At 45.4% G+C, this 72089-nt stretch overlaps 1 protein-coding gene across 3 annotated transcripts; it reads right to left on the reverse strand.

The window, feature by feature from the left end:
- Positions 1-28977: 28977 nt before the first annotated feature.
- LOC110504452 (magnesium transporter protein 1) lies at positions 28978-57264 on the reverse strand. 3 transcript variants are annotated; one of them, XM_036970007.1, is made up of 10 exons: positions 57055-57264; positions 56166-56335; positions 55129-55246; positions 51524-51664; positions 49574-49714; positions 49393-49482; positions 40707-40770; positions 40530-40604; positions 29360-29450; positions 28978-29181 (listed from the first exon to the last, which is right to left on the reverse strand). In XM_036970007.1, exons 1-10 carry the CDS (start codon positions 57187-57189, stop codon positions 29166-29168), a joined length of 1041 nt encoding a protein of 346 aa, XP_036825902.1. In that variant the 5' UTR covers positions 57190-57264; the 3' UTR covers positions 28978-29165. The 3 variants fall into 3 exon arrangements, with proteins under 3 accessions (XP_036825902.1, XP_036825903.1, XP_036825904.1); XM_036970008.1 differs by having other exon boundaries at positions 56932-57103; XM_036970009.1 differs by lacking the exon at positions 57055-57264 and adding an exon at positions 56610-56645.
- Between the last annotated feature and the right edge of the window lie 14825 nt (positions 57265-72089).

Raw genomic sequence — 72089 nt, forward strand, 5'->3', positions numbered from 1 at the left:
TTTGCTTTATGTTTTGGATCATTGTCTTGTTGGAAGACAAATCTCCATCCCAGTCTCAGGTCTTTTGCAGACTCCATCAGGTTTTCTTCCAGAATGGTCCTGTATTTGGCTCCGTCCATCTTCCCATCAATTTTAACCATCTTCCCTGTCCCTGCTGAAGAAAAGCAGGCCCAAACCATGATGCTGCCACCACCATGTTTGACGGTGGGGATGGTGTGTTCAGCTGTGTTGCTTTTACGCCAAACATAACCTTTTGCATTGTTGCCAAAAAGTTCAATTTTGGTTTCATCTGACCAGAGCACCTTCTTCCACATGTTTGGTGTGTCTCCCAGGTGGCTTGTGGCAAACTTTAAACAACACTTTTTATGGATATCTTTAAGAAATGGCTTTCTTCTTGCCACTCTTCCATAAAGGCCAGATTTGTGCAATATACGACTGATTGTTGTCCATGGACAGAGTCTCCCACCTCAGCTGTAGATCTCTGCAGTTCATCCAGAGTGATCATGGGCCTCTTGGCTGCATCTCTGATCAGTCTTCTCCTTGTATGAGCTGAAAGTTTAGAGGGACGGCCAGGTCTTGGTAGATTTGCAGTGGTCTGATACTCCTTCCATTTCAATATTATCGCTTGCACAGTGCTCCTTGGGATGTTTAAAGCTTGGGAAATCTTTTTGTATCCAAATCCGGCTTTAAACTTCTTCACAACAGTATCTCGGACCTGCCTGGTGTGTTCCTTGTTCTTCATGACGCTCTCTGCGCTTTTAACGAACCTCTGAGACTATCACAGTGCTGGTGCATTTATACGGAGACTTGATTACACACAGGTGGATTGTATTTATCATCATTAGTCATTTAGGTCAACATTGGATCATTCAGAGATCCTCACTGAACTTCTGGAGAGAGTTTGCTGCACTGAAAGTAAAGGGGTTGAATAATTTTGTACGCCCAATTTTTCAGTTTTTGATTTGTTAAAAAAGTTTGAAATATCCAATAAATGTCGTTCCACTTCATGATTGTGTCCCACTTGTTGTTGATTCTTCACAAAAAAATACAGTTTTATATCTTTATGTTTGAAGCCTGAAATGTGGCAAAAGGTCGCAAAGTTCAAGGGAGCCGAATACTTTTGCAAGGCACTGTAGAAACACTGGGTTTAGAGCTATAGAGAACCAATGGGTTAAGAGCTATAGAGAAGCACTGGCTTTGTGCGACAGAGAACCACTGGCTTGGTGCGACAGAGAAGCACTGGGTTTAGAGCTATAGAGAACCACTGGGTTAAGAGCTATAGAGAACCACTGGATTTAGAGCTATAGAGAACCACTAGATTTAAAACTATAGCGAACCACTGGGTTTAGAGCTATAGAGAATACTGGGAGCTATAGAGAACACTGGGTTTAGAGCTATATAGAGAATACTGGGAGCTATAGAGAAGCACTGTCTTTGTGCGACAGAGAACCACTGGCTTTGTGCGACAGAGAAGCACTGGGTTTAGAGCTATAGAGAAGCACTGGGTTTAGAGCTATAGAGAACCACTGGGTTAAGAGCTATAGAGAACAACTGGGTTTAGAGCTATATAGAGAACACTGGGTTAAGAGCTATAGAGAAGCACTGGCTTTGTGCGACAGAGATTCACTGGGTTTAGAGCTATAGAGAAGCACTGGGTTTAGAGCTATAGAGAACACTGGGTTTATAGCTATATATAAAAACTGGGTTTATAGCTATAGAGAAGCACTGGGTTTAGAGCTATAGAGAAGCACTGGGTTTAGAGCTATAGAGAACCACTGGGTTTAGAGCTATAGAGAACCACTGGGTTTAGAGCTATAGAGAACCACTGGGTTAAGAGCTATAGACAACACTGGGTTTAGAGCTATAGAGAACACTGGGTTTAGAGCTATAGAGAAGCACTGGCTTGGTGCGACAGAGAACCACTGGCTTGGTGCGACAGAGATGCACTGGGTTTAGAGCTATAGAGAACCACTGGATTTAGAGCTATAGAGAACCACTGGGTTTAGAGCTATAGAGAATACTGGGAGCTATAGAGAACATTGGGTTTAGAGCTATATAGAGAATACTGGGAGATATAGAGAAGCACTGGCTTTGTGTGACAGAGAACCACTGGCTTTGTGCGACAGAGAAGCACTGGGTTTAGAGCTATAGAGAAGCACTGGGTTTAGAGCTATAGAGAAGCACTGGGTTTAGAGCTATAGAGAACCGCTGGGTTTAGAGCTATAGAGAACAACTGGGTTTAGAGCTTTATAGAGAACACTGGGATAAGAGCAATAGAGAAGCACTGGCTTTGTGCGACAGAGAAGCACTGGGTTTAGAGCTATAGAGAAGCACTGGGTTTAGAGCTATAGAGAACACTGGGTTTATAGCTATATAGAAAAACTGGGTTTATAGCTATATAGAAAAACTGGGTTTATAGCTATAGAGAAGCACTGGGTTTAGAGCTATAGAGAACACTGGGTTTAGAGCTATATAGAGAAGCACTGGCTTTGGAGCGGCAGAGAAGCGCTGGGTTTAGAGCTATAGAGAACCACTGGGTTTATAGCTATATAGAGAAGCACTGGCTTTGGAGTGGTAGAGAAGCGCTGGGTTTAGAGCTATAGAGAACACTGGGTTTAGAGCTATATAGAAAAACACTGGGTTTAGAGCTACATAGAAACACTGGGTTTAGAGCTATATAGAACACTGGGTTTAGAGCTATATAGAATCACTGGGTATAGAGCTATAGAGAACACTGGGTTTAGAGCTATAGAGAACACTGGGATTAGAGCTATATAGAGAACACTGGGTTTAGAGCTATAGAGAACCACTGGGTTAAGAGCTATAGAGAAGCACTGGCTTTGTGCGACAGAGAAGCACTGGGTTTAGAGCTATAGAGAACCACTGGGTTAAGAGCTATAGAGAACCACTGGATTTAGAGCTATAGAGAACCACTAGATTTAAAACTATAGCGAACCACTGGGTTTAGAGCTATAGAGAATACTGGGAGCTATAGAGAACACTGGGTTTAGAGCTATATAGAGAATACTGGGAGCTATAGAGAAGCATTGTCTTTGTGCGACAGAGAACCACTGGCTTTGTGCGACAGAGAAGCACTGGGTTTAGAGCTATAGAGAAGCACTGGGTTTAGAGCTATAGAGAACCACTGGGTTTAGAGCTATAGAGAACCACTGGGTTTAGAGCTATAGAGAACCACTGGGTTAAGAGCTATAGACAACACTGGGTTTAGAGCTATAGAGAACACTGGGTTTAGAGCTATAGAGAAGCACTGGCTTGGTGCGACAGAGAACCACTGGCTTGGTGCGACAGAGATGCACTGGGTTTAGAGCTATAGAGAACCACTGGATTTAGAGCTATAGAGAACCACTGGGTTTAGAGCTATAGAGAATACTGGGAGCTATAGAGAACATTGGGTTTAGAGCTATATAGAGAATACTGGGAGATATAGAGAAGCACTGGCTTTGTGTGACAGAGAACCACTGGCTTTGTGCGACAGAGAAGCACTGGGTTTAGAGCTATAGAGAAGCACTGGGTTTAGAGCTATAGAGAAGCACTGGGTTTAGAGCTATAGAGAACCGCTGGGTTTAGAGCTATAGAGAACAACTGGGTTTAGAGCTTTATAGAGAACACTGGGATAAGAGCAATAGAGAAGCACTGGCTTTGTGCGACAGAGAAGCACTGGGTTTAGAGCTATAGAGAAGCACTGGGTTTAGAGCTATAGAGAACACTGGGTTTATAGCTATATAGAAAAACTGGGTTTATAGCTATATAGAAAAACTGGGTTTATAGCTATAGAGAAGCACTGGGTTTAGAGCTATAGAGAACACTGGGTTTAGAGCTATATAGAGAAGCACTGGCTTTGGAGCGGCAGAGAAGCGCTGGGTTTAGAGCTATAGAGAACCACTGGGTTTATAGCTATATAGAGAAGCACTGGCTTTGGAGTGGTAGAGAAGCGCTGGGTTTAGAGCTATAGAGAACACTGGGTTTAGAGCTATATAGAAAAACACTGGGTTTAGAGCTACATAGAAACACTGGGTTTAGAGCTATATAGAACACTGGGTTTAGAGCTATATAGAATCACTGGGTATAGAGCTATAGAGAACACTGGGTTTAGAGCTATAGAGAACACTGGGATTAGAGCTATATAGAGAACACTGGGTTTAGAGCTATAGAGAACCACTGGGTTAAGAGCTATAGAGAAGCACTGGCTTTGTGCGACAGAGAAGCACTGGGTTTAGAGCTATAGAGAACCACTGGGTTAAGAGCTATAGAGAACCACTGGATTTAGAGCTATAGAGAACCACTGGATTTAGAGCTATAGCGAACCACTCGGTTTAGAGCTATAAAGAATACTGGGAGCAATAGAGAACACTGGGTTTAGAGCTATATAGAGAATACTGGGAGCTATAGAGAAGCACTGGCTTTGTGCGACAGAGAACCACTGGCTTTGTGCTACAGAGAAGCACTGGGTTTAGAGCTATAGAGAACCACTGGGTTTAGAGCTATAGAGAAACACTGGGTTTAGAGCTATAGAGAACAGTGGGTTAAGAGCTATAGACAACACTGGGTTTAGAGCTATAGAGAACACTGGGTTTAGAGCTATAGAGAAGCACTGGCTTGGTGCGACAGAGAACCACTGGCTTGGTGCGACAGAGATGCACTGAGTTTAGAGCTATAGAGAACCACTGGATTTAGAGCTATAGAGAACCACTGGGTTTAGAGCTATAGAGAATACTGGGAGCTATAGAGAACATTGGGTTTAGAGCTATATAGAGAATACTGGGAGATATAGAGAAGCACTGGCTTTGTGTGACAGAGAACCACTGGCTTTGTGTGACAGAGAAGCACTGGGTTTAGAGCTATAGAGAAGCACTGGGTTTAGAGCTATAGAGAACCGCTGGGTTTAGAGCTATAGAGAACAACTGGGTTTAGAGCTTTATAGAGAACACTGGGATAAGAGCAATAGAGAAGCACTGGCTTTGTGCGACAGAGAAGCACTGGGTTTAGAGCTATAGAGAAGCACTGGGTTTAGAGCTATAGAGAACACTGGGTTTATAGCTATATAGAAAAACTGGGTTTATAGCTATAGAGAAGCACTGGGTTTAGAGCTATAGAGAACACTGGGTTTAGAGCTATATAGAGAAGCACTGGCTTTGGAGCGGCAGAGAAGCGCTGGGTTTAGAGCTATAGAGAACACTGGGTTTATAGCTATATAGAGAAGCACTGGCTTTGGAGTGGTAGAGAAGCGCTGGGTTTAGAGCTATAGAGAACACTGGGTTTAGAGCTATATAGAAAAACACTGGGTTTAGAGCTACATAGAAACACTGGGTTTAGAGCTATATAGAACACTGGGTTTAGAGCTATATAGAATCACTGGGTATAGAGCTATAGAGAACACTGGGTTTAGAGCTATAGAGAACACTGGGATTAGAGCTATATAGAGAACACTGGGTTTAGAGCTATAGAGAACCACTGGGTTAAGAGCTATAGAGAAGCACTGGCTTTGTGCGACAGAGAACCACTGGCTTGGTGCGACAGAGAAGCACTGGGTTTAGAGCTATAGAGAACCACTGGGTTAAGAGCTATAGAGAACCACTGGATTTAGAGCTATAGAGAACCACTGGATTTAGAGCTATAGCGAACCACTCGGTTTAGAGCTATAAAGAATACTGGGAGCTATAGAGAACACTGGGTTTAGAGCTATATAGAGAATACTGGGAGCTATAGAGAAGCACTGGCTTTGTGCGACAGAGAACCACTGGCTTTGTGCTACAGAGAAGCACTGGGTTTAGAGATATAGAGAACCACTGGGTTTAGAGCTATAGAGAAGCACTGGGTTTAGAGCTATAGAGAACAGTGGGTTTAGAGCTATAGAGACCACTGGGTTTAGAGCTATATAGAAACACTGGGTTTAGAGCTATATAGAAACACTGGGTTTAGAGCTATAGAGAAGCACTGGATTTAGAGCGATAGAGAACCACTGGGTTTAGAGCCATAGAGAATACTGGGAGCTATAGAGAACACTGGGTTTAGAGCTATATAGAGAATACTGGGAGCTATAGAGAAGCACTGGCTTTGTGCGACAGAGAAGCACTGGGTTTAGAGCTATAGAGAACACAGGGTTTAGAGCTATAGAGAAACACTGGGTTTAGAGCTATAGAGAACACTGGCTTTAGAGCTATAGAGAACACTGGCTTTAGAGCTATATAGAAACACTGTATATACTGTACTCGATACCATCTACTGTATCTTGCCTATGCTTACCTATGCTGCTCTGTACCATCACTCATTCATATATCCTTATGTACATATTCTTTATCCCCTTACACTGTGTACAAGACAGTAGTTTTGGAATTGTTAGTTAGATTACTTGTTGGTTATTACTGCATTGTCGGAACTAGAAGCACAAGCATTTCGCTACACTCGCATTAACATCTGCTAACCATGTGTATGTGACAAATAAAATTTGATTTGATTTGATTTATAGAAACACTGGGTTTAGAGCTACATAGAAAAACACTGTGTTTAGAGCTATGTAGAAACATAAGTCAGTTAGAGAACAAATTCTTATTTACAATGATGGCCTACCCCGGCCAAACCTGGATGACACTGGGCCAATTCTGCGTTGCCCTATGGGACTCTAAATCACGGCCGGATGTGATGCAGCCTGGATTTGAACTGGGGACTGCAACTATGCCTCTTACACTGAGATGCAGTACAAAACATTACGCTAAATAGGGACCATCACTAAATTCCTCAATGTACATGGGACAATTTTATTAAATGCCAATAGCTGCAAATTTCAGTGACTTAAAAACCTCCACTTTGCCATGGTCGCACACCGGACAGCTGAAGATAATTGGTGAAAGAAGTTGACTAGTTTACTATCTAACCTAGGCTACTTCCAGCCAAGACCTGGTTAGACTGGGGGTTCTGGGTCAGTCCATTTCTTCTCCTCCTGGGGATTCTGGGTCAGTCTGTTTCTTCTCCTGGGGGTTCTGGGTCAGTCTGTTTCTTCTCCTCTTGGAGGTTCAGGGTCAGTCTGTTTCTTCTCTTCTTGGGGGTTCCATTTCAGGGACTGGTGAGTCATCTTAGTGGTCAGATTCTGAAGGGTGTGTCTTACTTATCAAACTCCACTGATGTAGGGGTTAAAGGTGGCTAAACACAGCAGGGCTAGATGACAGCAAGTCCTAGGGGTTAAAGGTGACTAAACGCTGCCGGGCGAGATGACATCCAGTCCTAGGGGTTAAAGGTGGCTAAACGCTGCAGGGCCAGATGACAGCCAGCCCTAGGGCTTAAAGGTGGCTAAGCGCTGCAGGGCCAGACGACAGCCAGCCCTAGGGTTAAAGGTGGCTAAACGCTGCCGGGCTAGATGACAGACAGTCCTAGGGGTTAAAGGGGGCTAAACGATGCAGGGCCAGATGACATCCAGTCCTAGGGGTTAAAGGTGGCTAAATGCTGCAGGGCCAGATGACAGCCAGCCCTAGGGCTTAAAGGTGGCTAAACGCTGCAGGGCCAGACGACAGCCAGCCCTAGGGTTAAAGGTGGCTAAACGCTGCCTGGCCAGATGACAGACAGTCCTAGGTGTTAAAGGTGGCTAAACGCTGCCAGATGACAGCAAGCCCTAGGGGTTAAAGGTGGCTAAACGCTGCAGAGACAGATGACATCCAGTCCTAGGGGTTAAAGGAGGCTAAACGCTGCAGGGCCAGATGACATCCAGTCCTAGGGGTTAAAGGTGGCTAAACGCTGCCAGGCCAGATGACATCCAGTCCTGCGAGTTAAAGGTGGCTAAACGCTGCCGGGCTAGATGACATCCAGTCCTAGGGGTTAAAGGTGGCTAAACGCTGCAGGGCCAGATGACATCCAGTCCTAGGGGTTAAAGGTGGCTAAACGCTGCCGGGCCAGACGACAGCCAGTCCTAGGGGTTAAAGGTGGCCAAACGCTGCCGGGCCAGACGACAGCAAGCCCTAGGGGTTAAAGGCGGCTAAACACTGCCAGGCAAGACGACAGCGAGTCCTAGGGGTTAAAGGCGGCTGAACACTGCCAGGCCAGACGACAGCCAGTCCTAGGGGTTAAAGTTGACTAAACGCTTCCAGGCCAGACGACAGCCAGACCTAGGGGTTAAAGGTGACTAAACGCTGCAGGGCCAGAGGACAGCAAGCCCTAGGGGTTAAAGGTCAATAAACACTGTCAGGCCAGACGACAGTCAGTCCTAGGGGTTAAAGGTGGCAAAACGCTGCCAGACAACAGCCAGACCTAGGGGTTAAAGTTGGCTGAACGCTGCCAGGCCAGACGACAGCCAGTCCTAGGGGTTAAAGGTGGCTAAACGCTGCCAGGCATGACGACAGCCAGTCCTAGGGGTTAAAGGTGGCTAAACGCTGCCAGGCATGACGACAGCCAGTCCTAGGGGTTAAAGGTGGCTAAACGCTGCCAGGCCAGACGATAGCAAGCCCCAGGGGTTAAAGGTGGTCAAACGCTGCAGGGACGAGATGACAGCAAGCCCTAGGGGTTAAAGGTGAATAAACGCTGGCAGACAACAGCCAGACCTGGGGGGTAAAGGTGGCTAAACACTGCCAGGCCAGACGACAGCCAGTCCTAGGGGTTAAAGTTGACTAAACGCTGCCAGGCCAGAGGACAGCCAGTCCTAGGAGTTAAAGGTGGCCAAACGCTGCCAGGCCAGACGACAGCAAGCCCTAGGGGTTAAAGGTGACTAAACGCTGCCAGGCCAGACGACAGCAAGCCCTAGGGTTAAAGGTGGCTAAACGCTGCCTGGCCAGATGACAGACAGTCCTAGGTGTTAAAGGTGGCTAAACGCTGCCAGATGACAGCAAGCCCTAGGGGTTAAAGGTGGCTAAACGCTGCAGAGACAGATGACATCCAGTCCTAGGGGTTAAAGGAGGCTAAACGCTGCAGGGCCAGATGACATCCAGTCCTAGGGGTTAAAGGTGGCTAAACGCTGCCAGGCCAGATGACATCCAGTCCTGCGGGTTAAAGGTGGCTAAACGCTGCCGGGCTAGATGACATCCAGTCCTAGGGGTTAAAGGTGGCTAAACGCTGCAGGGCCAGATGACATCCAGTCCTAGGGGTTAAAGGTGGCTAAACGCTGCCGGGCCAGACGGCAGCCAGTCCTAGGGGTTAAAGGTGGCCAAACGCTGCCGGGCCAGACGACAGCAAGCCCTAGGGGTTAAAGGCGGCTAAACACTGCCAGGCAAGACGACAGCGAGTCCTAGGGGTTAAAGGCGGCTGAACACTGCCAGGCCAGACGACAGCCAGTCCTAGGGGTTAAAGTTGACTAAACGCTTCCAGGCCAGACGACAGCCAGAACTAGGGGTTAAAGGTGACTAAACGCTGCAGGGCCAGACGACAGCAAGCCCTAGGGGTTAAAGGTCAATAAACACTGTCAGGCCAGACGACAGTCAGTCCTAGGGGTTAAAGGTGGCAAAACGCTGCCAGACAACAGCCAGACCTAGGGGTTAAAGTTGGCTGAACGCTGCCAGGCCAGACGACAGCCAGTCCTAGGGGTTAAAGGTGGCTAAACGCTGCCAGGCATGACGACAGCCAGTCCTAGGGGTTAAAGGTGGCTAAACGCTGCCAGGCATGACGACAGCCAGTCCTAGGGGTTAAAGGTGGCTAAACGCTGCCAGGCCAGACGATAGCAAGCCCTAGGGGTTAAAGGTGGTCAAACGCTGCAGGGACGAGATGACAGCAAGCCCTAGGGGTTAAAGGTGAATAAACGCTGGCAGACAACAGCCAGACCTGGGGGGTAAAGGTGGCTAAACACTGCCAGGCCAGACGACAGCCAGTCCTAGGGGTTAAAGTTGACTAAACGCTGCCAGGCCAGAGGACAGCCAGTCCTAGGAGTTAAAGGTGGCCAAACGCTGCCAGGCCAGACGACAGCAAGCCCTAGGGGTTAAAGGTGACTAAACGCTGCCAGGCCAGACGACAGCAAGCCCTAGGGTTTAAAGGTGGCCAAACGCTGCCGTGCCAGACGAGAGCAAGCCCTAGGGGTTAAAGGTTGCCAAACGCTGCCGGGCCATACGACAGCCAGTCCTAGGGGTTAAAGGTGGCCAAACGCTGCCGGGCCAGACGACAGCCAGCCCTAGGGGTTAAAGGTGGCTAAACACTGCCAGATGACAGCCAGTCCTAGGGGTTAAAGGTGGCCAAATGCTGCGGGCCAGACGACAGCCAGTCCTAGGGGTTAAAGGTTGCCAAACGCTGCCGGGCCATACGACAGCCAGTCCTAAGGGTTAAAGGTGGCCAAACGCTGCCGGGCCAGACGACAGCAAGCCCTAGTGGTTAAAGGCGGCTAAACGCTGCCAGGCAAGATGACAGCCAGTCCTAGGGGTTAAAGGTGGTAAACGCTGCAGGGCCAGATGATAGCCAGTCCTAGGGGTTAAAGGTGGCTAAACGCTGAAGGGCCAGACGACAGTCAGTCCTAGGGGTTAAAGGTGTCTAAACACTGCCAGGCCAGACGACAGCAAGCCCTAGGGGTTAAAGGTGGCTAAACGCTGCCAGGCAAGACAACAGCAAGCCCTAGGGGTTAAAGGTGACTAAACGCTGCCAGGCCAGACGACAGCAAGCCCTAGGGGTTAAAGGTGACTAAACGCTGCCAGGCCAGACGACAGCAAGCCCTAGGGGTTAAAAGTGGCCAAACGCTGCAGGGCCAGATGACAGACAGTCCTAGGGGTTAAAGGTGGCTAAACGCTGCCAGATGACAGCCAGTCCCATGGGTTAAAGGTGGCCAAATGCTGCCAGGCCAGATGACAGCCAGTCCTAGGGGTTAAATGTGACTAAACGCTGCAGGGCCAGACGACAGCCAGTCCTATGGGTTAAAGTTGACAAAACGCTGCCAGGCCAGACGACAGCCAGTCCTAGGGGTTAAAGGTGGCTAAACGCTGCAGGGCCAGATGACAGCCAGTCCTAGGGGTTAAAGGTGACTTAAAGCTGCAGAGCCAGATGAAAGCAAGCCCTAGGGGTTAAAGGTGACTAAACGCTGCCAGGCCAGACGACAGCAAGCCATAGGGGTTAAACGTGGCCAAACACTGCCGGGCCAGACGACAGCAAGCCCTAGGGCACATATGTCAGAGTCAAGGCCCGCGGGCCACATCCGGCCCGCAAGAAGGTTTTTTACGGCCCCTGGGATGATCTTGATTTATTATTAGAACCGGCCCGCAGCAAGCCGGCAGCCCGCAGATCTTTTACACGCACCAATACTACATTTCCCACAATGCAAAGGTGACGCACCGAGCAGTAGGCTGCTTCATTTCAATATTTATTGGCACAGCAGTCGTCAGCATCACAGTAAAATTAACTTTCAGATACCCATCAAAAATGGCAAAACGGAAGGTGGATACTGAGAACCGGGGGTTTCAAACAAGGTGGGAGTCGGAGTATATGTTCACGAAGGTAGCTGGAAAACCTGTGTGTCTTCTGTGTGGAGAAAGTGTGGCGGTACTGAAAGAGTATAATCTGAGACAACATTATGAAACGAAACACGCGGACAAAAACAAGAATATGGACATGGAACAAAGGCTACAAAAGGCAGAGGAATTAAAACGAGGCCTCAAATCTCGACAGGCTCTGTTCAAAAAAGCCAAATCACAAGGCCAGGCTGCTGTCAAGGCCAGTTTTATTTTGGCAGAAGAGATCGCTAAATCAGCCCGGCCATTTACGGAGGGGGATTTCATCAAAAACTGCATGATTAAAGTTTGTGACGAAGTTTGCCCAGAAAAAAGGCAACTCTTTTTAAATGTGAGTCTGAGCAGAAACACCATTGCCGAGAGAGTAGACCAGTTGTCCATCAATCTAAAAGAGCAGCTTGTGAAAAAGGGAAAAGATTTTATTGCATATTCCTTGGCTGTGGATGAGAGCACCGACATTTCTGACATTGCCCAGTTGTCAATTTTCATCCGCGGAGTGGACTCCAACCTAAGCGTGACAGAGGAGTTTTTGGCTTTACGTCCTATGCATGGCACAACTACGGGGCATGATTTGTATGAAGAGGTGTCAAGATGTGTAAATGAGATGGAGCTGCCTTGGGAAAAACTCGTGGGTTTGACAACCGACGGAGCACCTGCGATGTGTGGACACAGGAGCGGACTGGTGGCGAAGATACGGGAAAAGATGCAAGAGGAAAACGCGACAGGTGAGCTGACAGCTTATCATTGTATCATACACCAGGAAGCGTTGTGCGGTAAAGCCTTGAAAATGGAGCATGTAATGAGCATCATCACGCGCACAGTTAACTTTATCAGAGCCAAAGGTTTGAATCACCGCCAGTTCAAGGCATTTCTGACGGAGTTAGAAACGGAGCATGGTGATTTGCCTTATCACACAGAGGTGCGATGGCTAAGCCAGGGAAAGGTGCTTCAAAGATGTTTCGAGCTTCGTGAGGAGATTTGTCTGTTCTTGGACAGCAAAGGGAAAGACACAACACAACTCCGAGACGAAATGTTTCTGTGTGAAATGGCTTTTCTGTGTGACATTACGAGTCATCTGAATGCAATAAACTTGCAGCTGCAGGGTCGGGATCGTGTCATCTCTGATATGTACAGTACAGTGAAGGCATTTAAAACCAAACTGACTCTGTGGGAGACGCAGATGCGGAAAGAAAATTTGAGCCACTTTCCCAGCTGCCAGACCATGAAAGAGAAGCTCTCTACCAGTGCGTTCCCGAGCACACAGTTGGCTGATAAAATAGGTATGCTTGCCGCTGACTTTCGACGCCGATTTGCTGACTTTGAAGCACAAAAAAGCAGGTTGGAACTGCTCGGTAACCCATTTGCTGTTGACGTGGAAAGCTCACCACCAAACCTCCAAATGGAGTTGATTGACCTCCAATGCAATGATGCACTGAGGGCAAAATATGCGGCAGTGGGTGCTGCGGAGTTCGCCCGTTTCCTCCCCGGCACAATGCCCCAGCTGCGCATCCAGGCTGCTCAAACGTTGTCTATGTTTGGCAGCACATACCTGTGTGAACAACTGTTTTCTTTGATGAACCTGAACAAAACATCACACAGAAGTCGACTTACTGCTGAACACCTCCACTCAATTCTGAGGATTTCTTCAGCTCAGAGCCTTACCCCGAACATTGATGAACTTGTGGAAAAGATGGGACACCACCAAGTATCACCCTCAACCTCAAACAAGTGAACATTACTGTGCAATCACATATTTAGAGTTTTTACTCAGTTCAAGTTTAAAAGTTAAAATTTAATATTTGTTTTCACTGCATGTTACTTCTCCTTAAACAAAGTGTTGTTTTTGATTAATAGATTTTTGCACTTTATTTTTTTGTATTTCAATCCAATTATATTTTAAAAATATTTCAGTTGAGTGGATGATAGAAAATTGCTATTATTGTTTTTTCTTTGAAGTAAATTTAGCCCACTTTTGCTAAAATAGAAAATATAGTCTACTGATGGTGCCTTGAATACCGGTTTCTTTCATTTAATGTTCATGTTATGGGGATATTTATATAAAGGAAATTTGTCTTTTGTGTCTGTTGAAAATTAAAGATTACTGACAGAGCCATAAGAAAATATTGCTTTATTTATCTGATCATATTGTAATATATTTGTTAGGTTTTCAGTAGGTTCAATTAGGTTCACTAGACTATATGCGTCATTTAAAAAATTTTCAATGAACATTCGAACAGTCCGGCCCTCGTCTTGTAGCTGATTTTTTTATTTGGCCCTCCGTCCATTTGACTTTGACACCCCTGCCCTAGGGGTTAAAGGCGGCTAAACGCTGCCAGGCAAGACTACAGCCAGTCCTAGGGTTAAAGGTGGTAAACGCTGCAGGGCCAGATGACAGCCAGTCCTAGGGGTTAAAGATGGCTAAACGCTGAAGGGCCAGACGACAGTCAGTCCTAGGGGTTAAAGGTGGCTAAACGCTGCCAGGCAAGACAACAGCCAGTCCTAGGAGTTAAAGGTGGCCAAACGCTGCCAGGCCAGACGACAGCAAGCCCTAGGGGTTAAAGGTGGCCGAACGCTACCGGGAAAGACGACAGCAAGCCCTAGGGGTTAAAGGTGACTAAACGCTGCCAGGCAAGACGACAGCAAGTCCTAGGGGTTAAAGGTGACTAAACGCTGCCAGGCCAGACGACAGCAAGCCCTAGGGGTTAAAAGTGGCCAAACGCTGCCGGGACAGACGAAAGCAAGCCCTAGGGGTTAAAGGTTGACAAACGCTGCTGGGCCAGACGACAGGCAGTCCTAGGGGTTAAAGGTGGCCAAACGCTGCAGGGCCAGACGACAGCCAGCCCTAGGGGTTAAAGGTGGCCAAATCCTGCCGGGCCAGACGACAGCCAGTCCTAGGAGTTAAATGTGACTAAATGCAGCAGGGCCAGACGACAGCTAGTCCTAGGGGTTAGAGGTTGCTAAATGCTGCCGGGCCAGACGACAGCCAGTCCTAGGGGTTAAAGTTGACTAAACGCTGCCAGGCCAGACGACAGACAGTCCTAGGGGTTAAAGGTGACTAAACGCTGCAGGGCCAGACGACAGTCAGTCCTAGGGGTTAAAGGTGGCTAAACGCTAAAGGTCCAGACAACAGTCAGTCCTAGTGGTTAAAAGTGGCTAAACGCTGCAGGGCCAGACGACAGTCAGTCCTAGGGGTTAAAGGTGGCTAAACACTGCCAGGCCAGACGACAGCAAGCCCTAGGGGTTAAAGGTGGCCGAACGCTGCCGGGCCAGACGACAGCCAGCACTAGGGGTTAAAGTTGGCTAAACCCTGTCAGGCAAGACGACAGCCAGTCCTAGGGGTTAAAGGTGGACAAACGCTGCCGGGCCAGACGACAGCCAGTCCTAGGGGTTAAAGGTGGCTAAACGCTGCAGGGCAAGACGACAGTCAGTCCTAGGGGTTAAAGGTGGCTAAACGCTGCCAGGCCAGACGACAGCCAGTCTTAGGGGTTAAAGTTGACTAAACGCTGCAGGGCCAGACGACAGTCAGTCCTAGGGGTTAAAGGTGGCTAAACGCTGCCAGGCCAGACGACAGTCAGTCCTAGGGGTTAAAGGTGGACAAACGCTGCCGGGCAAGACGACAGCCAGTCCTAGGGTTAAAGGTGGCTAAATGCTGCCAGGCCAGACGACAGCAAGCCCTAGGGGTTAAAGGTGGCCAAACGCTGCCGGGCCAGACGACAGCAAGCCCTAGGGGTTAAAGGTGGCCAAACGCTGCCAGGCCAGACAACAGCCAGTCCTAGGAGTTAAAGGTGACTAAATGCTGCCAGGCCAGACGACAGCAAGCCCTAGGGGTTAAAGGTGGCCAAACGCTACCGGGAAAGACGACAGCAAGCCCTAGGGGTTAAAGGTGACTAAACGCTGCCAGGCAAGACGACAGCAAGTCCTAGGGGTTAAAGGTGACTAAACGCTGCCAGGCCAGACGACAGCAAGCCCTAGGGGTTAAAAGTGGCCAAACGCTGCCGGGACAGACGAAAGCAAGCCCTAGGGGTTAAAGGTTGACAAACGCTGCTGGGCCAGACGACAGGCAGTCCTAGGGGTTAAAGGTGGCCAAACGCTGCAGGGCCAGACGACAGCCAGCCCTAGGGGTTAAAGGTGGCCAAATCCTGCCGGGCCAGACGACAGCCAGTCCTAGGAGTTAAATGTGACTAAATGCAGCAGGGCCAGACGACAGCTAGTCCTAGGGGTTAGAGGTTGCTAAATGCTGCCGGGCCAGACGACAGCCAGTCCTAGGGGTTAAAGTTGACTAAACGCTGCCAGGCCAGACGACAGACAGTCCTAGGGGTTAAAGGTGACTAAACGCTGCAGGGCCAGACGACAGTCAGTCCTAGGGGTTAAAGGTGGCTAAACGCTAAAGGTCCAGACAACAGTCAGTCCTAGTGGTTAAAAGTGGCTAAACGCTGCAGGGCCAGACGACAGTCAGTCCTAGGGGTTAAAGGTGGCTAAACACTGCCAGGCCAGACGACAGCAAGCCCTAGGGGTTAAAGGTGGCCGAACGCTGCCGGGCCAGACGACAGCCAGCACTAGGGGTTAAAGTTGGCTAAACCCTGTCAGGCAAGACGACAGCCAGTCCTAGGGGTTAAAGGTGGACAAACGCTGCCGGGCCAGACGACAGCCAGTCCTAGGGGTTAAAGGTGGCTAAACGCTGCAGGGCAAGACGACAGTCAGTCCTAGGGGTTAAAGGTGGCTAAACGCTGCCAGGCCAGACGACAGCCAGTCTTAGGGGTTAAAGTTGACTAAACGCTGCAGGGCCAGACGACAGTCAGTCCTAGGGGTTAAAGGTGGCTAAACGCTGCCAGGCCAGACGACAGTCAGTCCTAGGGGTTAAAGGTGGACAAACGCTGCCGGGCAAGACGACAGCCAGTCCTAGGGTTAAAGGTGGCTAAATGCTGCCAGGCCAGACGACAGCAAGCCCTAGGGGTTAAAGGTGGCCAAACGCTGCCGGGCCAGACGACAGCAAGCCCTAGGGGTTAAAGGTGGCCAAACGCTGCCAGGCCAGACGGCAGCAAGCCCTAGGAGTTAAAGGTGACTAAATGCTGCCAGGCCAGACGACAGCAAGCCCTAGGGGTTAAAGGTGGCCAAACGCTGCCGGGCCAGACGACAGCAAGCCCTAGGGGTTAAAGGTGGCCAAACGCTGCCGGGCCAGACGACAGCAAGCCCTAGGGGTTAAAGGTAGCTAAACGCTGCAGGGCCAGACGACATCCAGTCCTAGGGGTTAAAGGTGGCTAAACGCTGCAGGGCCAGATGACAGCCAGCCCTAGGGCTTAAAGGTGGCTAAGCGCTGCAGGGCCAGACGACAGCCAGCCCTAGGGTTAAAGGTGGCTAAACGCTGCCGGGCTAGATGACAGACAGTCCTAGGGGTTAAAGGGGGCTAAACGATGCAGGGCCAGATGACATCCAGTCCTAGGGGTTAAAGGTGGCTAAATGCTGCAGGGCCAGATGACAGCCAGCCCTAGGGCTTAAAGGTGGCTAAACGCTGCAGGGCCAGACGACAGCCAGCCCTAGGGTTAAAGGTGGCTAAACGCTGCCTGGCCAGATGACAGACAGTCCTAGGTGTTAAAGGTGGCTAAACGCTGCCAGATGACAGCAAGCCCTAGGGGTTAAAGGTGGCTAAACGCTGCAGAGACAGATGACATCCAGTCCTAGGGGTTAAAGGAGGCTAAACGCTGCAGGGCCAGATGACATCCAGTCCTAGGGGTTAAAGGTGGCTAAACGCTGCCAGGCCAGATGACATCCAGTCCTGCGAGTTAAAGGTGGCTAAACGCTGCCGGGCTAGATGACATCCAGTCCTAGGGGTTAAAGGTGGCTAAACGCTGCAGGGCCAGATGACATCCAGTCCTAGGGGTTAAAGGTGGCTAAACGCTGCCGGGCCAGACGACAGCCAGTCCTAGGGGTTAAAGGTGGCCAAACGCTGCCGGGCCAGACGACAGCAAGCCCTAGGGGTTAAAGGCGGCTAAACACTGCCAGGCAAGACGACAGCGAGTCCTAGGGGTTAAAGGCGGCTGAACACTGCCAGGCCAGACGACAGCCAGTCCTAGGGGTTAAAGTTGACTAAACGCTTCCAGGCCAGACGACAGCCAGACCTAGGGGTTAAAGGTGACTAAACGCTGCAGGGCCAGAGGACAGCAAGCCCTAGGGGTTAAAGGTCAATAAACACTGTCAGGCCAGACGACAGTCAGTCCTAGGGGTTAAAGGTGGCAAAACGCTGCCAGACAACAGCCAGACCTAGGGGTTAAAGTTGGCTGAACGCTGCCAGGCCAGACGACAGCCAGTCCTAGGGGTTAAAGGTGGCTAAACGCTGCCAGGCATGACGACAGCCAGTCCTAGGGGTTAAAGGTGGCTAAACGCTGCCAGGCATGACGACAGCCAGTCCTAGGGGTTAAAGGTGGCTAAACGCTGCCAGGCCAGACGATAGCAAGCCCCAGGGGTTAAAGGTGGTCAAACGCTGCAGGGACGAGATGACAGCAAGCCCTAGGGGTTAAAGGTGAATAAACGCTGGCAGACAACAGCCAGACCTGGGGGGTAAAGGTGGCTAAACACTGCCAGGCCAGACGACAGCCAGTCCTAGGGGTTAAAGTTGACTAAACGCTGCCAGGCCAGAGGACAGCCAGTCCTAGGAGTTAAAGGTGGCCAAACGCTGCCAGGCCAGACGACAGCAAGCCCTAGGGGTTAAAGGTGACTAAACGCTGCCAGGCCAGACGACAGCAAGCCCTAGGGTTAAAGGTGGCTAAACGCTGCCTGGCCAGATGACAGACAGTCCTAGGTGTTAAAGGTGGCTAAACGCTGCCAGATGACAGCAAGCCCTAGGGGTTAAAGGTGGCTAAACGCTGCAGAGACAGATGACATCCAGTCCTAGGGGTTAAAGGAGGCTAAACGCTGCAGGGCCAGATGACATCCAGTCCTAGGGGTTAAAGGTGGCTAAACGCTGCCAGGCCAGATGACATCCAGTCCTGCGGGTTAAAGGTGGCTAAACGCTGCCGGGCTAGATGACATCCAGTCCTAGGGGTTAAAGGTGGCTAAACGCTGCAGGGCCAGATGACATCCAGTCCTAGGGGTTAAAGGTGGCTAAACGCTGCCGGGCCAGACGGCAGCCAGTCCTAGGGGTTAAAGGTGGCCAAACGCTGCCGGGCCAGACGACAGCAAGCCCTAGGGGTTAAAGGCGGCTAAACACTGCCAGGCAAGACGACAGCGAGTCCTAGGGGTTAAAGGCGGCTGAACACTGCCAGGCCAGACGACAGCCAGTCCTAGGGGTTAAAGTTGACTAAACGCTTCCAGGCCAGACGACAGCCAGAACTAGGGGTTAAAGGTGACTAAACGCTGCAGGGCCAGACGACAGCAAGCCCTAGGGGTTAAAGGTCAATAAACACTGTCAGGCCAGACGACAGTCAGTCCTAGGGGTTAAAGGTGGCAAAACGCTGCCAGACAACAGCCAGACCTAGGGGTTAAAGTTGGCTGAACGCTGCCAGGCCAGACGACAGCCAGTCCTAGGGGTTAAAGGTGGCTAAACGCTGCCAGGCATGACGACAGCCAGTCCTAGGGGTTAAAGGTGGCTAAACGCTGCCAGGCATGACGACAGCCAGTCCTAGGGGTTAAAGGTGGCTAAACGCTGCCAGGCCAGACGATAGCAAGCCCTAGGGGTTAAAGGTGGTCAAACGCTGCAGGGACGAGATGACAGCAAGCCCTAGGGGTTAAAGGTGAATAAACGCTGGCAGACAACAGCCAGACCTGGGGGGTAAAGGTGGCTAAACACTGCCAGGCCAGACGACAGCCAGTCCTAGGGGTTAAAGTTGACTAAACGCTGCCAGGCCAGAGGACAGCCAGTCCTAGGAGTTAAAGGTGGCCAAACGCTGCCAGGCCAGACGACAGCAAGCCCTAGGGGTTAAAGGTGACTAAACGCTGCCAGGCCAGACGACAGCAAGCCCTAGGGTTTAAAGGTGGCCAAACGCTGCCGTGCCAGACGAGAGCAAGCCCTAGGGGTTAAAGGTTGCCAAACGCTGCCGGGCCATACGACAGCCAGTCCTAGGGGTTAAAGGTGGCCAAACGCTGCCGGGCCAGACGACAGCCAGCCCTAGGGGTTAAAGGTGGCTAAACACTGCCAGATGACAGCCAGTCCTAGGGGTTAAAGGTGGCCAAATGCTGCCGGGCCAGACGACAGCCAGTCCTAGGGGTTAAAGGTTGCCAAACGCTGCCGGGCCATACGACAGCCAGTCCTAAGGGTTAAAGGTGGCCAAACGCTGCCGGGCCAGACGACAGCAAGCCCTAGTGGTTAAAGGCGGCTAAACGCTGCCAGGCAAGATGACAGCCAGTCCTAGGGGTTAAAGGTGGTAAACGCTGCAGGGCCAGATGATAGCCAGTCCTAGGGGTTAAAGGTGGCTAAACGCTGAAGGGCCAGACGACAGTCAGTCCTAGGGGTTAAAGGTGTCTAAACACTGCCAGGCCAGACGACAGCAAGCCCTAGGGGTTAAAGGTGGCTAAACGCTGCCAGGCAAGACAACAGCAAGCCCTAGGGGTTAAAGGTGACTAAACGCTGCCAGGCCAGACGACAGCAAGCCCTAGGGGTTAAAGGTGACTAAACGCTGCCAGGCCAGACGACAGCAAGCCCTAGGGGTTAAAAGTGGCCAAACGCTGCAGGGCCAGATGACAGACAGTCCTAGGGGTTAAAGGTGGCTAAACGCTGCCAGATGACAGCCAGTCCCATGGGTTAAAGGTGGCCAAATGCTGCCAGGCCAGATGACAGCCAGTCCTAGGGGTTAAATGTGACTAAACGCTGCAGGGCCAGACGACAGCCAGTCCTATGGGTTAAAGTTGACAAAACGCTGCCAGGCCAGACGACAGCCAGTCCTAGGGGTTAAAGGTGGCTAAACGCTGCAGGGCCAGATGACAGCCAGTCCTAGGGGTTAAAGGTGACTTAAAGCTGCAGAGCCAGATGAAAGCAAGCCCTAGGGGTTAAAGGTGACTAAACGCTGCCAGGCCAGACGACAGCAAGCCATAGGGGTTAAACGTGGCCAAACACTGCCGGGCCAGACGACAGCAAGCCCTAGGGGTTAAAGGTGACTAAACGCTGCCAGGCCAGACGACAGCAAGCCATAGGGGTTAAACGTGGCCAAACACTGCCGGGCCAGACGACAGCAAGCCCTAGGGCACATATGTCAGAGTCAAGGCCCGCGGGCCACATCCGGCCCGCAAGAAGGTTTTTTACGGCCCCTGGGATGATCTTGATTTATTATTAGAACCGGCCCGCAGCAAGCCGGCAGCCCGCAGATCTTTTACACGCACCAATACTACATTTCCCACAATGCAAAGGTGACGCACCGAGCAGTAGGCTGCTTCATTTCAATATTTATTGGCACAGCAGTCGTCAGCATCACAGTAAAATTAACTTTCAGATACCCATCAAAAATGGCAAAACGGAAGGTGGATACTGAGAACCGGGGGTTTCAAACAAGGTGGGAGTCGGAGTATATGTTCACGAAGGTAGCTGGAAAACCTGTGTGTCTTCTGTGTGGAGAAAGTGTGGCGGTACTGAAAGAGTATAATCTGAGACAACATTATGAAACGAAACACGCGGACAAAAACAAGAATATGGACATGGAACAAAGGCTACAAAAGGCAGAGGAATTAAAACGAGGCCTCAAATCTCGACAGGCTCTGTTCAAAAAAGCCAAATCACAAGGCCAGGCTGCTGTCAAGGCCAGTTTTATTTTGGCAGAAGAGATCGCTAAATCAGCCCGGCCATTTACGGAGGGGGATTTCATCAAAAACTGCATGATTAAAGTTTGTGACGAAGTTTGCCCAGAAAAAAGGCAACTCTTTTTAAATGTGAGTCTGAGCAGAAACACCATTGCCGAGAGAGTAGACCAGTTGTCCATCAATCTAAAAGAGCAGCTTGTGAAAAAGGGAAAAGATTTTATTGCATATTCCTTGGCTGTGGATGAGAGCACCGACATTTCTGACATTGCCCAGTTGTCAATTTTCATCCGCGGAGTGGACTCCAACCTAAGCGTGACAGAGGAGTTTTTGGCTTTACGTCCTATGCATGGCACAACTACGGGGCATGATTTGTATGAAGAGGTGTCAAGATGTGTAAATGAGATGGAGCTGCCTTGGGAAAAACTCGTGGGTTTGACAACCGACGGAGCACCTGCGATGTGTGGACACAGGAGCGGACTGGTGGCGAAGATACGGGAAAAGATGCAAGAGGAAAACGCGACAGGTGAGCTGACAGCTTATCATTGTATCATACACCAGGAAGCGTTGTGCGGTAAAGCCTTGAAAATGGAGCATGTAATGAGCATCATCACGCGCACAGTTAACTTTATCAGAGCCAAAGGTTTGAATCACCGCCAGTTCAAGGCATTTCTGACGGAGTTAGAAACAGAGCATGGTGATTTGCCTTATCACACAGAGGTGCGATGGCTAAGCCAGGGAAAGGTGCTTCAAAGATGTTTCGAGCTTCGTGAGGAGATTTGTCTGTTCTTGGACAGCAAAGGGAAAGACACAACACAACTCCGAGACGAAATGTTTCTGTGTGAAATGGCTTTTCTGTGTGACATTACGAGTCATCTGAATGCAATAAACTTGCAGCTGCAGGGTCGGGATCGTGTCATCTCTGATATGTACAGTACAGTGAAGGCATTTAAAACCAAACTGACTCTGTGGGAGACGCAGATGCGGAAAGAAAATTTGAGCCACTTTCCCAGCTGCCAGACCATGAAAGAGAAGCTCTCTACCAGTGCGTTCCCGAGCACACAGTTGGCTGATAAAATAGGTATGCTTGCCGCTGACTTTCGACGCCGATTTGCTGACTTTGAAGCACAAAAAAGCAGGTTGGAACTGCTCGGTAACCCATTTGCTGTTGACGTGGAAAGCTCACCACCAAACCTCCAAATGGAGTTGATTGACCTCCAATGCAATGATGCACTGAGGGCAAAATATGCGGCAGTGGGTGCTGCGGAGTTCGCCCGTTTCCTCCCCGGCACAATGCCCCAGCTGCGCATCCAGGCTGCTCAAACGTTGTCTATGTTTGGCAGCACATACCTGTGTGAACAACTGTTTTCTTTGATGAACCTGAACAAAACATCACACAGAAGTCGACTTACTGCTGAACACCTCCACTCAATTCTGAGGATTTCTTCAGCTCAGAGCCTTACCCCGAACATTGATGAACTTGTGGAAAAGATGGGACACCACCAAGTATCACCCTCAACCTCAAACAAGTGAACATTACTGTGCAATCACATATTTAGAGTTTTTACTCAGTTCAAGTTTAAAAGTTAAAATTTAATATTTGTTTTCACTGCATGTTACTTCTCCTTAAACAAAGTGTTGTTTTTGATTAATAGATTTTTGCACTTTATTTTTTTGTATTTCAATCCAATTATATTTTAAAAATATTTCAGTTGAGTGGATGATAGAAAATTGCTATTATTGTTTTTTCTTTGAAGTAAATTTAGCCCACTTTTGCTAAAATAGAAAATATAGTCTACTGATGGTGCCTTGAATACCGGTTTCTTTCATTTAATGTTCATGTTATGGGGATATTTATATAAAGGAAATTTGTCTTTTGTGTCTGTTGAAAATTAAAGATTACTGACAGAGCCATAAGAAAATATTGCTTTATTTATCTGATCATATTGTAATATATTTGTTAGGTTTTCAGTAGGTTCAATTAGGTTCACTAGACTATATGCGTCATTTAAAAAATTTTCAATGAACATTCGAACAGTCCGGCCCTCGTCTTGTAGCTGATTTTTTTATTTGGCCCTCCGTCCATTTGACTTTGACACCCCTGCCCTAGGGGTTAAAGGCGGCTAAACGCTGCCAGGCAAGACTACAGCCAGTCCTAGGGTTAAAGGTGGTAAACGCTGCAGGGCCAGATGACAGCCAGTCCTAGGGGTTAAAGATGGCTAAACGCTGAAGGGCCAGACGACAGTCAGTCCTAGGGGTTAAAGGTGGCTAAACGCTGCCAGGCAAGACAACAGCCAGTCCTAGGAGTTAAAGGTGGCCAAACGCTGCCAGGCCAGACGACAGCAAGCCCTAGGGGTTAAAGGTGGCCGAACGCTACCGGGAAAGACGACAGCAAGCCCTAGGGGTTAAAGGTGACTAAACGCTGCCAGGCAAGACGACAGCAAGTCCTAGGGGTTAAAGGTGACTAAACGCTGCCAGGCCAGACGACAGCAAGCCCTAGGGGTTAAAAGTGGCCAAACGCTGCCGGGCCAGACGAAAGCAAGCCCTAGGGGTTAAAGGTTGACAAACGCTGCTGGGCCAGACGACAGGCAGTCCTAGGGGTTAAAGGTGGCCAAACGCTGCAGGGCCAGACGACAGCCAGCCCTAGGGGTTAAAGGTGGCCAAATCCTGCCGGGCCAGACGACAGCCAGTCCTAGGAGTTAAATGTGACTAAATGCAGCAGGGCCAGACGACAGCTAGTCCTAGGGGTTAGAGGTTGCTAAATGCTGCCGGGCCAGACGACAGCCAGTCCTAGGGGTTAAAGTTGACTAAACGCTGCCAGGCCAGACGACAGACAGTCCTAGGGGTTAAAGGTGACTAAACGCTGCAGGGCCAGACGACAGTCAGTCCTAGGGGTTAAAGGTGGCTAAACGCTAAAGGTCCAGACAACAGTCAGTCCTAGTGGTTAAAAGTGGCTAAACGCTGCAGGGCCAGACGACAGTCAGTCCTAGGGGTTAAAGGTGGCTAAACACTGCCAGGCCAGACGACAGCAAGCCCTAGGGGTTAAAGGTGGCCGAACGCTGCCGGGCCAGACGACAGCCAGCACTAGGGGTTAAAGGTGGCTAAACGCTGCAGGGCCAGACGACAGCCAGTCCTAGGGGTTAAAGTTGGCTAAACCCTGTCAGGCAAGACGACAGCCAGTCCTAGGGGTTAAAGGTGGACAAACGCTGCCGGGCCAGACGACAGCCAGTCCTAGGGGTTAAAGGTGGACAAACGCTGCCGGGCCAGACGACAGTCAGTCCTAGGGGTTAAAGGTGGCTAAACGCTGCCAGGCCAGACGACAGTCAGTCCTAGGGGTTAAAGGTGGACAAACGCTGCCGGGCAAGACGACAGCCAGTCCTAGGGTTAAAGGTGGCTATATGCTGCCAGGCCAGACGACAGCAAGCCCTAGGGGTTAAAGGTGGCCAAACGCTGCCAGGCCAGACGGCAGCAAGCCCTAGGGGTTAAAGGTGACTAAATGCTGCCAGGCCAGACGACAGCAAGCCCTAGGGGTTAAAGGTGGCTAAACGCTGCAGGGCAAGACGACAGTCAGTCCTAGGGGTTAAAGGTGGCTAAACGCTGCCAGGCCAGACGACAGCCAGTCTTAGGGGTTAAAGTTGACTAAACGCTGCAGGGCCAGACGACAGTCAGTCCTAGGGGTTAAAGGTGGCTAAACGCTGCCAGGCCAGACGACAGTCAGTCCTAGGGGTTAAAGGTGGACAAACGCTGCCGGGCAAGACGACAGCCAGTCCTAGGGTTAAAGGTGGCTAAATGCTGCCAGGCCAGACGACAGCAAGCCCTAGGGGTTAAAGGTGGCCAAACGCTGCCGGGCCAGACGACAGCAAGCCCTAGGGGTTAAAGGTGGCCAAACGCTGCCAGGCCAGACGGCAGCAAGCCCTAGGAGTTAAAGGTGACTAAATGCTGCCAGGCCAGACGACAGCAAGCCCTAGGGGTTAAAGGTGGCCAAACGCTGCCGGGCCAGACGACAGCAAGCCCTAGGGGTTAAAGGTGGCCAAACGCTGCCGGGCCAGACGACAGCAAGCCCTAGGGGTTAAAGGTAGCTAAACGCTGCAGGGCCAGACGACAGCCAGTCCTAGGGGTTAAAGGTGGCTAAACGCTGCCAGGCCAGACGACAGCCAGTCCTAGGGGTTAAAGTTGACTAAACGCTGCAGGGCCAGACGACAGTCAGTCCTAGTGGTTAAAGGCGGCTAAACGCTGCAGGGCCAGACGACAGTCAGTCCTAGTGGTTAAAGGCGGCTAAACGCTGCAGGGCCAGACGACAGTCAGTCCTAGGGGTTAAAGGTGGCCGAACGCTGCCGGGCCAGACGACAGCCAGCCCTAGGGGTTAAAGGTGGCTAAACGCTGCAGGGCCAGATGACAGTCAGTCCTAGGGGTTAAAGGTGGCTAAACGCTGCCGGGCCAGACCTAGGGGTTAAAGGTGGCTAAAGGCTGCAGGGCCAGATGACAGACAGTCCTAGGGGTTAAAGGTGGCTAAACGCTGCCAGTTGACAGCCAGTCCTAGGGGTTAAAGGTGGCCAAATGCTGCCGGGCCAGACGACAGCCAGACCTAGGGGTTAAAGGTGGATAAACGCTGCAGGGCCAGATGACAGCCAGTCTATAGCACAGATGTTAATGGTATATTCCACAGTAACAGAATGACACAGACAATCAGATTTTTCACTTTAAATCAATGATTTCAAAATTGAACAAACCATACAACTGTTTGCACAAGGACTACTTTGAACACTTTCCACTGAACAGTTCACAAAAACATATTTACTTGAAGAACAGTGGAGATGCAAAGTTAGGTTACAGAATGACGGGTTGTGCTGTTTGGGCTGTCATTCTGGTACAATGCTAATTTGTCAGGACTGTAGTGAGGAGACAGAACACTGGAAACATCCACAGGAGGCGGAGTAGTCATTAAGGCACTTTAATGGCAACAAGCATCATCACCACCTGAGACAGACAGAGACATACAGCAGCTCAGTCAGATATCACATAACCCTCCATACCCCAACACTCAGTTACAGACCCTCTCCGTTCTCTAACCCCAACACCCAGTTACAGACCCTCTCCGTTCTCTAACCCCAACACCCAGTTACAGACCCTCTCCGTTCTCTAACCCCAACACCCAGTTACAGACCCTCTCCATTCTCTAACCCCAACACTCAGTTACAGAACCTCTCCGTTCTCTAACCAAGTCTGTACTGATCATGAACACACTAGACCAGTAAGACACTGTAGAACCATAGACCAACACAGAGCTTTAGATGCATATAGCAGAACAAACACTGCAGACCAATATCCCCTCCCCCATTTCCTCTATGCAGATATAACAACTTTAATCCCTCCCCATTTCCTCTATGCAGATATAACAACTTTATCCCCTTCACAATGTAGATATATCATCCTTATCCCCCCTCCTCTATGTAGATAGAACATCCTTAACACCCTTCCACTATGTAGATAGAACATCTATATCTCCCCTCCACTATGTAGATGGAACATTCTTATCCCCCCTCCTCTATGTAGATAGAACATCCTTATCTCCCCGCCTCTATGTAGATAGAACATTCTTATCCCCCCTCCTCTATGTAGATATTACATCATTATCCCCCCTCCCCTCTATGTAGATATTACACCATTATCCCCCCTCCCCTCTATGTAGATAGAACATCCTTATCCCCCTCCCCTGAATGTAGATAGAACATCCTTATACCTCCTCCCCTCTATGTAGATAGAACATCCTTATCCTCCTCCCATCTATGTAGATAGAACATCCTTATCCCCCTCCCCTCTATGTAGATAGAATATCCTTATACCTCCTCCCCTCTATGTAGATAGAACATCCTTATCCTCCTCCACTCTATATACATAGCACATCCTTATCCCCCCTCCACTATGTAGATAGAACATCCTTATCCCACCTCCTCCATGTAGACAGAACATCCTTATCTCCACTCCACTATGTAGATAGAACATTCTTATCCCCTCCTCTCCTCCATGTAGATAGAACATTCTTATCCCCTTCCCCATGTAGACAGAACATCATTATCCCCTTCCCCATGTAGACAGAACATCCTTATCCCCCCTCCTCTATGTAGATATAACATCCTTATCCCCCCTCCCCTCCTCCATGTAGATAGAACATCCTTATCTCCCCTCCACTATGTAGATAGAACATCCTTATCTCCCCTCCACTATGTAGATAGAACATCCTTATCCTCCCTCCCCTCCCCCATGTAGATAGAACATCCTTATCAACTCCTATATGTAGATAGAACATCCTTATCTCCCCTCCACTATGTAGATAGAACATCCATATGCCCCTCCCCCATGTAGATAAAACGTTCTTATCACCCCTCCCCTCCTCCATGTAGATAGAGGCGAGGGGGATACGGATGTTCTATGTAGATATTACATAATTATCCCCTTCCCCTCCTCTATGTAGATAGAACATCCTTATCCCCCTCCCTCTATGTAGATAGAACATCCTTATGCCCCCCCCTCTATGTAGATATTACAACACTATCCCCCCTCCCCCCTATGTAGATATTACATCATTATCCTCCTCCCCTCTATGTAGATATTACATCATTAATCCCCCTCCCCTCTATGTAGATATTACATAATTAATCACCCTCCCCTCTATGTAGATAGAACATCCTTATGCCCCTCCCCTCCTCTATGTAGATAGAACATCCTTATGCCCCTCCCCTCCTCTATGTAGATAGAACATCCATATCCCCCTCCCCACTATGTAGATAGAACATCCTTATCCCCCTCCCCTCTATGTAGATAGAACATCCTTATCCCCCTCCCCTCTATGTAGATAGAACATCCTTATCCCCCTCCCCTCTATGTAGATAGAACATCCTTATGCCCCTCCCCTCCTCTATGTAGATAGAACATCCTTATGCCCCTCCCCTCTATGTAGATAGAACATCCTTATGCCCCTCCCCTCTATGTAGATAGAACATCCTTATCCCCCTCCCCTCTATGTAGATAGAACATCCTTATGCCCCTCCCCTCCTCTATGTAGATAGAACATCCTTATGCCCCTCCCCTCTATGTAGATAGAACATCCTTATGCCCCTCCCCTCCTCTATGTAGATAGAACATCCTTATGCCCCTCCCCTCCTCTATGTAGATAGAACATCCTTATGCCCCTACTGTATGTAGATAGAACATCCTTATCCCCCTCCCCTCTATGTAGATAGAACATCCTTATCCCCCTCCCCTCTATGTAGATAGAACATTCTTATGCCCCTCCCCTCTATGTAGATAGAACATCATTATCCCCCTCCCCTCTATGTAGATAGAGTAGGGGCATAAGAATGTTCTATCTACATAGAGTAGGGGCATAATAATGTTCTATGTAGATAGAACATCCTTATGCCCCTCCCCTCCTCTATGTAGATAGAACATCCGTATCCCCCTCCCCTCTATGTAGATAGAACATCCTTATCCCCCTCCCCTCTATGTAGATAGAACATCCTTATGCCCCTACTGTATGTAGATAGAACATCCTTAACCCCCCTCCCCTCCTCTATGTAGATATAACATCCTTATGCCCCTTCCCTCTATGTAGATAGAACATGCTTATGCCCCTCCCCTCCTCTATGTAGGTAGAACATCCTTATGCCCCCTCCCCTTTATGTAGATAGAACATCCTTAACCCCCCTCCTCCATGTAGATAGAACATCCTCATGCCTCTCCCCTCCTTCCATCTCACCACCATGTTGAACACTGACTAACTGTTATGACCCGTCTGCTGCTGCTGTCAATGGTCACCTTCATATTTACATTTAATGGATTATGTTTATAGTCATGTACAGTATTTATTAATAAAAAGACATTGTGAACTTTGTGAATGTCAATGTAAACAATGTCTTCCTGGTAGTTTCCAGCAACAGAAGAGGAGATAACCCCAGATGAACAGTGTTCTGGTGTGTGAGGCGTCCGAGGCACTATGGAGTTTCCAGGCTTCTTCCTCCCAGCTCTCTAACTCAACAGGAAACTGGAAACACAAACAGTCAGTCAGAAAACAGAATGAAAAGTAGGTAGGTGTGTGTGTGTGTGTGTGTGTGTGTGTGTGTGTGTGTGTGTGTGTGTGTGTGTGTGTGTGTGTGTGTGTGTGTGTGTGTGTGTGTGTGTGTGTGTGTGTGTGTGTGTGTGTGTGTGTGTGTGTTTATTACCTGTAAGGGTATCCATGGTATTTAGCTCTAAAGATGGACAGCAGCCAACTGAAGAAGAGCATCACCAGACCGATCCCTGCTACACACATGACTAGAGACAGAGGAGACAGAGAGGGGGAAAGGAGAGAGAGAAAGGAGAGAGAGAGAAAGGAGAGAGAGAGAGAGAGAGAGAAAGGAGAGAGAGAGAGAGAAAGAGAGAGAGAAAGAGAGAGAGAAAGAGAGAGAGAGCAGAGGTCACGATCAGATGAGCTCCTGCATTTTTCAGCATTTTCTTTTCTTAAAAAAAGATAGATTAGGAGTTAGATAAACTTTGATTTTTTTGTCAGGAACACATACTGGATTCTACCCTCTACAACATAACCCCCACTTCAAATCAAAATTTAAAACCTACAACCTGATTTTGGACGGAATTACGGAATCACCTGGAAGGTTCACAACTACCAAGGATGATTACTCTATACAGCAAATTCTCTGGAAAACAACAGAAACCTGAAAACACCATCCAACCTGGAACTGAGTGAGTAATGTTTAGTCGGAAACTATATTTTATTTCCAAAAGCCAAGAAGAAAAATACACAAAATTACTTTATAAGGACTGAATTCTAACATAATTCTGCCAAGCTTGATACAGCTTCAACTAGCACTGATGTGTCAAGTGAGAGGTGTCAAAGCCCATTAGCCCAACAATGGCAGGAGAGTTACACAGTCTACCCCAACCAAATGGAGAGGCCTTAGAAGCTCCCTCCCACTGTTCAGAGGTAATTAAAATACAGTACCCTGTGCATGTAAAGAATGATAAGGCAAGAAAAGATTACAAAATGAAGCTCCTTATGGAAAATCAAGAGACACTTTTTGCTGACTATTACAAAAATGGGAACATCAGCAACCTTATCTTCCACACAAACCATCCCCTGGCATGGCACAGTGCTATAAGGGGAAGACTACCCCTTTGTTAAGAGAGGGGAGGTTAACGAGGGGTGGAAACTCAGAATACTTGACAACGAGGACTCTGAGTCAGCTAATATAAACCTCTATAAGTCCGGAACAGTACTGGTACAGGGTAACCCCAAACAGTTTCAGCTGGACTTTCACCAAATTAAAGAATCAGCCCAGCAGGAGAAGCTCTCCCTTGACAAAGATACCCCCACCCCGAGCGGGTCAGACCAGACCTCTTCATTATGTAACCCCACAGACGAGCAACCCCCAGCGGAGAGTCAACCTCCCAGCACAGATTACTACTCCCTCATTGAAATGAAGGATAAATTCACCCAGCTGGAGGTAAGGCAGGTGGAGCTGGAACAGCATGTGATTACACTTCAGTCAGCACAGACCCAGACAACAGTCCAGCACAACAACACCCCCTTTACCAGACCCGGAATGCTGGAGGTAGAGAGAGAAATATCTGCACTCTGGACAGTGGTGAGACTTCAACAGGAGAAAGAGCAGGATCAGGAGAAGAACAGAGCACTAGAGGAGAGGATCAGACTGCTGGTGGAGGAGAGGTTGAGGGGGATGGAAGAGAGGGTGAGGGGGATGGAAGAGAGGGTGAGGGGGACAGAGGAGAGGTTGAGGGGGACGGCGTGTGACAGAGAACAACCCACTAGAGAGGTGGCCACCCCCACAGAGAAGCCAGCAGAACAGCCCTCCTCAGCACCCGACAAAAGTCTCGACACCACAGCAGAACAGTCCACACCAGACCCTGACCATAGAGTCGACATCACAGCAGAACAGACAAATGAAGAACCCCAAGCCCAGCGGCCCTCACCCCCTCTGAGCACCCCCCGTCAGCCACCTTGATAGCCCTTCTGACAACCCCCCCACACCCACTGAGGACAAACACAAGACACAGATTGTACTACGTATGGAATCAAATGGGAAATATATAGAAGAAAAAAAAAAAATCCCAAACACAGTGTGTTTAAACTCTGGTGTCCAAACACCCAGCGCGCCTTCGACCTTCTGTCTGAGGACCGACTAGGCTCACCCAGCCACATAATAATACACACAGGCACAAACGACCTGAGAGCACAGCAGGAAAGGGTGGCCACAGCACTGAATGGAGTGATTGAAAAGGCATCTTCTACTTTCCCTAACGCACAAGTGGTTATCTCCACCCTGCTACCGCGAACAGACTTCCACCCTGCCACAATAGTGGGTAAACGCAAGTATTTCCTGTGACTGTGCCTCAAAACCAAATGTTTTCCTGGCCCACCACTCCACCCTGGACTTGAACAGCCTCTATGACCAGGTCCACCTCTACAAGGCAGCAGTGCCCACCTTTGCCCGAACTCTAAAGGACATTGCTCTCAAACGTATCCCCAAAACTTCACACAGGAGCAACAGATCAATAGACACCCCACCCAGACCAGCGAGACACCCTCCCAGACCTGCAGGACCCCCCCCCCCCCCCTGGACCTACACATAGAGGACCCACGCCAAGAGGAATTACATCCAGACCACAGCACCCCCAGACACAACCACACCCCCACCCCATCCAATCAACACCCCCCCCACGTCAACCTTGCCCACACCCCATTTAGGCCCCCTCAGATCAGACCTATGCCACTCCTGCCCACCCCATGCACCCCACCCCCGCAAAGAGGGCCTCAACATGGAAGCCACACATACGCCCAGGTAGTGAGCGGGCAAACAGTCCCAACCCCCACTCTCACACTCGCCCAAGCCAATGGCATGTACCAGATGCTCAGCAGGCTCTGCTCACACTTACTGGCCTGAGGCCAAACCACGACCAACAACATTGGACACTCTATGGAACAAAAAGCCTTCACTATATCATCCTGGAATATCCAAGGCCTGAGGTCATCTGCCTTTGGCCTAAAGAGCAGGAACCCGGACTTCACCAAAGAAATCGGTAATACAGACATTGTCATCCTGCAAGAAACCTGGTATAGAGGAGACGGACCCACTGGTTGCCCTCTAGGTTACAGAGAGCTGGTAGTCCCATCCACCAAACTACCAGGTGTAAAACAGGGAAGGGACTCAGGGGGTATGCTAATTTGGTATAGAGCAGACCTAACTCACTCCATTAAATTAATCAAAACAGGAACATTCTACATTTGGCTAGAAATTCAAAAGGAAATTATCCTAACAGAGAAAAATGTCCTCCTGTGTCCTACCTATATCCCCCCCCACTAGAATCCCCATACTTTAATGAAGACAGCTTCTCCATCCTGGAGGGGGAAATCAATCATTTCCAGGCCCAGGGACATGTACTAGTCTGTGGCGACCTAAATGCCAGAACCGGACAAGAACCTGACACCCTCAGCACACGGGGACAAGCACCTGCCTGGAGGTGACAGCATTCCCTCCCACATATGCCCCCCTAGGCACAACTATGACAACATAACCAACAAAAACGGGTCACAACTCCTGCAGCTCTGTCGCACTCTGAGTATGTACATAGTCAATGGTAGGCTTCGAGGGGACTCCTATGGTAGGTACACCTATAGCTCATCTCTTGGCAGTAGTACTGTAGACTACTTTATCACTGACCTCAACCCAGAGTCTCTCAGAGCGTTCACAGTCAGCCCACTGACACCCCTATCAGACCACAGCAAAATCACAGTCTACTTAAACAGAGCAATACTCAATCATGAGGCATCAAAGCCAAAGGAACTGAGTAACATTAAGAAATGCTATAGATGGAAGGAATGCAGTTTGGAAAAATACCAAAAAACAATTAGGCAACAACAAATTCAATCCCTTTTAGACAATTTCCTGGGTAAAACAATCCACTGTAATAGTGAAGGTGTAAACTTGGCAGTAGAAAATCTTAACAGTATATTTGACCTCTCAGCTTCCCTATCAAATCTAAAACTCTCAAATAGAAAACCGAAGAAAATTAACAATAGTGACAAATGGTTTGATGAAGAATGCAAAAATCTAAGAAAGAAATTGAGAAACCTGTCCAACCAAAAACATAGAGACCCTGAAAACCCAAGTCTACGCCTTCACTATGGTGAATCACTAAAACAATACAGAAATACACTACGGAAAAAGAAGGAACAGCATGTCAGAAATCAGCTCAATGTAATTGAAGAATCCATAGACTCTAACCACTTCTGGGAAAATTGGAAAACACCAAACAAACAACAACACGAAGAATTATCTATCCAAAATGGAGATGTACAGTGCCTTGCGAAAGTATTCGGCCCCCTTGAACTTTGCGACCATTTCAGGCTTCAAACATAAAGATATAAAACTGTACTTTTTTTGTGAAGAATCAACAACAAGTGGGACACAATCATGAAGTGGAACGACATTTATTGGATATTTCAAACTTTTTTAACAAATCAAAAACTGAAAAATTGGGCGTGCAAAATTATTCAGCCCCTTTACTTTCAGTGCAGCAAACTCTCTCCAGAAGTTCAGTGAGGATCTCAGAATGATCCAATGTTGACCTAAATGACTAATGGTGATAAATACAATCCACCTGTGTGTAATCAAGTCTCCGTATAAATGCACCTGCACTGTGATAGTCTCAGAGGTCCGCTAAAAGCGCAGAGAGGGGCCTCCCGGGTGGCGCAGTGGTTAAGGGTGCTGTACTGCAGCGCCAGCTGTGCCATCAGAGTCCCTGGGTTCGCGCCCAGGCTCTGTCGTAACCGGCCGCGACCGGGAGGTCCGTGGGGCGACGCACAATTGGCCTAGCGTCGTCCGGGTTAGGGAGGGCTTGGTCGGTAGGGATGTCCTCGTCTCATCGCGCACCAGCGACTCCTGTGGGCGCTAACCAAGGTTGCCAGGTGCACGGTGTATCCTCCGACACATTGGTGCGGCTGGATTCCGGGTTGGAGGCTCGCTGTGTTAAGAAGCAGTGCGGCTGGTTGGGTTGTGTATCGGAGGACGCATGACTTTCAACCTTCGTCTCTACCCGAGCCCGTACGGGAGTTGTAGCGATGAGACAAGCTACTACAACAATTGGATACCACGAAATTGGGGAGAAAAAAGGGGTAAAAAGGGGTATATTTTTTTTAAAGCAACCCCCACTCTCACACTCGCCCAAGCCAATGGCATGTACCAGAGAGACAGAGGAGAAAGAGAGACAGAGGAGAGACAGCAGCGCAATTAGACCCAACCAAATCATGAGAAAACAAAAAGATAATTACTTGACACATTGGAAAGAATTAACAAAAAAACAGAGCAAATTAGAATGCTATTTGGCCCTAAACAGAGAGTACACAGCAGCAGAATACCTGACCACTGTGACTGACCCAAAATTAAGGAAAGCTTTGACTATGTACAGACTCAGTGAGCATAGCCTTGCTATTGAGAAAGGCCGCCGTAGGCAGACATGGCTCTCAAGAGAAGACAGGCTATGTGCTCACTGCCCACAAAATGAGGTGGAAACTGAGCTGCACTTCCTAACCTCCTGATAAATGTATGACAGTATTAGAGAGACATATTTCCCTCAGATTACACAGATCCACAAAGAATTCGAAAACAAATCCAATTTTGATAAACTCCCATATCTACTGGGGGAAATTCCACAGTGTGCCATCACAGCAGCAAGATTTGTGACCTGTTGCCACGAGAAAAGGGCAACCAGTTAAGAACAAACACCATTGTAAATACAACCCATATTTATGCTTATTTATTTTATCTTGTGTCCTTAAACCTTTTGTACATTGTTAAAACACTGTATATACAGTGCCTTGCGAAAGTATTCGGCCCCCTTGAACTTTGCGACCTTTTGCCACATTTCAGGCTTCAAACATAAAGATATAAAACTGTATTTCTTTGTGAAGAATCAACAACAAGTGGGACACAATCATGAAGTGGAACGACATTTATTGGATATTTCAAACTTTTTTAACAAATCAAAAACTGAAAAATTGGCCGTGCAAAATTATTCAGCCCCCTTAAGTTAATACTTTGTAGCGCCACCTTTTGCTGCGATTACAGCTGTAAGTCGCTTGGGGTATGTCTCTATCAGTTTTGCACATCGAGAGACTGACATTTTTTCCCATTCCTCCTTGCAAAACAGCTCGAGCTCAGTGAGGGTGGATGGAGAGCATTTGTGAACAGCAGTTTTCAGTTCTTTCCACAGATTCTCGATTGGATTCAGGTCTGGACTTTGACTTGGCCATTCTAACACCTGGATATGTTTATTTTTGAACCATTCCATTGTAGATTTTGCTTTATGTTTTGGATCATTGTCTTGTTGGAAGACAAATCTCCGTCCCAGTCTCAGGTCTTTTGCAGACTCCATCAGGTTTTCTTCCAGAATGGTCCTGTATTTGGCTCCATCCATCTTCCCATCAATTTTAACCATCTTCCCTGTCCCTGCTGAAGAAAAGCAGGCCCAAACCATGATGCTGCCACCACCATGTTTGACAGTGGGGATGGTGTGTTCAGCTGTGTTGCTTTTACGCCAAACATAACGTTTTGCATTGTTGCCAAAAAGTTCAATTTTGGTTTCATCTGACCAGAGCACCTTCTTCCACATGTTTGGTGTGTCTCCCAGGTGGCTTGTGGCAAACTTTAAACAACACTTTTTATGGATATCTTTAAGAAATGGCTTTCTTCTTGCCACTCTTCCATAAAGGCCAGATTTGTGCAATATACGACTGATTGTTGTCCTATGGACAGAGTCTCCCACCTCAGCTGTAGATCTCTGCAGTTCATCCAGAGTGATCATGGGCCTCTTGGCTGCATCTCTGATCAGTCTTCTCCTTGTATGAGCTGAAAGTTTAGAGGGACGGCCAGGTCTTGGTAGATTTGCAGTGGTCTGATACTCCTTCCATTTCAATATTATCGCTTGCACAGTGCTCCTTGGGATGTTTAAAGCTTGGGAAATCTTTTTGTATCCAAATCCGGCTTTGAACTTCTTCACAACAGTATCTCGGACCTGCCTGGTGTGTTCCTTGTTCTTCATGATGCTCTCTGCGCTTTTAACGGACCTCTGAGACTATCACAGTGCAGGTGCATTTATACGGAGACTTGATTACACACAGGTGGATTGTATTTATCATCATTAGTCATTTAGGTCAACATTGGATCATTCAGAGATCCTCACTGAATGGGGCTGAATAATTTTGCACGCCCAATTTTTCAGTTTTTGATTTGTTAAAAAAGTTTGAAATATCCAATAAATGTCGTTCCACTTCACAATTGTGTCCCACTTGTTGTTGATTCTTCACAAAAAAATACAGTTTTATATCTTTATGTTTGAAGCTTGAAATGTGGCAAAAGGTCGCAAAGTTCAAGGGGCCGAAAACTTTCGCAAGGCACTGTATATATATAATATGACATTTGTAATGTCTTTATTGTTTTGAAACTTCTGTATGTGTAATGTTTACTGTTAATTTTTGTTTATTTTACTTTATATATATTCACTTTATATATTATCTACCTCACTTGCTTTGGCAATGTTAACACGTTTCCCATGCCAATGAAGCCCTTGAATTGAAATTGAATTGAGAGACAGAGGGGAGAGAGAAAGAGACAGAGGAGAGAGAGAGGCAGAGAGAGAGAGGGGGGAAGGAGCGACAGAGGAGAGAGAGAGCCAGAGGAGAGAGAGAGCCAGAGGAGAGAGAGAGCCAGAGGAGAGAGAGACAGAGAGAGGGGGAGAGAGAGACAGTTAGTTCCAGCACACCTGTGTCACATACTCATCAAGCCTAGTTGGACCAGCTACTTCAAAAGAGGTAGAGAAATATCAAGAGATAGAGAAATAAAAAGAGACATTTAGAAATATACAGTGCCTTCAGAGAGTATTCAGAACCCTTGAGATTTTCCACATTTTGTTGTAATACAAAGTGTGATTAAAATGGATGTAATTTTTTGTGTCAAAGATCTACTCAACATATTCTGTCAAAGTGGAAAAATAATTCTTACAATATGTTTTTATTAAATGGAGAAAAAACACGAATACACTACATGACCAGAAGTACGACAAAAATCTCAGTACGCGGACACCTACTCGTCAAACATCTCAGTACGCGGACACCTACTCGTCAAACACCTCAGTACGCGGACACCTACTCGTCAAACACCTCAGTACGCGGACACCTACTCGTCAAACACCTCAGTACGCTGACACCTACTCGTCAAACACCTCAGTACGCTGACACCTACTCGTCAAACACCTCAGTACGCGGACACCTACTTGTCAAACACCTCAGTACGCGGACACCTACTCGTCAAACACCTCAGTACGCGGACACCTACTCGTCAAACATCTCAGTACGCGGACACCTACTCGTCAAACATCTCAGTACGCGGACACCTACTCGTCAAACATCTCAGTACGCGGACACCTACTCGTCAAACATCTCAGTACGCGGACACCTACTCGTCAAACATCTCAGTACGCGGACACCTACTCGTCAAACATCTCAGTACGCGGACACCTACTCGTCAAACATCTCCTTACAAAATCAAGGCCTTTGCTGCAATAACAGCCTCCACTCTTCTGGGAAGGCTTTCCACTAGATGTTGGAACATTGCTGCGGGGACTTGCTTCCATCAGCTACAAGAGCATTAGTGAGGTCGGACAGTGATGTTGGGGGCGATTAGGCCTGGCTCACAGTTGGTGTTCCAGTTCATCCCAAAGGTGATCGATGGGGTTAAGGTCAGGGCTCTGTGCAGCCCAGTCAAGTTCTTTCACACTGATCTCGACAAACCATTTTGTATGGACCTTGCTTTGTGCACGGGGGCATTGCCATGCTGAAACAGGAAAGGGCCTTCCCCAAACTTTTGCTACAAAGATGGATTATGCATATTATTCCTCCTCCACCAAACTTTACAGTTGGCACGATGCATTGGGGCAAGTAGCATTCTCCTGGCATCTCCCACACCCAGATTTGTCCGTTGGACTGCCAGAGGGTGAAGCGTGATTCTTCACTCCAGAGAACGCCAGAGTCCAATGGCGACGAGCTTTACACCACTCCAGCCGATGTTTGGCATTGGGCATGGTGATCTCAGGCTTGTGTGCGGCTGTTCAGCCATGGAAACCCATTTCACAAAGCTCCCAACGAACAGTTATTGTGTTGACGTTGCTTGCAGAGGCAGTTTGGAACTCGGTTATGGGTGTTACAAACGAGGACGTTGGATTTTTACGCGGTTCAGCAGTCGGCGGTCGCGTTCTGTGGCCCGGGTGTTCCGCCAAAATGAAATGTGATTCACATAAAACATTTAAAATAAAATTTAAACGCAATTTTTTTTTCTTCTTCACATCTTCAAACAGTCCATTTATATTTTCCAACGGGGCTACACATTTGGGTGAGGTTTTTTCCTCGCCTGAGTAGCCTCGTTTCACTGCCAAAAATACAATGAAACCATCCAGTGTTCATCGAAATAAAAACTAGCCAAATAATGAACATCCAATCACATTAAACGCTTATGGAAATTCCACTAACGGTCCGTATGTAGCCAAACGTAGCTGCTGCTCATGTTGGTATCTGTACTGACGGCACCAAAGCCATAACAGGGAGACATAGTCGAGTGGTAACACGCCTGCAACAGTTGCTACCGACGCCACTTGGGTACACTGCAGCATCAACCGAGAGGCTCTTGCTGTCAAGGGAATGCCTGACAGCTTGAAAGACGTTTTGAACACCACAGTGAAAATAATTAACTTTGTTAAACAAAGGCCCCTGAACTCTCGTGTATTTTCTGCATTATGCACTGATATGGGCAGCGACCATGTAACACTTTTACAACATACAGAAGTGCGCTGGTTATCAAGGGGCAAAGTATTGGCACATTTTTTTGAATTGAGAGACAAGCTTAAAGTTTTCTTTACTGACCATCATTTTCACTTGTCTGACCGCTTGAGTTTCTCACACGACTGGCCTGTCTGGGAGACGATTTTTCCTGAATGATCTGAATCTAGGATTACAGGGACTCTCCGCAACTATATTCAATGTGCGGGACAAAATTTAAGCTATGATTAAGAAGTTGGAGCTCTTCTCTGTCTGCATTAACACGGACAACACACAGGTCTTTCCATCACTAAGTTTTTTTGTGTGCAACTGAACTCAAGCTTACAGACAATGTCAAATGTGATATAGCGAAGCACCTGAGTGAGTTAGTTGCGCATGTACTTTCCCGAAACAGATGACAGAAACAACTGGATTCGTTATCCCTTTCATGCCCTGCCTCCAGTCCACTTACCAATATGGGAACAAGAGAGACTCAACAAAATTGAAACAAGCGGTTCTGTGAAAACTGAATTTAATCAGAAGCCACAGCCAGGTTTCTGGATAGAGCTACGCTCAGAGTTTCTTGCCTTGGCCAATCACACTGTTAAGACACTGATGCCCTTTGCAACCACGTACCTATGTGAGAGTGGATTCTCGGCCCTCACTAGCATGGCAAATAAATACAGGCACAGACTGTGTGTGGAAAGTGATTTAAGACTGAGACTCTCTCCAATACAAGTTATGTGCATCCTTTCAAGCACACCCTTCTCATTAACCTGTGGTGAGTTATTCACAATTGTTGATAAACAAATAAGGTTTTATATGTAAGATGGTTAAATAAAGAGCAAAATTGTTGATTATTATGATATTATTATTTGTGCCCTGGTCTATAAGAGCTCTTTGTCACTTCCCACGAGCCGGGTTGTGACAAACTCACACTCATTCTTATGTTTAATAAATGTATCGTATAGTGTGTGTGTGGCAGGTTTACAATGATGTCAAAAAACAACATTTAAGAGTGCGCTGACCCTGGTGCTAGAGGGGGTACGGGACTATAAAACGTTTGGGAACCACTGGTCTAGACATTTCCACTTCACAATAACAGCACTTACAGTTGACCATTGCAGCTCTAGTAGGGCAGAAGTTTGACCAACTGACTTGTTGGAAAGGTGGCATCCTATGACGGTGCCACCTTGAAAGTCACTGAGCTCTTCAGTAAGGCCATTCTACTGCCAATGTTTATCTGTGGAGATTGCATGAATGTGTGCTCGATTTTATACACCTGTCAGCAACGGGTGTGGCTGAAATAGTCGAATCCACTCATTTGAAAAGGTGTCCACATACTTTTGGTGATGTAGTGTGTTTCCCATGCCAATTAAGCACTTTGAATTCAATTGAAAGAGAGAGACAGAAAGATGGATATAGACAGAGAGAGAGAGAAATATAGACAGAGATCGAGAGAGAGGAGAGAGACAGGCAGAGAGGAGAGAGAGAGATATCTAGATACATACTTTTCCTCTTGCCAATGTCCATATCTGACGTGGCAGCCTCGTGCAACAGCACCATCCCCATGGTAACAGCAGAGTCTGGGACAGGAGGTTAAGGGTCACAGAGAGAAGCTGTAGCCAATGAGAGGCTCTCATACAGGGTTAGAGGTCAGGGGTCAGACTGAGGTGTGTAAAGGATACTGAAGAGCAGCACGATGTGAGTTTCTGCTACAAACTGGGCCTGACTGCTGCCGTGGATGTAACTCTGAAACAACACACGCACAGTGATGAACAAACACACACTGTTAAGACAGAGTTAAAACACACACACACAGTTAACACACACAGTTATTAACACACACAGCTATTAACCTGTCTTGGGTAGGGGGCAGTATTTTCACATCCAGATGAAAAGCGTGCCAAAAGTAAACTGCCTGTTACTCAGGCCCAGAAGCTAGGATATGCATATAATTTGTAGATTTGGATAGAAAACACTCTAAACAGTCTAGTTTCTAAAACTGTTAAAATAATGTCTGTGAATATAACAGAACTGATATGGCAGGCCAAATCCCGAGGACAAACCATCCAAAAAATAATAATTTCAGCCTACCACTGTTTCCAATGGCTTTCATGTTTATTATGAGGCGAAGTCCTCTCAGATTGCAGTTCCTAGGGCTTCCACTAGATGTCAACAGTCTTTAGAAAGAGTTTCAGGCTGGTTTTTGGAAAAATGAGCTAGAAGTTTTAGTTTTTCTAAGTGGCTCGCATTTTGGCTGTAGTGTTTCCATGCGTGTGGATGAAAGCGCGTTCTTTGTTATTTATCTCCGGTAATGAACTTACTATTCTCTGTCTTAAATGTTATTGTTTATTTACATATTATGGTACCTGAGGTTTGATTATAAACGTTGTTTGACTTGTTTGGATAAGTGTATTAGTAACGTTTGGGATTAATTTTGTATGCATTTTGAAGGAGGGAAACCGGTGGATTATTGAATGAAGTGTGCCAGCTAAAATGAGTTTTTATGGATATAAAGAAGGACTTTATCGAACAAAAGGACCATTCACGATGTATCTAGGACCTTTTGGAGTGCCAACAGAAGAAGATCTTCAAAGGTAAGGCATTTATTATATCTCTATTTCTGACTTTCGTGTCACACCTGCCTGGTTGAAAAATGTTTTTCATGCTTTTGTAAGCGGGGCGCTGTCATCAGATAATCGCATGGTGTGCTTTCGCCGTAAAGCCTTTTTATAATCTGACACAGCGGCTGGATTAACAAGTAGTTCAGCTTTATTTTGAAGTATAATACTTGAATTTTTATGAATGGTAAATATTATATTTCTGTCATTTGAATTTCCCACTCTGCAATGTCACCGGATGTTGGCCCGTAAGAAGTTCTCACACACACACGCACACACACACACACACACAAAGGGACGCAGTGATTTCAGAGTTGGTGCGGATAGGAGCGGACGTCCGCACCGGATGTCCACCGGATGTCCACATCAAATCATTTAGTAGGAGCTGACGGAAGGTGTAAATTAGGAGACAGAGAGAGAGACCGAGGGAGAGACAGACCGAGGGAGAGAGAGAGACCGAAAAACAGAGATGGAGAGAGAGACAAAGCGAGAGAGATACCCACTAATTATCAAAATCCAGAAAAAAATAATATAACCACCAAAAAGGAAGCGATTCCCAAACCTTCCATAACAAAGCCATCACCTACAGAGAGATGAACCTGGAGAAGAGTCCCCTAAGCAAGCTGGTCCTGGGGCTCTGTTCACAAACACACCCCACAAAGCCCCAGGACAGCAACACAATTAGACACAACCAAAACCAAAAGATAATTACTTGACACATTGGAAAGAATTAACAAAAAAACTATGCAAACTAGAATGCTATTTGTCCCTAAACTGCACAGGGTGGGGTTGAGACCCAGGGCCTCCAGCTTAATGATGAGCTTGGAGGGTACTATGATGTTGAATGCTGAGCTGTAGTCAATGAATAGAATTCTGACATAGGTATTCTTCTTGTCCAGATGGGATAGGGCAGTGTGCAGTGTGATGGCGATTGCATCGTCTGTTGACCTATTGGGGAGATATGCAAATTGAATTGGGTCTAGGGTGTTGGGTAAGGTGCAGGTGATATGATCCTTGACTAGTCTCTCAAAGAACTTCATGATGACAGAAGTGAGTGCTACGGGGCAATAGTCATTTAGTTCAGTTATCTTTGCCTTCTTGGGTACAGGAACAATGGTGACCATCTTGAAGCATGTGGGGACAGCAGACTGGGATAAGGAGAGACTGAATATGTCGGTAAACACTCCAGCCAGCTGGTCTGCACATGCTCTGAGGACGCGGCTAGGGATGCCGTCTGGGCCATCAGCCTTGCGAGTGTTAACACGTTTAAATGTCTTACTCACGTCAGCTAATTGTCATTATTACAAATAAATAAATAAAAATCGGCCGATTAATCAGTATCAGCTTTTTTGGTCCTCCAATAATCGGTATCGGCGTTGAAAAATCCTATTCGGTCGACCTCTAGTCCAAACACACTAAGACAGTCGTGAAGAAGGCAAGACAACGCCTTTTCCCCTCTCAGGAGACTGAAAAGATTTGGCATGCGTCCCCAGATCCTCAAAAAGTTCTACAGCTGCACTATCAAGAGCATCCTGACCGGATGCATCCCTGCCTGGTATGGCAACTGCTCGGCATCTGACCGTAAGACGCTGCAGAGGGTACTGCGTACGGCCCAGTACATCACTTGGGCCAAGCTTCCTGCCATCCAGGACTTACAGTGGGGAGAACAAGTATTTGATACACTGCCGATTTTGCAGGTTTTCCTACTTACAAAGCATGTAGACGTCTGTAATTTTTATCATAGGTACACTTCATCTGTGAGAGACGGAATCTAAAAAATAAAAAATCCAGACAATCACATTGTATGATTTGTAAGTAATTAATTTGCATTTTATTGCATCACATATGTATTTGATCATCTACCAACCAGTAAGAATTCTGGCTCTCACAGACCTGTTAGTTTTTCTTTAAGAGGCCCACCTGTTCTTCACTCATTACCTGTATTAACTGCAACTGTTTGAACTCGTTACCTGTATAAAAGACACCTGTCCACACACTCAATCAACCTCTCCACAATGGCCAAGACCAGAGAGCTGTGTAAGGACATAAGGGATACAATTGTAGACCTGCACAAGGCTGGGATGGCCTACAGGACAATAGGCAAGCAGCTTGGTGATAAGGCAACAACTGTTGGCGCAATTATTAGAAAATGGAAGAAGTTCAAGATGACGGTCAATCACCCTCGGTCTGGGGCTCCATGCAAGATCTCACCTCGTGGGGCATCAATGATCAAGAGGAAGGTGAGGGATCAGCCCAGAACTACACGGCAGGACCTGGTCAATGACCTGAAGAGAGCTGGGACCACAGTCTCAAAGAAAACCATTAGTAAAACATTACGCCGGCATGGATTAAAATCCTGCTCAAGCCAGCGCATGTCCAGGCCCGTCTGAAGTTTGCCAATGACCATCTGGATGATCCAGAGGAGGAATGGGAGAAGGTCATGTGGTCTGATGAGACAAAAATAGAGCTTTTTGGTCTGAACTCGTGTTTGGAGGAAGAAGAAGGATGAGTACAACCCCAAGAACACCATCCCAACCGTGAAGCATGGAGGTAGAAACATCATTCTTTGGGGATGCTTTTCTGCAAAGGGGACAGGACGACTGCACCGTATTGAGGGAAGGATGGATGGGGCCATGTATCGCAAGATCTTGGCCAACAACCTCCTTCCCTCAGTAAGACCATTGAAGATGGGTCGTGGCTGGGTCTTCCAGCATGACAACGACCCGAAACACACAGCCAGGGCAACTAAGGAGTGGCTCCGTAAGAAGCATCTCAAGGTCCTGGAGTGGCCTAGCCAGTCTCCAGACCTGAACCCAATAGAACATCTTTGGAGGGAGCTGAAAGTCCGTATTGCCCAGCGACAGCCCCGAAACATGAAGGATCTGGAGAAGGTCTGTATGGAGGAGTGGGCCAAAATCCCTGCTGCAGTGTGTGCAAACCTGGTCAAGAACTACAGGAAACATATGATCTCTGTAATTGCAAACAAAGGTTTCTGTACCGAATATTAAGTTCTGCTTTTCTGATGTATCAAATACTTATGTCATGCAATAAAATGCAAGTTAATTACTTAAAAATCATACAATGTGATTTTCTGGATTTTTGTTATAGATTCCATCTCTCACAGTTGAAGTGTACCTATGATAAAAATGACATGCTTTGTAAGTAGGAAAACCTGCAAAATCGGCAGTGTATCAAATACTTGTTCTCCCCACTGTATATAATAGGCAGTGTCAGAGGAAAGCCCATAAAATTGTCGGAGACTCCAGTCACCCAAGTCATAGACTTTTTTCTCTTCTACCGGGGTGGCAGGTAGCCTAGTGGTTAGAGCATTGAACTAGCAACTGGAAGGTTGCAAGATCGAATCACCGAGCTAACAACGTAAAAATTGGTCTTTCTGCCCCTGAACAAGACAGTTAACCCACTGTTCCTAGACCGTCATTGAAAATAAGAATTTGTTCTTAACTTGTAATTCTGCTGGTGGCAGTATTGAGTAGCTTGGATGACTAAGGTGCCCAGAGTAAACTGCCTGCTACTCAGGCCCAGTTGCTAATATATGCATATTATTAGTAAATTTGGATAGAAAACACTCTGAAGTTTCTAAATATGTTTGAATAATGTCTGTGAGTATAACAGAACTCATATGCCAGGCAAAAACCTGAGAAAAAATCCAACCAGGAAGTGGGAAATCTGAGAATTGTAGTTTTTCAACTCTTTGCCTATCGAATATGTGTGCCCAGTGTCTATGGGTTCAAATTGCACTTCCTAAGGCTTCCACTAGATGTCAACAATCTTTAGAACCGTGTATGACGCTTCTACTGTAAAAGGAGGGGGAATGGGAGGGGAGTGAGTCAGTGGTCTGGCAGAGAGGCATTAGCTGATCACGCACGTTCACGTGAGAGTTAGCTTGAGTTCCTTTGCATTTCTGAAGACAAAGAAAGTCTCCGGGTGGAACATTATTGAATAGTTATGATAAAAACATCCTAAAGATTGATTCTATACATCGTTTGACATGTTTCCCAGAACTGTAATATACAGTGCCTTGTGAAAGTATTCGGCCCTCTTGAACTTTGCGACCTTTTGCCACATTTCAGGCTTCAAACAAAGATATAAAACTGTATTTTTTTGTGAAGAATCAACAACAAGTGGGACACAATCATGAAGTGGAACGACATTTATTGGATATTTCAAACTTTTTTAACAAATCAAAAACTGAAAAATTGGGCGTGCAAAATTATTCAGCCCCTTTACTTTCAGTGCAGCAAACTCTCTCCAGAAGTTCAGTGAGGATCTCTGAATGATCCAATGTTGACCTAAATGACTAATGATGATAAATACAATCCACCTGTGTGTAATCAAGTCTCCGTATAAATGCACCTGCACTGTGATAGTCTCAGAGTTCCGTTAAAAGCGCAGAGAGCATCATGAAGAACAAGGAACACACCAGGCAGGTCCGAGATACTGTTGTGAAGAAGTTTAAAGCCGGATTTGGATACAAAAAGATTTCCCAAGCTTTAAACATCCCAAGGAGCATCAGACCACTGCAAATCTACCAAGACCTGGCCGTCCCTCTAAACTTTCAGCTCATACAAGGAAAAGACTGATCAGAGATGCAGCCAAGAGGCCCATGATCACTCTGGATGAACTGCAGAGATCTACAGCTGAGGTGGGAGACTCTGTCCATAGGACAACAATCAGTCGTATATTGCACAAATCTGGCCTGTATGGAAGAGTGGCAAGAAGAAAGCCATTTCTTAAAGATATCCATACAAAGTGTTGTTTAAAGTTTGCCACAAGCCACCTGGGAGACACACCAAACATGTGGAAGAAGGTGCTCTGGTCAGATGAAACCAAAATTGAACTTTTTGGCAACAATGCAAAACGTTATGTTTGGCGTAAAAGCAACACAGCTCATCACCCTGAACACATCATCTCCACTGTCAAACATGGTGGTGGCAGCATCATGGTTTGGGCCTGCTTTTCTTCAGCAGGGACAGGGAAGATGGTTAAAATTGATGGGAAGATGGATGGAGCCAAATACAGGACCATTCTGGAAGAAAACCTGATTGTGTCTGCAAAAGACCTGAGAATGGGACGGAGATTCAAAGTTCAAGGGGGCCGAATACTTTCGCAAGGCACTGTAACTTTTTTGACTTTTCGTCTGAACTAAGCGATCGCGCATTGAGCATTTGGATTAATGGGCTAAACACGCAAACAAAAAGGAGATATTTGGACATAAATGATGGACTTTACCAAACAATTCAAACATTTAATGTGGAACTGGGATTCCTGGGAGTGCATTCTGATGAAGATTTCTGACTTCTGTTGACTCCAACGTGGCGGATATCTGTATGGCTTGATTTGTTGTCTGAGCGCCGTACCCTGATTATCGCATGGTTTGCTTTTTCCGTAATTAAAAAAAAAAATCTGGCACAGCGGTTGCATTAAGGAAAAGTGTATCTCTAATTCCATGCATGATCAATGTTTATTATGAATATTTCTGTAAATTGATGTGGCTCTCTGCAAAATCCCTGGATGTTTTGGAACTACTAAACATAACGCGCCAATGTAAACTCAGATTTTTGTATATAAATATGAACTTTATCGAACAAAAAAAGTCCTATGAGTGTCATCTGATGAAGATCATCAAAGGTTAGTGATTAATTTTATCTATATTTCTGCTTTTTGTGACTCCTCTCTTTGGCTGGAAAAATGGCTGTGTGTGTTTTTGTGACTAGGCTCTGACCGAACAATCATATGTTGTGCTTTCGCTGTAACGCCTTTTTGAAATCGGACACTGTGGTGGGATTAACAACAAGTTTATCTTTAAAATGGTGTAAAATAATTCTATGTTTGAGGAATTTTAATTATGAGATTTCTGTTGTTTTGAATTTGGTGCCCTCCACTTTCACTGGCTGTTGTCATATCGATCCCGTTAACGGGATCCAAGCCATAAGAAGTTAACTGACTTGCCTAGTTAAATAAAGGTTTTAAAAGCAGTACCGAAGGGCCAAGTCTAGGACCAAGAGGCTCCTTAACAGCTTCTACCCCTAAGCCATGAGACTGCTGAACAACTAATCAAATGGCTACCAGCACTATTTACATTGACCCCCCCCCCTCCCCATATTTGTTTTTCACTGCTGCTACTCACTGTTTATTATCTATGCATAGTCACTTCACCCCTACCTACATGATCAAATGTACTAACCCCGCACACTGACTTGGTACCGGAAACCCCTGTATATAGCCTTATTGTTATTCTTATTGTGTTACTTTATATTCTTATTTTTACTTTTGTCTATTTAATAAATAAGGGCATTTCCCGTTAAGGTCTACACCTGTAGAAAAGTAAAGTTTGATTTGATAGAGAGACTGTTCATTTTCGATTTTTTATTTCACTTGCTTTGGCAAAGTTCCCAATAAAGTCCTTAAATTTAATAGAAATTGAATTGAGAGAGAAAGAGAGAGGGACGTACCACTAGTCCAGCAGTGGGGTTATGTTAAGAGATATCTATAGAGAGAGAGAAGGAGGTACCACTAGTCCAGCAGTGGGGTTATGTTAAGAGATATCTATAGAGAGAGAGGGACGTACCACTAGTCCAGCAGTGGGGTTATGCTTTGGGCTGACATCCCGTTACCGGGATGATATTACAACAGCCAGTGAAAGTGCAGGGCGCTTTTTATCAAACAATACATGTATGTTTTGTTTGATAAAGTTCATATTTATATCAAAATATGAGTTTACATTGGAGCGTTACATTCACTAGTTCCAAAAACATCCAGTGATTTTGCATAGCCACATCATTCAACAGAAATACTCATCATAAATGTAGATGATAATACAAGTTATACACATGGAATTATAGATATACCTCTCCTTAATGCAACCGCTGTGTCTGATTTCAAAAAACCTTACGGAATAAGCAAACAATGCAATAATCTGAGACTGCGCTCAGAAAAATAGTCAAAATAGCCGCCATGTTGGCATCAACATAAACAAGAAATTACATGATAAATATTCCCTTACCTTTGATGATCTTCATCAGAAAGCACTCCCAGGAATCCCAGGTCCACAATAAATGTTTGTTTTGTTCGATAATGTCCGTTATTTATGTCCAAATACCTCCTTTTGTTAGCGCGTTACGCCGGACAAAAAATTCAAAAAGTTATATTACAGGTCGAAGAAACATTTCAAACTAAGTACATTAGAATGTTTTTAACATATAGCTTCAATAAAGTTCCAACCGGAGTATTCCTTTGCGTCTTGGTGAGCAATGGAACGCAAGTGGATACCATGAGGAATGCGCATGATCAGAAATTGGCTGACTGCCAGACACCTGATACATTCTGCTCTCATTCAGTCCCACAACACAGTAGAAGTCTCATTCAAATTTCTATAGATGTTTGACATCTAGTGGAAAGCCCTAGGAAGTGCAACATCATTAATATCCCAAGGGGATTTCAATGGGAACTGTGATGAATACATACCAAGCTCAGATTTCTCACTTCCTGTTTTGATTTCTCCTCAGGATTTTGCCTGCCTTATGAGTTCTGTTATACTCACAGACATCATTTAAACAGTTTTAGAAACATTAGAGTGTTTTCTATCCAATACTAATAATAATATGCATATATTAGCAACTGAGACAGAGGAGCAGGCCGTTTACTTTGAGCAACTTATTCATCCAAGCTACTCAATACTGCCCCCAGCTATAAGAAGTTGAGAGATATCTATAGAGAGAGAGGGACGTACCACTTGTCCAGTGGTGGGGTTCTTGTGGGCGTAGGGAGGTCCTCTAATGTGGTTCCACATCTGACCTGAAGTCATGATCAGGCAGAAACACTAGAGAGAACGCAAACCGTTGACAATGACTCAACACTTATTCATCCATAACTTTGATAGTCAGCTACATAATGAACCAGTGTGTTCCTACCAGAGCAGAGAAGGCCCAGACGTTCTTGTTGTAGAGGAATTCCAGGTTGTTTCTGCGGAGGTAAGCCAGTCCTCCTATGACTGCCAGCAGGAATCCCAGCATCAACGGCCCCGCATAGTTAGGAGGACGGATCACACGGATCTACACAGAGAGAGACACACACACAAACAGATTGACACACACACATACATATTGTATTGCCTTACTTTCCTAATCTTACTACTGTCATGACGTTGGCCTGGGGGTATGTTTAGAACAGTCATAAATACCTTTCCCCCTTTTTCCTCACTTTACCGTACTGATGTTACATTTGCAAAACCCTTGGTTAACATAGAGATTCTGGGAACATCAGAAGGTGGGGGGAAATGAACTATATTCTGGTAATCCGACCAATGGAACATATGCGGTGGTACTTATTGAATATGATGTCAGTTCGGTTGTCATCTCAGACATTCTCATCAATGATAAGATGACAAACTCTACAGTGGAAAGTCTACACATCAGAGTTATCGGATTCACATGGAATTGTTGTTCAATTTAAATGTTTGAATATGAAATTATTCATGATGGGATGAAATGTGATTTTAGTTTCTAAAATGTGAGATTTGGGTTTTCATAAGATAGGGCTCTGCTCAATCAGTGGCCCGCCCCTGGGAAGGGACAAGGGCTATAAAACTTTTCAAACACGCCCTCCTCTCCCTTCCTATATAAGCCCTTGACGACAATATAACCTCCTGTTCCGAGGACGTGAGGACGATGGTCCGATGTCAGAATGGTTCAGATAATAACTACAGAACGAAGCCAACATCAGCGTGAGCTTTGGTTGCGAATGGTATGAACTTTGAACTCTTATTCACTACAGAAGAGATACCTAATAGCCGTTGAGTTAGCAACAGCCGCGGCAAACGAGGGTTAGGAAGGAACAGACAGAGTATCCCGTCTATCACACAACGACGTTACTACAACGTATCCAATTGACAATCAGAGACCTTCTTCAAAGGACTAGGTTGGGCAACATGGCCTTCCATCTACCACCAACCTACTGAAGCGCAGCTCAGAGTAAATATTTATTGCATTTTCCTTTTCCAAATTGGCGGTAATTTAGAATGCATAAGATACTGTATTTACGTTAGCACAACTTCGCCCTTTGTTTCTCAGTCTTTCCGCTCTTTCACTTTCACCCAGCCCCTTTTCTTTTGTGTAACAAGCTGTCATATCTGTTCCGCCCGCTAGGGACTTTTTCCTTTATGACGTAATTTGTAATCAAGTTATGATTAATTATGTGTATGTGTAATTCTGTGTGATTAGTTAGGTATTTAGTAAATAAATAATTAAACCCAATTTTGTATTGCTGATTCAACTTGTTAGCCAGGGTTCATGCAGATAACTAAGAATTTACAACTTTCAGATGAGACTGAATTAAGATGACGATTAATACTGACTGCTATTGATGTAAAATATTACTTGGTCTTTAAGAGTTTATTCAGAAGATAACTCTATAAATATTATTTTGTGGTGCCAGACTCTCTAGTTAATTACATTTACATGATTAGCTCAATCAGGTAATATTAATTACGGATAAATTATTTTATAGAATAGCATGTCATATCACTTAATCCGGCAAGGCCAAAGACACGACACTACATTTGCACACACTGTATATAGATTTATTTTCTATTGTGTTATTGATTGTACGTTTGTTTATCCAATGTGTAACTCTGCGTTGTTGTTTTTGTCGCACTGCTTTGCTTTATCTTGGCCAGATCACAGTTGTAAATGAGAACTTGTTCTCAACTGGCCAACCTGGTTAATTAAAGTTGAAATAAAACTAATTTAAAAAATACACACCTGATCACCCATATCTACTCAGATAAACACAGACTAATACATTACGCAAATACCTAGCGTGAGAGGTGAAAGGTAAAGAGGTGAGAGGTCAGGAGGGGCTACCTGTACGTCAGTGCGGTCCCCGACCCAGCGGGCCAGTTGCTCTGCAGCAAAGCCTCTGACCTGCAGCTCATAGGAGTCAGACTTCTTAGGCTTCCCTTTAGCAGGGAAATGGATGAAGGAGGGAGCCGAGTTCATATTCAACTAGGGAGACAAATAACACAGATATATAACTATTACTATATACACAAATAACACAGATATATAAATACTACTATATACACAAATAACACAGATATATAACTACTACTAAATATACAAATAACACAGATATATAACTACTACTATATACACAAATAACAGACATATAACTACTACTATATACACAAATAACACAGATATATAACTACTACTATATACACAAATAACAGACATATAACTACTACTATATACACAAATAAGATATGTAACTACAACTATATACACAAATAACAGATATATAACTACTACTATATTCATATACACTGCATATATGACTACTACTATATTCATACATACTACATATATAACTACTACTATATTCATACATACTACATATATAACTACTACTATATTCATATACACTACATATATAACTACTACTATATTCATACATACTACATATATAACTACTACTATATTCATATACACTACATATATAACTACTACTATATTCATATACACTACATATATAACTACTACTATATTCATATACACTACATATATAACTACTACTATAATCATATACACTGCATATGACTACTACTATATTCATATACACGACATACACTGCTCAAAAAAATAAAGGGAACACTAAAATAACACATGCTAGATCTGAATGAATGAAATATTCTTATTAAATACTTTTTTCTTTACATAGTTGAATGTGCTGACAACAAAATCACAAAAATTATCAATGGTATTCAAATTTATCAACCCATGTAGGTCTGGATTTGGAGTCACACTCAAAATTAAAGTGGAAAACCACACTACAGGCTGATCCAACTTTGATGTAATGTCCTTAAAACAAGTCAAAATGAGGCTCAGTAGTGTGTGTGGCCTCCACGTGCCTGTATGACCTCCCTACAACGCCTGGGCATGCTCCTGATGAGGACAGTCTGTGGTGCAACGTGGCGTTGGTGGATGGAGCGAGACATGATGTCCCAGATGTGCTCAATTGGATTCAGCTCTGGGGAACGGGCGGGCCAATCCATAGCATCAATGCCTTCCTCTTGCAGGAACTGCTGACACACTCCAGCCACATGAGGTCTAGCATTGTCTTGCATTAGGAGGAACCCAGGGCCAACCGCACCAGCATATGGTCTCACAAGGGGTCTGAGGATCTCATCTTGGTACCTAATGGCAGTCAGGCTACCTCTGGCGAGCACATGGAGGGCTGTGCGGCCCCCCAAAGAAATGCCACCCCACACCATGACTGACCCACCGCCAAACCGGTCATGCTGGAGGATGTTGCAGGCAGCAGAACGTTCTCCACGGCGTCTCCAGACTGTCACATGTGCTCAGTGTGAACCTGCTTTCATCTGTGAAGAGCACAGGGCGCCAGTGGCGAATTTGCCAATCTTGGTGTTCTCTGGCAAATGCCAAACGTCCTGCACGGTGTTGGGCTGTAAGCACAACCCCCACCTGTGGACGTCGGGCCCTCATACCACCCTCATGGAGTCTGTTTCTGTGTTCCCTTTGAGCAGTGTATATAACTACTACTATATTCATACATACTACATATATACACTACTATTATATTCATGTAGTATATGTGAATATAGTAGTAGTTAAATATGTAGTATATATGAATATAGTAGTATTTAAATCTGTAGTATATATGAATATAGTAGTATATGAATATAGTAGTAGTTCAATCTTTAGTATATATGAATATAATAGGAGTTATATATGTAGTGTATATTAATGTAGTAGTAGTTAAATCTGTATTATATATGAATATAGTAGTAGTTATATCTGTATTATATATGAATATAGTAGTAGTTATATATGTAGTGTATATGAATATAGTAGCAGTTAAATCTGTACTTATTTTCCACCATAATTTGAAAATAAATTCATTAAAAATCCTACAATGTGATTTTATGGATTTTTTTTCTCATTTTGTCTGTCATAGTTGAAGTGTACCTATGATGAAAATTACAGGCCTCTCTCATCTTTTTAAGTGGGAGAACTTGCACAATTGGTGGCTGACTAAATACTTTTTTGCCCCACTGTATAACTACTACTATATTCATATATACTACATATAAGACGACTACTATATTCTTATATAACTACTACTATATTCATACAAAACTACTACTATATTCATACATACTACAAATACACTACCACTATATTCATATATACTACAAATATACACTACTACTATATTCATATATACTACAAATATACACTACTACTATATTCATATACACTACAGATTTAACTACTACTATATTCATTTATACTACAGATTTAACTACTACTATATTCATATACACTATATATACACACACTACTACTATATTCATATATACTACATATATAACTACTACTACATTCATATACACTACATATTTAACTACTACTATATTCATATACACTACATATATAACTACTACTATATTCATATATACTACAGATTTAACTGCTACTATATTCATATACACTACATATATAACTACTACTATATTCATATATACTACAAATATACACTACTACTATATTCATATACACTACATATTTAACTACTACTATATTCATTTATACTACAGATTTAACTACTACTATATTCATATACACTATATATACACACACTACTACTATATTCATATATACTACATATATAACTACTACTACATTCATATACACTACATATTTAACTACTACTATATTCATATACACTACATATATAACTACTACTATATTCATATATACTACAGATTTAACTGCTACTATATTCATATACACTACATATATAACTACTACTATATTCACATATACTTCATATATAACTACTACTATAATCATATACACTATATATACACACTACTACTATATTCATACATACTACATATTTAACTACTACTATATTCATTTATACTACAGATTTAACTGCTACTATATTCATATACACTACATATTTAACTACTACTATATTCATATACACTATATATACACACTACTACTATATTCATATATACTTCATATATAACTACTACTACATTCATATACACTACATATTTAACTACTACTATATTCATATACACTATATATACACACTACTACTATATTCATATATACTTCATATATAACTACCACTACATTCATATACACTACATATTTAACTACTACTATATTCATTTATACTACATTTATACTACTACTGAGTTGATATGCACCAGTTAAAGCAGTGTTCCAGAAGGTTCATGTTGTAATGATCCAGTCAGGTAGAGTAACCAGACAGAGCTGCTGTCAAGTGTAGTTTCACTTAAAGAATGTGAGCTGTCGAGATCAGGCTGGTTTACCGATGCCAACCGTTAGGCTCTAATGGACAGCTTAAAGCCCGGCTCTAAATAACACATGAAGGGTGAAATAAACTAAAAGAGATAGAATAGTTATACCATCTGAAAGACGTCAGATCCTTCATCAAAGTCGACGGTAGCGAAGAAGACTTTGTTGGTGAAGGCACTGGAGTAACGCCAGGAATTAGCTAGGATCTGGTACTCCTCGTCAGCCTGTCTGTAGAGGGGGTGGACACACACAGTATGTCAAATACCTTTCAATATTTGAGATACGATTGATTTAGTGTGTCCAGAACAATGGAACTAATAGAATAGTCACAAAAGTCTGCCGTACTGGGCGTACCACAAAGGCATATTAGGACATGCATTTGTCCCATCCATGTGTAAAACTAACATGTGACCCCTTACTGGCAGACTACACACAGTCTCTGTTACTGACGGGCAGACTACACACAGTCTCTGTTACTGACGGGCAGACTACACACAGTCTCTGTTACTGACGGGCAGACTACACACAGTCTCTGTTACTGACGGGCAGACTACACACAGTCTCTGTTACTGACGGGCAGACTACACACAGTCTCTGTTACTGACGGGCAGACTACACACAGTCTCTGTTACTGACGGGCAGACTACAAATTGTCTCTGTTACTGACCGGCAGACTACAAATTGTCTCTGTTACTGACCGGCAGACTACAAATTGTCTCTGTTACTGACCGGCAGACTACACACAGTCTCTGTTACTGACTGGCAGACTAGACACAGTCTATGTTACTGACTGGCAGACTAGACACAGTCTCTGTTACTGACGGGCAGACTACACAGTCTCTGTTACTGACCGGCAGACTACAAATTGTCTCTGTTATGGGTTAGGGTTATCATGACATGTAGGGTTAGGGTTATGACATGTGACACCCACCTGTCACCCCAATTCAAATGAAACCCCTGCACTGGAGACAGACATTTTATGAGACTCATGTTTGCACGAATCGTGGACAAATACAGTATCGCCAAGGTTGGTAGAAAATTCCCTCCACTACACCAAACTGTACCCACCCTGTAACTCCCAGTAATGAATACCAAACATCTTTGATTAAATCACATTATCTGGTGTAACAATTTGTAGATAAGTTACTTGCAGACGCCACACTGTCTCTGTGGCTGCAGGGCGGTGAACATGATGACCACAGAGTAGTTCCTGGGAGGAGCCTTCACAAAGCGACGAAACTTCTCCCCGTTCATACGGATCACAGCTCTCTTCCCTGTCCAGTCCATAAGCTGACCCACCTTCTCAGAGAGCAGGGTCTGGAGGGAGAAAAGGGGAAGAGGGGTTAGAGGTCAGAGTCATATAGCGACCTGGTCCATCAGTTGGCCCACCTACTCAGACTGCAGGGTCTGGAGGGAGAGAGAAGAGGGCAAAGAGGTTAGGGGTTACAGGTCAGGGTGTTATACCGGCCCACCCACTCAAACAGCAGGGTCTGGAGGGAGAGAGAAGAGGGGTTAGAGATCAGGGTCTTAATACCAGCCCAGTCCATCAACTGGCCCACCCTCTCAGAGAACAAGTCTCTAGTGTATCTACCTAGCTCGAGCCGAAAGAGGGCACATTTCCTCACCCGGAAGTGCTAACAACGTTTAGGAATGATGCGGATTATAGCTGCAGGAAAGGTCAAAGTTCTAGACCAAGTAGAACATAGACACGGCAATATGTGACGTGTTAGTTATTACAATGAGCTAGATACTTATATATGAAGCATACTGACGATGCAAACTAGCTAGGTAACCGGTTCCTCCCTAATAGTTAATGGCTAGCTAGCTAAACCTATCTCTCCTAGACCCATGAGCTAACGTTAGCCTGCTAGCTAGTGTAATGATTATGACACCGTGCGCTAAGAATAAAATACCTCCTTTTTCTTCTGTCCGGTTGAAGGGATTCCATAGAAACTCAACATCAACAACAACGAATATAAAACTTTTAGATACATTTTAATCATCTTTCACAGAGGCGCTTCCGTCAATCGACTGACCTCGGATTGAAGGATTCTCTGTAACATTCCGATTGGTCGATTTTCCGCCTCAAGAGCCAATGGCGTGATAGGGGCAGAGACTGTAAAGAAAGCGAGACATCCTACTTCCGTTTTTTTCTGATTGGGGTGGGGCATCTCCTTATTGTAATGCTTGTTTTTAGTATTTGATGAGGGTTGTTTACGTTAACCACCTGTATTAAATGGAGAGAGATGCTATGCTACTAGCCTCATATACCAGCCATCACGAGACAATTCCGATATAAAGTGTTTTTTTTCTCAAAGTTGCCGGGATGTCACGTGTCCTACTTATATTAGGACAATCATAAAAACTTAAGCCTTACAAAACTTCTATTCGATCAAAAAAAACTCACGTAGGAAATAAGCCATTCATTTTTTGTTGGCCAAATTAAACACTTTTATTGACCTCCAAACAAAAACTTCTTGCTTGGTGGGGAAATTTAGATTTCATGCTAAATTGGGCCTCTCTTCCTCTTCTCTGCTGTAATGAAGGAACCGTGAGCTCATGAGGGAAAGCATGCTCACAGGACATAAATAAATGCTCACAATTATTTTCAATGGTAAATGGCCGGAGTAAACTATCTTATTTATCCACCATCTTTGAAAATGAGTCTTGGGTGTATGAAGTAAGATTTGGGGTGTATTCAAAATGAGTACTGTTTTTAAACGTTTCAAATAGTTCACTGTGAAACGTTAAAAACAAAGAGTTGAGACAAGTTAAATGAACAGCAAACCAACAAGGGTTTAAGGAGAAGACACGGGTCATCACGTTTTATAACATCACATGTTCAGTTCTTCTACATCCGTGTCACTTTGAAAATATTCAATTAATTAACATCAGAATGTGGTATTGGCATTGGTGTGTCATTGTGTAATAAATCAATCCATCTTTATTCAAATAGTGGACAATCTAAATTAGTTATCGCCGTTGCGGTAATGACCAGAATACAAAACACTTTCCTATTTTGACACATTCACAGACTTTTCTTGAAGGTGGAACCCTCTTGGAACCTACCAAACCCTCTTTCATGTCATATTCTGTTCCACTGTCACTTCCTTTTTTACATTGTCAATTCCTGTTCTACAGCATGCGTCAAATTTTCGCTCCTTCCTTGTATTTGATTGATGAAATAAGGTCACTGATTAGTAAGGAACTCCTAACAAATGGTTGTCTAGTGCTTAAATGAAAGATTTGAAACCTGCAGACACCAGGCCCTCCGAGGAATGAGTTTGACACCCTTGTTCTACACTGACTTCACAGTTCTTGGGTGACTCGATGTCTAAAAATTTTGTAAAACTCCAAAATTGGTCATGTTGTTCAGTGTGATGTTAATGAGGCGATACTGTGAGACAGCTGTTGTGTACAACCATAGAGTACTTAGTCTTATGTACATTTATATAGCTTTATTAATCTGACCCGCTATGTAAATCATGTTTATATAGCTTTATTTATCTGACCCGCAATGTAAATAATGTTTATATAGCTTTATTAATCTGACCCGCTATGTAAATAACATTTATATAGCGTTATTAATCTGACCCGCTATGTAAATAACGTTTATATAGCGTTATTAATCTGACCCGCTATGTTCTGTGGTGTACAGCAAGTCAGCCAGCAGGGGGAGACTCGTAGTGGCCTGGTGACAGACGGTGTATACATCGAGGCGATGGCTCTATCTGCTGGACGTGCCAGGTCTCGACGGGCTCACCGGTCAGAACTAATTAGGGCTGATTGCTCACCAGCTGTGCAAGGCCCATAAAGCTGCCAGAAGGGCAGCACACAGGGAGAGTGGGGGAAGAAAGGACTCCCATATAGTTGGGGACGGCTGCAGAGGTAACAGGAGGGAGTTCAGTTTTTGTACCCGACAGGATACATACAGCAAGACCAGAAGACGGTATCCCGGAGAGGGTCTCATGGGGAGACCTATCCTTTTCTTTTTTATTTATTATTTAAATAAACACCCTTGAAACTGAGCTACTCCTACTCTGTCCTTGTCTGATCTGTGTAAACATCTTGACCAAACCCCCTGGTCTGCCAGAGTACATAACATTTATATAGCGTTATTTATCTGACCTGCTATGTACATAACATTTATATAGCATTATTTATCTGACCAGCTATGTACATAACATTTATATAGCTAATTGTTTTCATTAAATATTTACAAATTCTCAACATTGTGTAATCCGTAACAGAATATCAAAAATCTGGGTGTGAGACAAGACAAAAACTCAGGGAAATCCGGACATTAAATAAATATATATAAAAATGTGAAAGCTGAAAACAAAGTTACATTATTTTAGTGTCTACTTAAAATATGTAAAATAGTAACTCGGAAGCTGGGTGAGTTGTATGGTGGGGGTAGGCCATCGGGTATGGTGGGGTTGATCCGCTTCTAGGGAGAGTTCTTCTGACATTGGTTCCCGTTGGAAGTGGTGTTGGTCCTCGAGGGGTTAGGGAGGTCCATCCTTGTTCCGTGAGTCCTGGTGAGATTTTTTTAGTTTTTTACACTGTGGTTTATTTTAGAGGTGGCTGCTGACCAATGAATCCTGGATGTTTTTGGTTCCTTTTGAAGGTTAAGGTTAGGGTTAGGTTCACTAAGTGACAGACGAATCTGATGTGCACTGGCACAGGCAACCCCATTAGGATAAGGGTGAGGGATTAGGGTTTACAAGATGAACCACCCAATGAATAAAAAATAAAAAGTCCATAGTGCCATCAAACAAAGAAAACTCAAAATAAGTGCTATAAAAGTATCCAAACAATAAAATGAAGCCACGCCACAATAAAAGATCAAGGATATGATAAAAATAAGTGTCATCGTATATATGGTCAGTGAGTAGATCCATAAATAAATAAGAAATAAGTATTTAAAAAAAACAATCATAAGTGCTATCAGACAATGTCAAATCCACCATGGACAAGTCAACATAAATAAATAAATAATACAATAAACAAACATTTATAATGAGTGGCTCTCCACAGGCCCCCACCACCTCCCCTCTGCCCTCCCCCCCACCAAATAGCCCATGTCGCTACACCGAAGATGACCCCTTCCATCAGTTAGGTAGGCCAAGGTAAATCAGTATTTTTCATTCAGGCCCTTAGGGTCTATCGTATTGAGACGCCCAATCCAAGTTCTTTCCATCCCCTGTCGTTGTGTCCTGGACCAACTCCCATTTGTCTCCAGACCAAAAATACTCAAACCGTCCACTGCATGTATACCAAAATGCAAATACAATACCGTAGTCTTATTACCTTTGGCTATCTGGTATAGGTGTTGTTTCAGTCTGACCTGTAGTGCATTCTTTGTTTCTCCTATGTAAATCTTTTGGCACAGTTTACACTTAATTCCATAGATCAAGTTTACAGTGGACAATTCGATCCTCTGTCTTACGAGGAACCCCAACCCCGAGAAGGCATTAACAATATACTTTGGTCTCCCCAAATATTTATCCAATTTATTAGGTGCATTTTTCGTCTGGAAGGCAGAGTGGACTAAACTATCCCCGAGGTTTTTGTTTCTTAGGGTTAGGGTTAGGGTTAAGGGTTAGGGTTAGGGTTAGGGGTTAGGGGTTAGGGGTTAGGGATAGGGTTAGGGTTAGAGGGTTAGGGTTAGTTTCTAGTTTTGAGTCTGTTGATCCACTTCCATCTCTGACACGTGGAAGCCGAAGGGGGGGAAGGGAGGGGTGTGCACTCCACATCATATACGCGCGGTCCGGAGGGGTCCGGGCGCGGCCGGCCAAAGTAGTAGGCCCCATGGTTGCCCACTTGTAGATGAACCCGTTGGTTGGGTTTAAAGACTGTCTGTCTGTAGGGTTAGGGTTAGGTACGGTTTTTAGAGTGGTTAAGGTTAGGGTTAAGGTTAGGGTAAGGTATAGTTTTTTAGAATGGTTAAGCTTAGGGTTAGGTTTAGGGTAAGGTATAGTTTTTTAGAATGGTTAAGGTTAGGTTTAGGGTTAGGTAAGGGTTTAGGGTTAGGGTTAGGGTTAGGGTTAGGTTGTCTAGTTTTGAGTCGGTTGATCCACTTCCATCTCTGACACGTGGAAGCCGAAGGGGGGGAAGGGAGGGGTGTGCACTCCACATCATATACGCGCGGTCCGGAGGGGTCCGGGCGCGGCCGGCCAAAGTAGTAGGACCCATGGTTGCCCACTTGTAGATTAACCCGTTGGTTGGGTTAAAAGACTGTCTGTCAGTAGGTTTTAGGTTTAGGTATAGTTTTTAGAGTGGTTAAGGTTAGGTTTAAGGTTAGGGTAAGGAATAGTTTTTTTTTGGAGAGGTTAAGGTTAGGTTTAGGTAAGGGTTTTTTAGAGTGGTTAAGGTTAGGGTTAGGTTTAGGGTTAGGTATAGTTTTTCAGAATGGTTAAGGTTAGGTTTAGGTAGGTCTGTCAACTCAACTTAGGATCAGGCAAAACCCTTGAGTTGCGTACCTTATGCAGGTCCGGTCCTCGGTTGGTTGCCATGTGTCCATGTCGAGTGGTATGGTCATGATGTCTAGGTCCGCTATGTCAACGGAAGTGGAAAGCATAGTGCAACCTAGGAGTTTACTCTCCGTCGGATCCTTCTTTTTTAGCTCCACGTTGTCTATGTATTTACTACCGTGTTCGTCAGTCTTTGGTCCTGGATGTTTTCAATCATGTGTGTAATTAGGAGTTATTCCCTTCCAGGATCCTAATTCCAAATTAACCCATGTCTACTCAAATCCAGCTGGTCTTTTATGGGTATACTCGGAGTAGGATCAGGCAAAACCATCGAGTTGCGTACCTTGTGCAGGTCCGGACCTCAGTCGGTTGCCATGTGTCCCTGTCAAGTGGTCAGTCTTTAAACTACCAGTGGTTTGAGCAGACAAAAAAACAGGAGGCGAGCCCTCTCTACGGATGTCATGCATCCACCCTTGGAGTTCCGTCCTGTGTTTCACTGGGGTAGATAGTCGTTCAGCGTGGTACGTGAGTCTCCCGTATGTAATGGGGCTGGGAGGGTTGAGCCGATTGGTCTGCCAACAGAACCCCGAGAGGTCCCGAAGGAGTCCGGTCTATCCATATCCTCCTGTCTTCTTGCTTGGTGTATGGAAGGGCCTATTTACTTAGGGTCCAATCGCAGCGGGGGAGTTGCCAAGGTCGGGGTCCCCAGAGTAGTTGGAGAAAAAAGGTTCTCGTCCGTTGGGGGTGCTGGTGGGTGTCTCCAAAAAATATTTTAGAAGGATGGTAGGTTGGTGAAGGTTTTTTTTTGTTTAAATTTGGTCTATTTGTGTACTATTTTATTGTTCTTTCCGTCAAGGGTCCATGGTCATGGTAACTCTTACTTCTAGAAACAAAACAAAAAAGGAAAAAGAAGAAATCATATATATATATATATATATATATATATATATATATATATTTTTTTTTCTTCTTCTTTTTTAAGAATGTGTAAGTAAAAGTAACTAACGGTAAATATTTTTTGAGAGTCCGTGGTCACGGTAACTCTATAGTGCTATTAGAGGTCTATTTTTATGGTCTAAATGACCCCCTATTTTTTATATGGGATGTGGGGTGTGTAAGGTGCGGGTGCAGTGTATGTCCAGATGTTCCTCAGCTGTACTGGAAGCCTCAGTGGTGGTCCAGCCCGTGGTAGTGGTGTTGGGCCTGGAGGGGTTTTAGGGAGGTCCGTCCTTGGTCCATGAGTCTCGGTGGGATTCTTTGATGTCTACGTTGTGGTTTTATTTTGTAGGTGGCTGCTGACCAAGGAATCCTTGAGTTTTTTTTTTTTTTTGTGTGTGTGTGTTCCCTTTGAAGAGAGAGTAGATTTTTGGATTTGAGACATCATTTTTGGGGGGATACGAGTAGCCACTCGGAAGCTGGGTGAGTTGTATGGTGGGGGTAGGCCATCAGGTATGGTGGGGTTGATCCGCTTCTAGGGAGAGTTCTTTTGACATCGGTTCCCGTGGGAAGTGGTGTTGGTCCTCGAGGGGTTTGGGAGGTCCATCCTTGGTCCGTGGGTCCCGGTGAGATTCTTTGGATCCTTTGTTGTGGTCTTTAGAGGTGGCTGTATACCAAGGAATCCTTGAGGTTTTTTATTCATTTGGGAGGCCAGGATCGGTCTGTGAAGAGGGAGTAGTTGTTTAGACCGTAGTCTCTTCTGGATGTGGGTCGCCATCCGGTGGCTTGGTGAGTTGTATGGTGGAAGTGGGCCATCGGGTGTGGTGGGGTTAGGCCTCTATCTTGGGAGAGTTCCTTTAACATTGGTTCTTGTGGATCTTGGGTTGGTGAGACCAGGTTGTCCCGTGTTTTTCAGAGTGGTAGTGGTGAGGGTCTGGTGTTCCAAACGGTTTCTTATATTTTGCTGTGGTATTGTACCACCTGTGGAGGTATTAACCCTGCGGTACTGGATCGGTGAGGGCTTCGCCTTTCGCTGGGTTTTGCTGCTGGATGGAGCAGGTGGGTTGATCCGGTCCGTGGAGTTTCTGGAGGGGGACAAAGCACGGAGTCAGGGTCCACAAATCGATAGCTTCTGTTGGGGTGTAGGAAGTTGATGGTGTTCTTTGAGTTTCCTGCAGAGTCTAAGTGCTCGTAAAGGTGGTCCGGTACTGGTGCCCTCTGGTCCTATGTGGGGGACCGTCCTCTGGGGTGTCCACGTCCTATCTCTCCATCCTATGGTGTGGTGAGCGGTGGTGGTATTCTGTTTGAAGGGGTGACCTGTTTGGCAGGTTTGAGGCGTGTCCTTCTCGAGGGGCTAGGTGTCTAGAAGGTCCTGGATTCCCCTCATGTAGGATTGGCTGTGGGTTTGGTTGCCTGCTGGGGATGTCATCCAGTGGTTCTGTCCAGCAATCCCATGAATGATGGTGTTGACTGGGAAGAGAGTATGGAGGTAGGTGGTAACGGAGTGTTAACCTGTTCCTGCTGATTATCATTCCATACCACCCAGGTCTGGGTATGGGATGGAGATGAAAATGCAGAGGCCACCTTAACACTCTGCCTCTGCTCCGTTCCCTCAATCACCCTGGTCAGGGTATGATGTGGGGGAAGGTTAGGAGGGTTTGTTTTGCCCAAAAGGAGCCCTTCCCTATGTCAACCTTGTGAGGGTATGACCGGGTCTCTGGGTCCTCTGGTATGGTGGGGGTTTGGCCGCTTTTTTAGAAGGGTTTCTTTGTTCCCGGTTTCGGTTGGTCTTGGGTTTGTGAGGCCGGGTTGTCCTGTGTGGTCGGGGTTGTAGTGGTGGGAGCCTGTTGTGCCATTCGTTGAAGCCTGAAAAAAATACGTTATGTTAGGCGAAGTCGACGTTCCTACAATGAGACTAGGTTGCCAGTCTAAACTTTTTTCGGCTGGCCCCTCTGAGCGTCTCTTCTTAAAAGGTGTAGAGGGTCTAAGTGAGTATCTATGCCCCGTCAAAATTTTTGGGGCCCGTTTTGTGGTGGAGTAGGGGGTCTGAGTTGCCATCAGAGTGCCCGGGGTCCTTGTTGTCTCGTAGATCTTCCATTGTAGTGTGTCCCTGTGTAAAACTCAAAATAAGGGTAAGAGAAAAGTACAAATGAAAATAGGTAGCCAAAAGGAGGTACCCCCGAAGTCCGTGTGGAACCTGCCTTCCTTACAGCTGCACAACGGGTCTAGGGGTAGCCCAGCCACGACGCGTTTCTGCCTTACTCGGCTTCATCAGGTGGCATGGAGGAGAAAAGAAGGGTGCAAAAATAGGTGCACTTGGTCGTAGTACGGTAAAAAGGCCGTATTTTGGACCAGAGAAAATAGGGTGTGTGTGTAGGTATATGTGTAGTTGAGGCTCGATGGTCTGGAGGTCTATGAAGGTCTGTTGAAGAAAAAATGCCAAAAAGGGCGTTGGTTCTCTGGAGGATGGGTTCCGTGATGTAGGGGTACCTAGATTTTAGAGGAGAAATCGCAAGGATTTAAAAACGGCTCGGAGTGGTCCAGATTCGGGGTGTAGCATGAAGCTATTTTAGGGGCCTTTTGTTCAAAAGGAGTAGAGGGATATTCGTGGGGAGTGTGGAGTACCAGCTGGTGGCTTGGTCCAGGTGAGGTGTATCCATGGTGTAGCATGGAGCTGGGGTCTGGTCTTTCAGTCGGAGTAGTCATCTTGGGTGCAGTTCTTTTGTAGAGGTCCAGCTTGTGTCTTCTCCAGGTGAAGTGTCTTCAAAAGGTGTTCAGGTGGAATGGTACTGAGGCTGAGGGATGCTCCTCTTTTATAGGAAATGAGGGGGGTGTGGTTTTGCCAGGTGTCGAATCCTATTGGTGCATGGGGTGTGCATGCGGTGTTCATGTGAGATAAACGACCGTGGCTTGTCCAATGAGATCGCTTGGTTTTTGGGGAGAGGCGTCTAGTAGTCTGTTATGTGATGGGAAGGCCTCCGTCGTTGATTCCAATGGGGAATTGTGTAGGAGAAGTAGACACTTTGCTTTTGGGGTGTTGTTTGGGTTGTGGGTGTCCGAGAGGTACCAGGTGAATTTTAAGTAAGACTAGAAGTCCTGGGGGTCAAGGGGAGCCATACGTGGAGTTCCTGTGATTTGTAGAAGTATGATAGATTCTCCTGTAAAAAGTGTGTGTTTGACCTTTGCGTCACCATTGACTTGTGTGTTAGCGTTGGGAGCGGTCTGCTCTGGTAGGGGGTTTGGGGTTGGAAATACCCGAAGGTGAGGTTCTGTGGGTCCAGGAAAGGTAGAGGATAGAGTGGACATCTGTGGGTTCCTGTAGAATTTTTAGTTGGGGTTCTATTTGTAGAAGATAAATAGAACGGCCAAACTGTACCTTATTTGCCCTATTACTATAAGCTGAGCTGTTATAACACATTGCACCCTCCTTTACACATAGTCAAGGCCAACGCAGCTTACACAACTCACATCCTCATATACGTGCAAGTACAGAGAACTTGCACAATGCCACACACACAGACACTGGAAAGGCAGGATAACAGTATCTCATGACAAACACCAGCTGCATGTACACTCCCAACCTTGAGAAGCAGGAACAGACAAGCACACACACATAATCTCCTTCTTAGCTGAACATTGTGTGACAAAGAACGGGACTCAGAGGGATGACGGACGGCCCAACAGGGCCAATCCAAGAAGACTACACCTCAGCCTGAACCAACCCGAAGACCCGATCTTCTAGAATCAACCTACTTTATGTGCAAACTGTTAGCGGGGCTGTTTTTTCTGCTGGTTCCACATGAACTAACAGAAGGGCCCGTATACGCTGTACCAGATATCTTTACTCATAATTAAACTGTCACTTGTCATACAATTTACCACCTTGTCTGAATCGATCCTTGGCCGACTCATCCCTCTTCATGTCCCATTATCAACATAGGTGACACATAGGTCTGGTTATAGGTCTTTGAATGTGGTTGAGTTATTTTTTCCTCCGATTTTTGTGGAGTCACGTTTACTCATATGTAGTAAGGTGCGATGTGCAGGGAAGAGTAGTAGCCGTGGTTCTTTGGTCTTTTTGTGGTGTTAGAGGGCTTGAACTTTGTTTCTTTATTGAGGGATAGTTGCAGGTAGGGTTACTAGGGGGGTGTTCCTTTTTCCTCGGGTCGAGAATGGTGCTGTGTATATATTTTTAGTTGCCGCTTATAAGAGAGGTATAGCTTTGATCGCGTTCCTGTCCACTTGGGTTCCTGGAAATGCGGTAGTTTTGGCCGTTTAGCTGTGTTCAAGTCCACTTGGAGTATGGGATATATGGATCAAAAAGGCTTTTTATGCTGTTTCCAGTGATGTGTGTCCTCCGGAGTTGGTGTAACCTGTTCTTTTGGGGGTATACTCACCTGGGGGGGGGGGTCCAGTGTTGAATATTTTGGTGTTTTGTCCGTGTGAGAGAGGTTTTATTTTGGGAAGGCCTCCGTCGTTGATTCCTATGGGGAATTGTATAGGAGAAGTAGACACTTTGCTTTTGGGGTGCTGTTTGGGTTGTGGGTGTCCGAGAGGTACCAGGTGAATTTTAAGTAAGACTAGAAGTCCTAGGGGTCAAGAGGAGCCATACGTGGTTGCAGGTAGGGTTACTAAGGGGGTGTTCCTTTTACCCGGATAGAGAATGCTGCTGTCTTTATCTTTTCTAGTTGGCGCTTATTAGCGGAGTTTTAGCTTTGATCGCGTTCCTGTACACTTTGGTTCCCGGATATGCGGTAGATTTGGCCGATTTGCTGTGTTAAAGTCCACTTGGATTATGGGATGTACGGATCCGAAAAAACGTTTTGTTTATTTTTGCTCCTAAGTTGGACATACGGTCGTCAGCGTTTCTGTGGGAGGGTAGGAGTCTGTTTCCACTGTGTCAGGGTGGTGATGTCTTGTTCTTTGGTGAAAAAGAAGGGTGGGGGTTGCCTCTTAGTTGAAAAAAAATAGAGGAGGTGATGTAGCAAGTTTTAAGTTCCTCGGCATACACATCACAGACAAACTGAATTGGTCCACTCACACAGACAGCATCGTGAAGAAGGCGCAGCAGCGCCTCTTCAACCTCAGGAGGCTGAAGAAATTCGGCTTGTCAACAAAAGCACTCACAAACTTCTACAGATGCACAATCGAGAGCATCCTGGCGGGCTGTATCACCGCCTGGTATGGCAACTGCACCACCCTCAACCGTAAGGCTCTCCAGAGGGTAGTGAGGTCTGCACAACGCATCACCGGGGGCAAACTACCTGCCCTCCAGGACACCTACACCACCCGATGTCACAGGAAGGCCATAAAGATCATCAAGGACATCAACCACCCGAGCCACTGCCTGTTCACCCCGCTATCATCCAGAAGGCGAGGTCAGTACAGGTGCATCAAAGCTGGGACCGAGAGACTGAAAAACAGCTTCTATCTCAAGGCCATCAGACTGTTAAACAGCCACCACTAACACTGAGTGGCTGCTGCCAACACACTGACACTGACTCAACTCCAGCCACTTTAATAATGGGAATTGATGGGAAATGATGTAAATATATCACTAGCCACTTTAAACAATGCTACCTTATATAAATGTTACTTACCCTACATTATTCATCTCATATGCATACGTATATACTGTACTCTATATCATCGACGGTATCCTTATGTAATACATGTATCACTAGCCACTTTATACTATACTATGCCACTTTGTTTACATACTCATCTCATTTGTACATACTGTACCCGATACCATCTACTGTATCTTGCCTATGCTGCTCTGTACCATCACTCATTCATATATCCTTATGTACATATTCTTTATCCCCTTACACTGTGTACAAGACAGTAGTTTTGGAATTGTTAGTTAGATTACTTGTTATTACTGCATTGTCGGAACTAGAAGCACAAGCATTTCGCTACACTCGCATTAACATCTGCTAACCATGTGTATGTGACAAATAAAATTTGATTTGATTTGATTTGATTTGATTTGTATATCTGAAGGTGAGGTGCTGGTTGTGGAGTTCTTGGTCTTTTGATGAAAAAAATCTTGGTTTTGAGGGTAGAGAAGGCTTGGGGTAGGTGGTTCTGGAGTTCTTCATCGTTCTAGTTGTATCTCAGGAGAAAAAGTGTGTTGGTGGAGGTTTCATGAGTGATGTCCTTCAGAGATTTGGTAGAGTTATTTTAGGTTGTATTAAATCTAATGATTATTTTTAACCTGTTCACCATCAAACCATTTCCCAATGGAGTATACTGGGCGTAAAATCAACACCCCTAGAAAAGGCCTGATTTGAGATGATCCCGGGTGTTTCGTTTCAACTAGTTAGTTTTACGGTGCACAGGCCTATCTCCTGTTTATCCCTCCCATTTCTGATGATCTAATATAATAGGTGTAGTACTTAAAAAGGCCCGTAGATGTCCTCCTAGGATCATAAATTAAACTGTGGTAGGCTCCAAGTTGCCTCTTTTTCTGGGTGGCAGTGCAGAAGTCAATGTGGTGAGAGATTCATTCAACCATAGTGTTGTTAAATATGAACATAAACGCCATATTGTGCATTTAAATGGTTTTATTGTTTTGTTAAAGGAAAGGAAAAACCTAAAAGAGGAAGTGCCAAACTAAAACCAAAAAAAACATAAATATATAGAGAGTAAAAATAAAATATGAATAAAAACATTTTCTTCTCCATCCATTTTCCTGTCTGTTAAAACCCATTTTCTAAAACCTCTCGTTCAGGCCATTTGGCGTTATTGTCTGTAGGTGCTGGATCCACTCCCGTTCTACCCTCCTTCGCTGCCCACAGGTCCAGCCTATATGTGACTGTAACCCTGATATGGTAAGGTGAGTGATGGGGTGCTCCTGGAAGTGAGTTATGAGTTCCGTTTGTAGGTGTGCCCTTTTAATGTTATACAGGTGTTGTTTGAGTCTGGTTTCTATGGTGTGTTTGGTTTCTCCAATGTATTGTTTATTGCAAAGTGTACATGTAATGATATAAATGGTGTTATGTGTGTTCAATGAATAGGATTCTTGTACTGGTGCTGATGTGTGGCTGTGTTTATTTGTAATGAACTTTATCTGTCGAAAATGGAAATGATGAGGTTTGAGGTCTTGTGGTGGCTTACTATTGAATTTTGCTTTGGTGAGGAGGTCCTTTAAGCTTTTGTTTTTTCTAAATGCTGAAATGATTAGCTGACCAGTGGAAGGAAAAGCTTGTGAATACCATCACAAAATATGAAGACATCTTCTCAAGACATAATCTGGACTGCGGAGAAGCCAGGGGTTATCTTCACCGTATCCACCTGGTTGATGACAGACCCTTCCGGCTACCATACAGAAGAGTTCCGCCTGCTCATTACCTGAAGCTGAGGAAGGTATTGACAGATATGGAAGAAGTAGGTCTTATACGCAAGTCAGTTAGTGAGTATGCCTCCCCTTTAGTCATGGTATGGAAGAAAGACGGGAGTCTGAGGTTATGCACTGACTTCAGGTGGATGAATGCACGAACGGTGAAGGACGCTCATCCCCTTCCTCATCAAGCAGATTGCCTCGCAGCCCTTGGTGGCAGTGCATTTTTCAGCACCATGGACTTGACCTCAGGATTTTATAACATTCCAGTTCACGAAGAGGACAAGAAGTACACAGCCTTTACCACACCGATGGGACTTTATGAGTACAATCGCATGCCACAAGGTCTGTGTAACAGCCCGGCCTCTTTCATGAGAATGATGCTGAGTATATTTGGGGACCTAAACTTCTCAAATCTCCTTTGTTACTTAGATGACTTGTTGGTCTTTGCACCCACCGAGGAACAGGCTCTACAGCGACTTGAAGTTGTGTTTAGCCGTCTAAGAGCCAACAATCTCAAGCTAGCACCCAAAAAATGCCACTTTCTACGAAGAACAGTGAAATTCCTCGGACATATCATTAAAGAGGACGGTGTGTCAGTGGATCCTGAGAAGGTGGAGGCCATTGCCAAGATGAGCCAAGCTCAGCTGATGGAGGCAGATGGATGCACTCCCTCTGCTCGGAGGCTGAAATCCTTCTTGGGTATGGTATTATATTACCAGCACTTCATTCCTGACTGTTCTGCTATAGCCAGACCTTTGTTTGCACTCACTGGGGGTCAAAAGAGAAGAGGAAGAGATGGGAAGAAGGGCAACAGTGGGATTTTCCGGAAGCTGACGCTATCGGATTGGACTGAGGAGTGTGTCGTTGCATTCCAGAAGCTGAAGGATGCTCTTTTGAATTGTGTCATGCTAGCTCACCCTGATTTCGAGAGGCCGTTCATTCTCTTCACTGACGCTTCCTTGGATGGTCTTGGGGCTGTGCTTTGCCAAGTACCTGAAGGTGAAGATAAGGCAAGGCCCATAGCATTTGCGAGCAAGACACTGAGTAAGTCGCAGAGAAGGTACCCGGCACACAGACTTGAATTTCTAGCACTGAAATGGAGTGTGTGTGAGAAATTCAGTCACTGGCTTAACCTTTCTGATCTCCCCATCCCGGATCCGGGTTCGTGAATACAGACTCAAGCTCATTACCATAACGCAACGTTAACTATTCATGAAAATCGCAAATGAAATGAAATAAATATGCTAGCTCTCAAGCTTAGCCTTTTGTTAACAACACTGTCATCTCAGATTTTCAAAATATGCTTCTCAACCATTGCAAAACAAGCATTTGTGTAACAGTATTGATGGCTAACGTAGCATTTAGCATTAGCATTCAGCTGGCAACATTTACACAAAAAAACAGAAAAGCATTCAAAAAAATCATTTACCTTTGAAGAACTTCAGATGTTTTCAATGAGGAGACTCTCAGATAGCAAATGTTCAGTTTTTCCTGAAAGATTATTTGTTTAGGACAAATCGCTCCGTTTTCTGCGTCACGTTTAGCTATGAAAAAACCCCTGTATCCAGGATTGTGTAAATCTATCAGCAAGCTCATTAGCATAACACAACGTTAACTATTTATGAAAATCACAAATGAAATGAAATAAATATGCCATCTCTCAAGCTTAGCCTTTTGTAAACAACACTGTCATCTCAGATTTTCTAAATATGCTTCTCAACCATAGGAAAACAATCATTTGTGTAAAAGTAGCTAGCTAGAGTTAGCATTTCGCGTTAGCATTTAGCGTTAGCATTAGCGTTAGCATCCAGCACGCAACATTAACAAAAACATAAAAGCCTTCAAATAAAATAATTTACCTTTGAAGAACTTCTGATGTTTTCAATGAGGATACTCTCAGTTAGATAGCAGATGCTCAGTTTTTCCAAAAAGATTCCTTGTGTATTAGAAATAGCTCCGTTTTATACATCACATTTGGCTACCAAAAAAAATCCATAAATTCAGTCCTCAAAACGCAAACTTTTTTCCAAATTAACTCCATAATATCGACTGAAAACATGGCAAACGTTGTTTAGAATCAATCCTCAAGGTGTTTTTCACATATCTCTTCATTGATACATCGTTCTTGGACACATGCTTTCTCTCCTGAATCCCAGGAGAAAATGACCGCACCTGAAGATTACGCACAAATTTAGACAAAGGACACCGGGCGGACCTCTGGAAAATGTAGTCTCTTATGGCCAATCTTCCAATGATATGCCTACAAATACGTCACAATGCTGCTAAGACCTTGGGCGAACGACAGAAAGTG

This window comes from Oncorhynchus mykiss, chromosome 31 (genome assembly GCF_013265735.2).
Source record: "Oncorhynchus mykiss isolate Arlee chromosome 31, USDA_OmykA_1.1, whole genome shotgun sequence".
NCBI classification, from domain to species: domain Eukaryota; kingdom Metazoa; phylum Chordata; class Actinopteri; order Salmoniformes; family Salmonidae; genus Oncorhynchus; species Oncorhynchus mykiss.

Coding starts and splice junctions, on each gene's coding strand:
- LOC110504452 (XM_036970007.1), bottom strand. CDS start 57,189: ATGCCCCACCCCAATCAGAAAAAAACGGAAGTAGGATGTCTCGCTTTC. Junction 51,665..55,128: donor GATCTGACGTCTTTCAGATG/GTATAACTATTC, acceptor TTGTCTCCCTAG/TTGAATATGAACTCGGCTCC. Junction 40,771..49,392: donor ACCCCACCACTGGACAAGTG/GTACGTCCCTCT, acceptor GTGTTGTTTCAG/AGTTACATCCACGGCAGCAG.